This window comes from Pollicipes pollicipes, unplaced genomic scaffold (genome assembly GCF_011947565.3).
Source record: "Pollicipes pollicipes isolate AB1234 unplaced genomic scaffold, Ppol_2.1 Scaffold_7262;HRSCAF=8765_pilon_pilon_pilon, whole genome shotgun sequence".
NCBI lineage: Eukaryota > Metazoa > Arthropoda > Thecostraca > Pollicipedomorpha > Pollicipedidae > Pollicipes > Pollicipes pollicipes.
Genome location: NW_023597055.1, coordinates 25,992,035 through 26,063,282, shown reverse-complemented (window position 1 = coordinate 26,063,282; position 71,248 = coordinate 25,992,035). Strand labels below are relative to the sequence as shown.

Below are 71,248 nucleotides of genomic sequence, written 5' to 3'. Positions count from 1 at the left end.
ACCTCTTGTAAATCTTGCGAGCTCACGGAGGTCAGATATGTGACCCCCTGTCGAGAAAGGAATCGCCACAGTCCGCCCGCGGGAGCTCTGCTGAACCAACACGACCCGATCAATGAGGGCACCGGATTGCCTCAGACTAGCAGCTGAATGACCTCGAAGCAACACAGGATTGAATTATATGACCTTTCGGTCATCGAAGCCAGCCTATAGGATTTCGTTACTGTCAGAGATTGAACTACATGACTGTTGAGCCTGGATTTAGATGGCCTGTGAACCACATCAACAGAACTTTATAACTTCGCGCCACCCAACCAAGCTGTACGATCCCCGAGCCGCCTTGAACCGACCTGTGTGACCTGTGAGTCGCCCGATATTGACCTATGTGACTTCTGAGCCGTCCGAAACTGACCTGTATGACTTCTGAGCCGCCGCGCGTGCGCAGGTACTGCTGCGCCGACTCCGCCTGGTCGATCAGCTCCCGGACGGCCTCCGTCACGTTGGTGCGGTTGAAACGCACGTGCTCCTGCAGCGACACGGTGGCGTTCTGCCCACCGGGAGGGAGAGGTCAGTTTGGCTCAGCAGTCAGAGCCACAAAGTGCGGCAACACGTAAAAAGATAGTGACACGATGTGGATCGGGAGCCTCCACTAACCACGCAGAGTATGGCGGCTTTAGAAACAAGCCGTGGTGGCTTAGAGTTTAAGGGCGCGTCAACTGCAGTCATGCAGCCCATACTGCATAAACAAAAACGAACATTGTTGTGCGAGGCTATCATGAAGTGACTGATGCATTATGGACATAGGATGTGTCTAGATCAACGGTTCATCATAAATGTACAAGAACGCTTGGACAAAGGGACGACCTTCTGGCTACGATAGATGTATGGAGGCAGTGCTTGAGTAGGCCCTGTTGGCGCATTATCCACAGCATCCTAAACAAAGCTCTCGATGACACCACAGCAACAGTGGTCACCGTATCACTAGCGTCAACGGTCCGTGTCGAGCCCGCGGTCATCACCAGCGAACACGACTCCAGTCCGGTTCGTTTTCTCGCGGCGGGCCGCGGCTCACCCTCAGCGAGACGACAATGTCGGCCATCTGGTCGACCACCAGTTGCTGGGCGCCCAGGATGGTGGCCTGGTTGCGCAGCCGGTTGGCCGCCGCGCGCTCGGCCGGCGGCAGCAGGTTGGCGGCCGCCTCTAGCGCGGCACCCATCTGACCCAGCTCGACGGCCGTGATGCGGTCCTCCAGCTGCGCGGTCAACGGACGGGAGGGGGTCAGCCAGGGTCAGGGTTACCACCCATGTCAGGAGTTACCATCCACCTGAAATCGCTGCCATGGCCAGGACCCACCGCTCCAGTCATGGGTCACCGGCGAGGTCAGAAGTCACCGCCCTGGTCCGGGGTCACTGCCCAGATCAGGGGATCACCGTCAAGGTCAAAGATCGGCTGAGAAACAGACGGAAGAGGTCCACCCGGGCCCGGGTCAGAACTCGTCGCCACCCAGATCAGGGTTGCCGAAATTTAATAGGCAACTCGCCGCACATCCGACACCGGCCATGCCAACAGCATCGCCAGCTCTCGGAGATTTCAAATAATAACCAAAATTCAATTCAAAGGCCATCCACCAAGCCCTCCAGGGAGGACACCAGGAATGTCCATCAGCGATACGGGCAAAACGAGTAAAGAATGTCACCAGCTCTCGCTGAGAGAACCGTTGCCGCATGGTCGCCACAGGGTTTCGACCAGCAGCCGCGGGGCGCTCACCGTGAGCGTGAAGGCGGTGTAGTTGATGCGGGCGACGTCGGAGCGCGCCAGCTCGTACAGCTGCTCCTTACCCAGCGGCGTGAGGATCTCGACGTCGGTGTCCACCTGCAGCAGGGCCGGGTCATGCCGGTGAGGGTTCCCTCGCGACAGGGGAGGGGGGGGGGCGTGACTGTCAGCGGCTTCAGCGCCAGTGGACAGGTCAGAGCAGCCCCACCGGTCTGACCAGCCCGGGCGTGAAACTCACGAGACAGGACTAGGTACGACGGATGGTCCCTGTCGTGCACAAGCGTGCGTATAGTCTGAAGCTTTGGGTGGTGGCTCGAGATTTAGGAAAATTTTTGGAAAAAGGCGCTCGCTATTTGCCCTTGACTGGAATAGCCTGCGGCCGGTGGCAGCGGTCGCGCTAAAGGTAAGACGACGTCAGAGCACAGGACAGACCGTGCCGAACGTTGCGGCATGTTATACATTCGGCAACAAACTCTGCCATTTACCTGGAGTTGCACGACCATATGGTAAGGGACAGGAGTCACCCAACGTGCACTGCTCAGACTGAGCTCTGACCTCCCAAATCCACCCATTCGAAAAGTTTGAAATACATCTTTCAACGATTGCAGGCAACATAAAAAATTGTCAACCAATGCAACACATTTCACTCCACTAACGCGTGCCAAGTGCGAGGCAACCACTTCACCGCACCAACTAATCTGCGCTCGGCAACTCTGCCTACGCATACAACCAAGGCACTGAAGCCGCCCGGCCTGTGTCTGCCTGCAGAGCCCAGCCGATTCACACCGTCACTGGTCTGTATCCGACTCTGTGGGAAACGAAGCCCCGTTGCCCGCCAACCTGTATCTGGTTGCGGAGGGCATCCAGCTGCTCGTCGATGCCCAGCTGCTGTTTGTAGCGGCCCAGCTCGGAGAGGTCGTACAGCGGCTCCAGGTGCAGCACGGTGTAGATCGACTGGTTCTGGTGACATCTCCTGCACCAACAGTAACCAGTGACGGTCATGAGTGCAGCCAGTTTCCGTCTCCAGATTTTCGCCAGCAGCTCCAAGAACCGTCACGTTGTGGACCCGCATGACTCCTAAGTCCGACGAAACATGTTAAAAAGCCTGCAGGAGCGTCATGGCACGATGACGAAGCACAGATTGACCGCGGCGTGTGTGTTTTTGAAAGACTCTTTTCCCTACAGATCATCCTTTGAGCTAGAGGTTTATACTCACTCTTGGCATCACTTAGAAGGTCGAACACACCTACACCGTGTCCCGACCAGCATATCCCCGCTCCACCTCCGCACCTCTCCACCCCGCCCTCCGCAGGCAGCCCCATGCCTCCAGCGGGTCGGTGGAGGCATGAAGGGCCCGGCCCCCCTGGTCCCCGGCTGCTGACCTGATGACGTCGGCCAGGTCGAAGCCGGTGGCGGCCAGCTGCGGCAGCAGCTCGTCGGCCGGGAAGACGGCCTCGAGCAGCGCCGGCCCGCCGGCGGGCGAGGACGGCTCGGCCAGGCCGGCGCACAGGTAGAACTGGGTCAGGCCTCCCACCAGGAACATGGCCGTCACCAGCAGCAGCACCAGCCAGCCGAACAGGAAGAAGAAGAAGGTGGCGCTGTCGGCGGGCCGTGCACGTCATGTCCGGCCCGGCAAGAACAACCGTCACACGGGTGTCACAGGCTGGAAAGCTTATTCTCGCAACCACCGTCCGTGAGGCGTCACCACTGCCGAAAGGACGCCAGAACAACAGGGCTTGAGGTAAACCAGGTGCACGCTGATGTTATGTGTTGTATGTGTGTGATGATGTTATGTGCACGCAGTACCTGAGCATACTTTAACACACAACTGGTATGCTCTGATTACAATCGCATTGCTACATTGCTTTGTTGTGAGATTAGATCGCATTACCCAGAACGCATATATGAGCACCACAAAGCATTACTACAACACATTGCTGTGATGCCGCACGGGCAAACGAACACACTTGTTAAACTGGAATACGAAGCGAGTTGGCTGCGTTAAAACCATCAACCGACGTGGCCCTCAGCCTTCCACGGCACGCCGCTGGCACTTCTTGGCGGCGCCACACGCGGGCCGTTCAGTCCACAATAGCCCGTGTCCGTTCTCACCGCACGGCCGGCGAGACCCACGTCCAGGTAGTACGGCGGGAGGGGGGGGGGGCCTCAGACCAGAGGGGGCCCAGAAAAGGGGGGCAGAGGAGCAGAGAAGTCGCCTCACCTCAGCAGGAAGTTTGCACCGGCGCCCTTGTTGCACGTGTCGTCACCGTAGACGTTACCCGGCCGCCGGCCGCAGAGGCCGCAGAAGAGCCCCATCACCAGGCAGAAGGTGACGATCAGCACCAGGCCGGAGAGGATCAGGAACAGATAGTACCTGGCGGCGCCGAGAGATGTCGCAGGTCACGATCCCGCCGGCCACTCTTCAGACAGTTCCGCGCGCCTCGCCACGGCGGTGCACGGGGTGTCAAGTGCAGGGACAGCTCCGCTGACAGAAGAGCAGCAGTGCACGGTAGGCGCGCGTCAGAACCAGTGAACGGCACAGAGCGAGAACGGAGAGAGGCGGGGGAGGCGGCTGCACCTCCCCTCTGCAGCCGTCCCTTCTCTCCTACGGCAATGCTGGGAAACAAAGACAGTGGAACTGAAAGTCTCAGAAAGTGACGGTGTCAGCAACAATTTCGAAGCCGATTCTTTCCATACGTCGCTATGAGGTTAATATTCGGCATTCTCAGAAAGTGGGGTTGCAATGACACTGACAGAACACCCGTTCTCTTCCTATACTTGAAGAAAGCGAACAACTTCGAGCTTGCCCGCCCCTCCCCACCATCTCTTCCGTGGATGGGGCGTCATTTTCGCACGCGCGTCAGCGAGACAGCTGCCACACTGGGGCCGGCCCCACGCGACAGACCTGCCCCGTGAGACCCGGCCGAAGCCTGACCTGAACGAGCCGTACTGCTGCAGGTACTGGTTGGCCTCGTCCAGCGCCTCGTGAGCCGGCCGCAGCCGCACGCTGTCCAGTGCCGACGAGAGTTTTGCCTGCCGCGTCCTGCAGCCGGATGCCTGCCGACGACGGCGGGGAGGGGGGGAGGGGAGGGGTTCAGCGGGCCGCGCAAGCCCACACGCACACGCCGCTGGACGTCAGGCGGGCGGTGCCACTAGGTCATCAGGTCATTAGAATGCGGCGTCATGTCGTTACGTATGCTGTGTTAAGTCATCATACACACTGCGGCAAGGCATCACAAACGTCAAGCCGACGCTTTTCTTTTTTTGGTTAAGAGAGCGCGCCGCATGTCACCCAGCCCCCCCTCTATGGAGCGTCAGCGGACTGCCTTGGACAATGTCTGCGCTCAGGAACCGTAGCACCGGCGCGGCGCTGCGCAAAGACGTCAGAAACGGCGTCAAGATATCAGGCACAGCGTCAGGAGGTCAGCCACGGCGTCAAGTAGTCAGATACGCGTCAAGACGTCAGTCACGGCCTCAAGTCGTTAGATACGGCGTCAAGACGTCGGACGCGGCGTCAAAACGTCAGACACGGCGTCAAGTCCGCCACACAAGCGTCGTTACGTCAGACACGACGTCATGTCGTCAGACACACCGTCAAGACGTCAAAGAGTCATCAGAAAGGGTTTCAGGTACTCAGTCGCCGTACAAAGTCGTTGGGCGCCGCCATAACGCATACGGCAAGAGTATAGTTGAAAGACTACGCAGAGTCAGCAATGTCCTTCTTAAAGGCGTTTTCACGTTATGGCCGCCACAGTACGATTCACAGGCTGGTGCTCGTTACGACGGCGCTCGCACGGGTCGCGCCTCAAGCCCAGCCCCGCGCCTTCGCTGACAAAGCCCTTTTGTCGCAGTTCCGCTGCCGAATAACAACGAAGAAGCCGCCCGGCCCGCCTGAGCCTGCCCCCGGGGTCGACGATGGTCGCGCCCGTGGCCTGGCACACCGCCGCTGCAGCACCAAAACAAGTCGGATCGATGGAGAGGCCAGACCTCCTTCTCAGAGCTGCAATCTCGCAGGCTCTCATTGACACAGTTCGAAAAAGTTGAGCTCAGGAATGATGCTCGGAAATTCGGAGGCAGAGGAACGAAGTCTGCTCGAGGAGCGAAACGGATGGTTGCTGTGTGTTTACCGGTCAGTCGTTATCCGCACTCGCAAACTTAATTTGTGCATTCGATATGTGGTAAAATGCCAACACACATGCTTTGTTATCAGATGGTTGTTGTAACAACCCTGACGGCAGGAAAGTCGCGATACCCTATAAAAGAGATGCTTGATGCGCTTAATGGTTATGTTCAGCTACCATCAACATATGTCGGAAAAGCGCAGCGAACAGTTACTCACTGTATTACCCGGTTTTCTTGTATATCATGTATGGCGTTCGTCGTTTCTATGAACTAAAAGCGCCCGCATCGTTTTGCAATCTATGCTAAGCTTATCTGAAGAGACAACATGGTCTCACCTTCCCAGCTAAGATATTAAAATTTTGCCTGCAAGTTTTTGTCGCATACTTCGGGACAGCTTTAAGTACCAAAGGGTCTTTGACGTGCCTTTCAGCGCCACAGTACAATCATGGTGGGGCAGCCCGGTGTTCTGACCAGTTGCCAGTCTTTTGACTAGCCACGTACGCGCTATTTCTAACACGGATGCAGACTCAAACTGTTGATTCGCCCTGGAAGTCACACAATAGGTCTGACGCTCTAACCACATGAGCTGTAGCGAAATTCTGCGAAAGGCCTTTATTGTATTTCCAAGAAATGCAGTGGATTGATGACCGCACTCCCAGAATAAAACGCACTGACGACAATGATACAGGATCTTTATGGCTCCACGGAAAGAGCCAATGATTTAATGAGTGGGCTCTTACTCAGATATGATAATGGGCGGGGGCAATAGCTGTCCCGTCATTTGCCTGGTAAGTGCTTCTGAACTAGACAATAATTATATCATTGCGACTCTTAACGTCAAACAGATGCAGTAGCTGCCCATAATACAAACCGTCGACCCCCACACACATAACCACTGATTGAGGCCGTAGTCGTGATGACGACCACTGAAGCCATTTGCCACAGACAGCACATGCAGCGTGGCGGCCATTTTAGCCTACACGTCAGGCAACCGCAATAGCTGTCCATAACTCAACCGGCCTGGGCAATCCTGCGACGCACTTCTGGCACGACGGCCGCCACCCTCCGCCTGAATGCGGCCCGACAGCTCGTCGAACGACCGTTTGCCTGCACGCACCTCTCGCTCGATGCCGTTCTCGATCAGCGAGGAAATCTCGCGAGCCGTTCTTGTGACCGTCCGGCAACTGCAGCGCAAAAGTCAGGCCAGGTCAGGTCAGGTAGCACTCAGGCCACGTTACGCCAGGTCACCACGTGCCACGGGAAGTTACATTGAACACAGGTCGGGTCAGCTATAGAGTCTGTCATGCCGAGATCGGCCAGCCAGCTGTAGTGCAGGGATCGGGCCAGCAGCAAGCCATTGAGGCCCCACTACGTTAAGGTCAGGATCAGGTCATGACCCAGCCAAAGCCTCCATAAGCTGAAGACCAAGCAGGCGGGGGCGAGGCACAGTAGCTGTGACAGATGAATGAGATTGTGTCCGGCTTGGGCCAGGTCAATGGGTCGCAGCGAGGTGCCAGTGGAAGATTTGTACAGGCACCGGACACAGGCCAGGTCCGCTATCTTGCAGGTCAGGTCACCGCCGGTCAGCAGTCTGGCGCCAGCGAGCCAGTCCTATGTTTGTTACAAGACAAGGTAATGACAGCTATGAGCATTGGGTTGGAATGATGGGGGCATTAGTTTGTGCACCAGGTAGCTTATACACCAGGCACGTGCAAGCAGCATTATGACCTGAAATCGAATGCAACTTTAGTTGAACCCATCTGCTTTTGGCGGACGAAATTCATGCAACGTCACACAGATATAAAGAGCCACGGTACCTATAGACACCGAGGTTCAAACAAGGCATGCACGCCTCCAATGTCCACGACCAGCAGGTCAGCTAGTCCTCGGAGCGTCTCAGGCGAAATCACCAAGACATCCAGGCCTCTCACACCGTGAAACACTGGCACATGGCGCAGGTGCTGATGGACGGAGCGCGCTCCAGACACTGATCCACCAGCACCGTGGCAGACCGCACGCAGGCCAATCACGGCACATGACCACACAACTGCCGGATCCTAGCAGACTGGTGCCAAACTTAATGATAATAACGCAAGGAAAATCAAGCCTCATGCAATTCATCACCGCTATGTAAGAAAACGCCATGCTTAATCACTTGCATCTGAAAGAACATATCCCCTGATTGAACTAAATGTGCATTTCAAAGATGGTACCTACTATAGAACTCAGGAGGAAAGCTGTTACCACAGAGGACATGACATTCGGGACTCAACGTCGACATACACTGGAAGAGAGCACATGCCAATCACCAACACAAACATGGATAAAGTGAGCTCAAGTGCCTGCATGTCTGTGAGACCGCTTGAAAATCGAGCACACGTATGACCACAGGGTCGAGCCGGTCCACCCGTGCAAATCAGTGTCTGCCTGAACCGCTGAGAACTGTACACTGTTCTCTTCAGACAGCGACGCCTGGACCGCGGAGGACTGTACACTGTAGTCTTCAGACAAGCGACGCTTGGACCGCAAAAGCGACGCTTGGACGCTGTACCCCACAGACAAGCGACGTTCGGGCCGCAGAGGACTACACGCTGTACCCCGGACAAGCGACGCTCGGGCCGCAGAGGACTACACGCTGTACCCCACGGACAAGCGACGCTCGGGCCGCAGAGGACTACACGCTGTACCCCACGGACAAGCGACGCTGGACGCTGTACCCCACGGACAAGCGACGTCGGGCCGCAGAGGACTACACGCTGTACCCCACGGACAAGCGACGTTCGGGCCGCAGAGGACTACACGCTGTACCCCACGGACAAGCGACGTTCGGGCCGCAGAGGACTACACGCTGTACCCCACGGACAAGCGACGCTTGGACGCTGTACCCCACGGACAAGCGACGTTCGGGCCGCAGAGGACTACACGCTGTACCCCACGGACAAGCGACGTTCGGGCCGCAGAGGACTACACGCTGTACCCCACGGACAAGCGACGCTTGGACGCTGTACCCCACGGACAAGCGACGCTTGGACGCTGTACCCCACGGACAAGCGACGCTCGGACCGCAGAGGACTACACGCTGTACCCCACAGACAAGCGACGTTCGGGCCGCAGAGGACTACACGCTGTACCCCACGGACAAGCGACGCTTGGACCGCAGAGGACTACACGCTGTACCCCACAGACAAGCGACGCTCGGACCGCAGAGGACTACACGCTGTACCCCACAGACAAGCGACGTTCGGGCCGCAGAGGACTACACGCTGTACCCCACGGACAAGCGACGCTTGGACCGCAGAGGACTACACGCTGTACCCCACAGACAAGCGACGCTCGGACCGCAGAGGACTACACGCTGTACCCCACGGACAAGCGACGTTCGGGCCGCAGAGGACTACACGCTGTACCCCACGGACAAGCGACGCTTGGACCGCAGAGCGAGGCAGCCGTATCTGACGAGCTCCAACAAAGTTCAGCTCCAGGCCGGGCACGCCTGACTTCCGCGTCCACAGTGACTCGCGGATACGGTGCGTGACCGGACGTGTTAACGTGCTCAACCGCGGTGCCTGGCCAGGCGTGACTCTGACGACTCGCGAGTAGGAACGAGCGGCTACAGCGGCCGGCGGCGCACTACTACGGCTAATGAGCATGCGCGTCTCGAGTCTGACTCAGCGTGCCTGTTGTGGCTCGTGGGCACGCGAAACTACACAGCTTCTGGGCGCGCGGACCGCCGTGCAGGAATACGCCGTGCTAGTTCTCAGTAACGGTGGGCGTGACTTATGGCACCATGTGACTTTCGTGCAACCGGCCCATAAAGCGATGTTAGTACGTTACCTTCGGCAGCAGGTCGTAAGCAAGCCACTGGAAACATGGCCGAGCGGTGGTTAGTTGGGGGATGAGGAAGGCCCTCGGCGACCGCAGGAAGGCGCTGTTATTTCCACGCATATGAGTTAGATCAGCAGTCGACAGTCTGAGAGCGACGGCTGCCCGACATGTGGACGGTAGGAAAAGACAGACCAAAATTGAAAGCACAGAAGGGGTACTTGAAGGTACATGAAACAAGTGCAGGATTGAAGGAGCATGTGCGAAGGTTTAAGATCAGCAGAAATCGCCCACAGAAGAGAAAAGAGACGAAGCTCACGACCGGCAAACAAAACGCCCTTGGAGATTCAAACGTCCGGGCATAATATCGCCAATACTGTCCCCATCGTACACCACAAGACACGAGCCTTCACCTGTCAGCTCCCTTTGCTTGTCACTCTCCGAGAGTCTCCCCCCGAACCCAGACATTTCTATCTTCTTCTATTGAGACGCCTCTGTGCCGTTTATCATGTTCTCTCGACCAATCGTCTCCAAGCCACCTGTGTATCCAGTTTCTCGCACCCCTGTTCCTGCCTTCCTACTTCCTTGTGCTCCGCGTGCTCATCATCTCTGCAATTATCTTAGCGCCGTTTGTAACTGCTCCCATCCTGAAACACATTCCTACATCCTCTTGCTACCCCCCGTCCGTCTGTCTTCGTCTCCCATCCCTCCGCACACACCATCTGCGTTTCCTGTGAGTCCTTGACAAACTAAGGGTGTTTGTTCTTCAGTGTCTATTTCCGTGTCCAGTGCCTACTCTGCTCCTGCATTTATCAAAGTCTCCACCCTTTCCCCCTCTTTTTGTAAAATTATCGCCTCCCACTCCCTTTGCACCCGTCTCCGAGTCCCCTTCGTTATCTGCACTTGTCCCTGCCTTCGTTTCCGTTTGCTCCTTCTTTGCAGCCGCCTCCGAGTCCCTCCATTGGCACAGTCCCTTGTCCGCTCAGTACCCCACTCTCTCTCCCCTCACCTGTCTGAACTCGTTCTGCACGGCCAGTTGGGAGAGGTTGTACTGGCGCTCCAGCTGCTGGCAGGCGGGCGAGCTGCAACAGCAGCAGCAGGCTGGACAGCTCAGCCTGCACACCCTGTAGGCCACCGTCAGCTGGTCGGCCCGCACCCTGCAGCTGCTGGGTCTGGTCGGCGATCGCCTGCGGCAGAGACCGGCCGGCCGGGGTCAGGCGGGTCAGGCGGACGCGGAGCAGCGCGGGGAAGCGCAGGCGCTGGTGGCTGGTCGCGGACAGGGTCAGGCGGGTCAGGCAGACGCGGAGCAGCGCGGGGAAGCGCAGGCGCTGGTGGCTGGTCGCGGACGGCGTGCGCTGGGCTCGCACTACGCCGCGATGTTATGTAAGAGCGTGGGCACACCGTACTACGTAGGTTTTCTGAGGGAAATACAGCTCACGGTTGGAGTGCGATCACCGAGACTGTGTCCAGCCGCACAGAACCGTGCACAGTGATCGCTACTATGCACGCATGGGAAATTCAATTCCACGATACATACGCTATGACATAATTTTTCGGCAGTCACAAGGAAAGGCAAACCAGTACAACAAAGTACGACAAACGCGGCCGGGAAGGCAAGTGGGGCTCACGCACGTTCAGATCTCGCCGTATGTCCCGCAGGCCCTCGGCGATGGCGGCTAGGTCGTCCACGGCTACGGCACGAGAGATGTTGGCCAGCTTGGCCTTGACCCGGTCACCGCACTCTGCCGGGCGAGCGCACAGTGGTCAGCGCGGCTGCCGTCGGCGACCAGAACCGCCAGCCGGTGCACACTGGGGTCACGGAGCCAGACCGCGGTGAAAGCGGCGCCTGGCGGGGCAGGCGTAATGCGCGGCACACATACAGACGGCAAACGCTCACGACGCGGGAGCCATCAGTCTGTGGAGGTCAACACCCGCGCCCTCCGCTAATGGCGAATCATCACCGCACACGACGTTCTTGGTGGGAAACATGACGCCTTCAAGTTTAACGTCAGACTGTGTGCAATCTGCTTCACACCGAAGCGCTGGAATGGTGTGACTACGACCGACAACGCTCGCAGACCCTGAACAAGTCCCCCCAGCCCCAGCACCGCACATGCTCCCAGCTCCAGCAACGCATGTCCTCCCAGCCCCATCACCACATGTCCTCACAGCCCCAGTCCCTTACGTTCTCCCATCCCCAGCCCCTCGCGTCCTTCCAGCCCCAATACCTCACGTCCTACCAGCCCAAAACCTCACACCCTCCCAGCCCCAAAAACTTCACGTCCTACCAGCCTAGCACCTCACGTCCTACCACCCAGCACCGCATGTCCTCCCAGCTCCAGCCCCAGCCCCAGCCCAGCCCAGCCCAGCCCCAGCCCCAGTCCCAGCCCCAGCCCAGCTCCAGCCCCGGCTCCAGCCCCAGCCCCAGCTCCAGCCCCAGCTCAGCTCCAGCTCCAGCCCCATCTCCAGCTCCAGCTCCAGCTCCAGCCCCAGCTCCAGCCCCAGCCCCAGCCCCAGCCCCAGCCCAGCTCCATCTCTAGCTCCAGCTCCAGCTCCAGCTCCAGCTCCAGCTCCAGCTCCAGCTCCAGATCCAGATCCAGCCCCATCCCCAGTCCCATCCCCAGCACCGCATGTCCTCCCAGCCCCAGCCTGAGCCCCAGCCCCAGCCCCAGCCCCAGCACCGCATGTCCTCCCAGCTCCAGCCCCAGCACCGCACGCCGGCCGCTTTGAGCGTCCATCGGCCGCCGTGACGGGTGCTAGTCTGCAGGCACTCACTGTCCAGCGACTCGTCCAGCACCCCCTGCAGCTCGCGGTAGTTGTCCACCAGCAGGTGGTTCACCTCCTGCCGACATAGACAGACACACAATGTGAGCGGCTGGCTCACCTCCAGTGGACACAAACAATGTGTAACACAAAGACCCGTCCCGCATTGGTGGATGGGCTGGAGTGGACCCCTTACCGTCTCGTACAGACGTCACAAACGGTTAGCTAAACGACGTGCTTTCGGCACCGTGAGTTACTGAACTGAGCCTCGGACGACGCCGGGACTGAGACTGAACTGAGCCCCGGACGACGCCGGGACTGAGACTGCACCGAAACACAAACGACACGCGTGACAGACTGAACTGAGCCATGGACCATACGGGTGACTGAGACTGAACTGAGCCCCGGACGACGCCGGTGACTGAGTCGGTTGGCGGTCAAGCGCTGTGCTAGGATGCTGGACACCTACAGCAGGGGCTCAGCTCACGGGCAAGGCATGACACGTGGAGTGATCAACGGGTGCTATGAGTCAGGAGCATGGCGCGCCGACCAAACACAGGTTTGCAAATTAACTGTCGGCGATTTCAGAGTCAAGAGGAACTATGACTGGTAACCAACGCCTGGGGTCGTATAAACGATCTATTGGCCGCAGTACCCAGCGTTACGATCTGTCATAGGAGACGCACAATGCTGGGCATATATGACATATCAGAACAGGTGAGACGCCTTAGTGATGCTCGACACGCAAACCGTATCACGTCAAAAAAACCGAACATATCGAATCGTTTACATCACAGCCGCATTATGGATGTTCAGATGTTCGTGCCTTTGCATGTCCAGCTCCGCACGCGGATTAACGTCTCCCGATTACCTCCACCGACTAAGCGTCCGGTGTCAGCTGGACTGGCGACCGGTACCCAGTGTCAGCTGGACTGGTGACCGGTACCCAGTGTCAGCTGGACTGGCGACCGGTACCCAGTGTCAGCTGGACTGGTGACCGGTACCCAGTGTCAGCTGGACTGGCGACCGGTACCCAGTGTCAGCTGGACTGGTGACCGGTACCCAGTGTCAGCTGGACTGGCGACCGGTACCCAGTGTCAGCTGGACTGGTGACCGGTACCCAGTGTCAGCTGGACTGGCGACCGGTGCCCAGTGTCAGCTGAACTGGTGGCCGGTGCCCAGTGTCAGCTGGACTGGTGACCGGTGCACAGTGTCAGCTGGACTGGTGACCGGTGCCCAGTGTCAGCTGAACTGGTGGCCGGTGCCCAGTGTCAGCAAATGGTAACCAATGACCATCATCGGTCGGCCATCGGCAGCAGAGGACCGGGGAAGCCCACACAGCCCGGGATGCCGGCTTGTCCACCATTGATCAAGCGGCGCACAGTGGCCAATTCCGACGCACGGACGGCAATACTGGCGCAGATCGATGCCGCTCGCTTCCGGCGCCCGACCGCCGACCGGTTCGCACGCACCGACTCGGACCGGCGCCAGACGCCGAAACACGCGGGAGCGAGCCGGCCGCGAGCGCCGCCGGCTAGGACCCAACCCTGGCGCCGATCCTGCACGCCACCGAGCTGCGCCCAGCCACACGACGACTGCATGAGCCGGACGGGACCACGCCAGGCGGACAATGGGCGTCAAAACTCGGGGTGTAATCACGAGACGAGCGGGCCACGTTGCGCTACCATGCATAGCGCCGTCACGAGGGCCGCGACAAGTTTCTGGTGGCGCAGAGGCGGCCGCGCGGGTCGCAGCCGCGACTGCACGGCGCAGAGGCGGCCGCGCGGGTCGCAGCCGCGACTGCACGGCGCAGAGGCGGCCGGGTCGCAGCCGCGACTGCACGGCGCCGCGGCGGGACCTGTACGCGGCGAAACACTACGGCGGCGGTCGTATGCGCCAGCAAACGCCGCCCAGTATAGCGTCCGAGCCGGCCCGAGCGGCGGCTGGCCACCCGCCAAGGCACTGCCACCACCACACGGCGCGCGCGCGGTCACGGGACGGCAGCTCGGAGTGAGGCGACCGCGGCGGCCCAGGCTCAGCTTCTGGTCACCCAGGCTAGAAGCCACTGCCGCAGCGACAATCTGTTGTCGGGCCCGCGAACTTTAACAATGAATTACGCCTTAACAATGAATTACGCCTATAATTTCCCGACATTCAATGCACTGTTCATTTGCTTTCTTGCTTTGCGCTGTTTTTCTCTATATGACACCGTACCTTGTAAGTAGGGCACCGAATCTCAAATGTTTACACGAATAAATTTAGCCCAGTGTTTTCACAGAACAGATCCAACGGGTCTTCTGCAACGTGCACAACGATTTCTGTGCCAAGGTCCAATGACATGTTTCCACCATTACTGATCATGCGAGACCAATCAGTCCTTTCAACGCATATGACTAGGATGGTAGCTTGTTAGGGGTACAGACAAAGGCGCACATCCCAAGGATCAGCTGCTGATTATGACCCTTAGCAAGGTACACAAAGCATACTTTAGACAGAACACCGATGGCCTCCCCACATTGATGGGCTCGATTCTGTCCTCAGATTCTTCACTGTGCACTGCAGAAGCTTTGTCACTTAATAAAAAACATGAACGCGGCTATAAGCAGTCTTCGAACCAAAAGACAAATCCGCCTGGCGGTTACTACATGATCTGGCTAATGCTCAGCTCTACGCTCAAAAACACGAACCAGTGGCAAGAAAGCCATGCTCCGAAGTTTTTGGCGGCGGGAAGCGTTTGCGCTAGATTTCGTTCGGTACACAACCGCTTAACTCGAACCAAACAAAACATAGGGATGGGGTTTCTTTTGTTCACTTCATAATCCACCTGTGCCTCTCTCTGTTTCCATCCGCCTGCTCACCCCGTCGTCTAAGCCTGTGTGCCCACCGTTGACGAGCGTCCGCCGCGCACGCTCTCCTACCTTCCGGGTGTTCTTGACGAACAGCTGGGAGTCGTCAACGGCCACGTGCAGGCGAGCAGGCACCTGCTTCACGCCCTTCTCCACGTACTCGTTGACGACAAACGACGCCACCAGGCCAAACCTGGCGACACGGTGTGAGATTAACTCGTCAGTGATGTGCATTGCCCTCATCAGGAGCTGGTGCACGCGTATGTTAAGCGTATGTACGTACAAACACTGATTTCGAAACCAACCAGCTGTCACAAAAGTATCTGTGATCGCACCAACCACTCTGGCCACACATGACTTCACAACACGCGAAAAACGATCAGGGTGGATGGGAAGGTGTTTCTGAAACTGAGTTTCAACATGTTGGGCTTACGGCGCTCACCATGCGTGCTGTTCACACTTGGGGGACGTACACACAAGGTAGTTACCTCGGGGACTAATGCCACTCTCTTACCGACTGTACGGTATTTATTGATACATAGGTGACAATGAATATGCAAGGTGTGATGTAATATGTAAAATTTTAAATGAACAAGTGAATATAGGGTGATCCGAGAACAAGAGATGCTGTTTTACGCCACGCGACGTATTGAGCGATCCTGCAGCGGGCTTAATTCGGTGTTCAAGGATCCTCTTTGATTTATGCCCCTTGCCTATGGTAAAATTATGCGTGAGCCACGTTCTCACTGAAAACGAAAATATCGCACAAAATAAGAGGAATAAGCGAGACGAAATCTGCAGCCATATGTTTACATTCCTATGACTGGCTTGGTCGAAATAATGAACAAATTCGTGGCCGTAGCTCAGCTGCTAGTGAATTTTAGACTCCGGCCGAAGCGTGACAGACGTGAAGGTTCCAGCCGAGAAATCCCGCCCCGTCCGTGACCTTCCAGTGGCGACCGGTCACTGGTCAGGTGGCGTGAAGTCGCACTAGCCACATTGTGACATTAAATTGCACATTCAGGTCTGCCTGCAAAATTGTCGGTTGAACTGGCACTGCACTCCTGCAACGGTGCTGTCAGGAGGATCTCCAGTTTGTTATGCTCGGCAAGGAGCCTGATTCCCATGCTAGCGTACAAAACATCTCAATTTTCTGTGTATAATTATCAATACAAACGCAAAAAGTAATACATCAGCGAGCTGAATGCATCACGACAATGGCCACAAAGATCAACAAGCTAGTAATCAGGAAAACGATCTCTAAAACCTGCCAATACGGACAGAAGCTGGTAACAATTTTGGACCACAAATCTTGCTTCAAACGATTCAGATGTTGGTGCAAAAACTGTAAGCCTTCTCGCACTTCGCCCGAGTAAATTTGTTTTCAATCTTGTTATCCGCTGGACCACGAGCGTCCAATCAAAGCCGAGAGTCCAACGCAGCGAACCGAATGATATTAACAGGGGGATTGATCAAGACAGTCGGTGCACGCGACGGTCCGAATTCCACCCAGCAGCGAAACTATCGGAGAGTAAGCGCCACGGCCGCTCGCATACTTACAGCACCAGCACAACTAGAAAACTGAGGAAGACTCCGTAACATATGCGGCGACATTTGTCCCGCTTCTTCTCGTATACATCCGAGCCGCCGCCGCATTTACCGGCACATCGGCAGCAGCAGACCACCAGCCCTGGGGGAGAAATGGGCCAAGGTCAGCCAAACATCAGTCAATACCGTGCCGACAGCAGCAGAGCACCAGCGCTGGTGATGGCGGAAGTCAGTCGAGCGGTCGACTCGGGTCACGGCGTCTTAAGTCAGCTACCAGCCAGCCCTGCCCTGCAGGCCAGCCCTGCGCCGGCAGTGTGGCGTCACACAGCCCGACCTTGGGTCAGCCACAGGTCGGCCAGCCCTGCACCGGCAGTGTGGCACCGCACAGTCTGAGTTGGAGATATATACCTGGGTCAGGCAGTTCAGCACACATTTTGTCGCCACACGTGTCTCATCGGTCATGGAAGCTGCCATTTAGGCAGTGTGACAGGCAGAAATGCATCATCCGTCCCTCTAAATCACGCTTAAATCTCACAGTCGAGCGCTTAAAGCACCCCATCTAGCAGGCCGCGACCATGCTTGAGGTGCCTGTCATCCAAACCACGTCCCCAGATTCATCAACGTCACGAGGCCAGAACCAGATTTTCGCGTTAAAGCACAAATGTCAACTAGAGGTCACCATTGCAAAACGAGCCGCGAATAAATGCATTCCAGACTGGAACACCAATGAGGAAGGCTGGCCAAAAAATAGGTTTTTAGCGCTACGCAGTGCATCCAGACAACTGCACAACCGAGCAGGTGCGATTACCACAAATTGTCGCCTGAAAGTGTATGAGATATGTCGACAGTCATTTCATGACCTCAGGGAGGAACAAGACCTTGCCAACGTGAAACGCATTACAACTCTTCTCCTACTGCCTTTACCACGGTGTAGTAATGAAACATTTTGGACGTTTTCATCTGACGATGGGAAATCTGCATCATCGAGCTCCCTTCTAGAATCCATTTCAGACGAGCTCCCTTCTTGAATCCCTTTCAGGAACATCACCTGGCTATCAACGCCACTCGGACCAAGCCATCTGGGTCGGACAAATAACCCAAGCATCCACACGGAGCTGCTGTTGATGCCGGCCTATCCAAACAAAAACCTGTGGCACGAGCTCCGAATGCCGCCATGGTTCGGTTCATGACGAAAGTGAAATTTTCGACCGGCGAACACGCAACGGTAACGTGACTGGTAGCACTCACTCTGATGCGACTTTTAGCCAAGAAGCATTATCGATACGGTACTGCCTTCTGGAGACTTAACAATAAAGCGAAACACGCGATTTGATTGATACTTGGTCGAAATGAAATATAACAATTCTTTTCCAGGGTCGCCGGTATCTACATGTGATGATCATGTTGTGGGTGGCGTGGTATATATATATATATATATATATATATATATATATATATATATATATATATATATATATATATGACGCCCTTCCCCATTGATCGCCTCTGTGATCTGTCTTCCGTCATTTAGACCAAAAGCATCCGCAACAGTCGACGTCATCTTCAACAAACATGCATAAGAAAACTGTTGATATCTGCCAACCGAACGGCGGAGGCCTTCCGTTTACGTGGAGTTCAGAATGTAGCGTTCGATCGGCGCCGATGCGACCACCGATCTTATCCCCGGGGCATGTGGACAGCACAATCAACCACCCGCAACAGCACGAACTGCCACTTCAGCACAACAGGTTGACAACGGTGCGCGGCCCAACCGGAGCGCTGCACCAGACGCTCTCGGCTGCCGCCAGTCCCGCGCTACCTCGCTTTCGCTCTGGGCCTCGCTCTCGCCCCGGGTCTCGCTCTGGCCCCGGGCCTTGCTCTCGCTCCGGGCCTCACTCTCACTCCGGGCCTCACTTTCGCCCCGGGTCTCACTCTGGCCCCGGGTCTCGCTCTTGCTCCAGGCCTCGCTCTCGCCCCGAGCCTCGCTCTCGCTCCGGGTCTCGCTCTCTCTCCGGGCCTCGCTCTCACCCGAGCCTCGCTCTCGCTGTGGTCCCGGTCGCGTCCGGGCTCGTCCTTCAGCCTCGCTCTGAAGTGGAGCGTCGCGCATAGCTCGTCTTTGATCGGGGCCCGTACCGGCCGGCCTCCTAGCCGGAACCTCATCAGAGTAGCCCGGGGCGAGCTCAAGAGGTCACGGGGGGCGACGCGCCAACCGGTCCGCCCAGCCAGACAGATGGGCGGGGGGGGGGGGGGGGGGGGGAGTTCTCGGATGGCCAGGACTCTGTGACGCCCTTGGTATCAGCGTCCGTTAAGGCCGCTCTATCTGACAGGAAATGACCATTTTTCCTTGCGGATTATGCAGAACTGATGTCATGATCTGAGCTCTCGGGCTCACTCTGTCCGCCCAGACGTTTAGGATTGCTTGATCTGGTGAAGACCGATCTGACTTACATAAACCAGCCCACTGCATGGCTCATGCATAGTTCAAAACATTCATAACGGTTATGCTGTACCATAGACGGTCGCATCTCGGACGGTCCTAACTCCTTTCCTCTTGGTACACAGGGGTGGGGGTTCGTTTTTCGATTTGGCCGTGGTAGAGAAGTGCAGCAAATCATGCGCACAACAAAACGAAACCAAGATAATATGACAAACGAAATGGATGTGATGAAAGGAAAGGGAAATACAACAGCTAAGCTCAACGCTCAACAGTCCAGGCGCCCTCGGCGCACGTCCAACTGTCGTCAAAAGCGCGCCCACGGTGGACACTGCCGTCGCCAGCACCATCCGGTCCATTCGCACGTGCCTCTGTATTGTGTCCCCCACAGCGCGATCTGCCACAGGCTCGCCGTTCCTCAGCGATAAGCACTCCCCTGTGCCTCCAGCATTCATAGCTGACGTCTCCCTCTGCCCAGCTCAGCCCCTGGTTATCGGAGCTGAGCCCCTTGTTACCGGAGGGACGGACCGGGTCCGGGCGCCATGGCAACCAGATGTGATACGGCTTCATACGCGACGCCGGAGGCAGAAGACGAACAGCATCCGCCATAGGGCCACCCATACTTATAATAAATCCCCCACTGCTCGACGTACGCACCCTATCAATTTTCAAAGCAAGGTCCTTCAAATTCATCAAATCAGAGAGCGAGGTCACATTATTGTTTTCGTACAATTTGTTTGTTTCTTCATGCAGTATTCGTGACCACTGAACGATGGATGGAATCAGCTGAATGGCCCAGACCCGGTCCCAATGTCGACTGTCAGCCCACACACGCTTGGCCACCGCTTGCCGCTGAAACCAACACATGCGAACTCACCGGCATGGCTAGTCGTCCCCAAAAGACGCACATCCATTCTTTGTCGCGATGAACCGTGTCACCAGGCCTGGTGGCCCTTTCCACACCAGCACCGACGACCGTGGAGTCGGCGCGTGGGTGTAGGCCGTGTCCAGCTCCGGACAACGCATCCCACAGTACGCACACCAGCGTCCCCATCCTTCCTCCCCTCAGTCCGCCCCACCCCAGGTGTCGCACTGACCGGCCAGCGGCGTGATGAGGACCAGCAGCAGGCCGACGGCGGTCAGCACGGCGAAGCCCAGGTGGTGGCGCACCAGCGACGGCCAGTCACGCACGCCCAGCTGCACCAGCGTCTCGGTCAGGTTGTGTGCCTTCTGCGCCGCCTCCAGCTGACGCCGGTCTGCCGGGCAGAGGTCACACATGTCAGACGGACGCACTCAGAGGTCACAGAGGTGAGCGGGGCGCTTGGAGGTCACGGACGGACACCGTGCTGCGCGGGTGTTAACGGGTCGTCTGCAGGTCGCAGCTGAACAGCTTCGCTGTGACGGGGCAACACAAAATATGCTCTGAAACGTAGTACTACGCAGTGCTCCTAAACCGGTGCCGACACGTTACAGAAGTTACAGGGGTCACAGGTGTGTGGCAGTGATGCATGCGCATAGTGGCAATACCGACGCGCAGAAAAAGGCACACAAAAATTTCATTCATGTTTTGCGTGGCACCTTTCGATACTTCTTACCCGCCATCACAGCAATATCCAGGGTGTCCCCCACCTGCTGCCGGGCTTAGCTCGCATTGGTATGGCAGGCGGGCCTCCGTTACGACAATGGTTTGCGTTCCTACCCCGGTAATTGTGTGTTCCGTCACTGCAACTGCGATAAGGAGTGACAAAAATAAAAACTTAAATAAAAAGTTTCATTGGATTACCAGCCCAAATCTTGCCGTCCCCAGTTGAGGTTCCGAGCGTGCCAGGCTGTCGGACTCGCACAACCAGCGCCGGGAAGCGGGAGTGGTAACTCGGAGGTGATGGGCCGGAGCTGCGCTGCGGTGGGTGAGAGCTGCGAGAGTTGCGGCAAGTCACGGCCCGGGCCGACGGGTCCGAGTCGGCCGGCCGGTCGTGACTCCCGACTCGTGAATCACCTCTGGCATGCGGCCGAGCCGTGAGAAAGGTCAGGACTGGTGGGCGTGATCAGAAGCCACAGGCCGCAGCCCAGGACTAGTCTTCATTCAAAACATTCCGCTCTAGTACCATGCATTTACAGCGATATTCTCGACAGGTGCGCCTACTGCAGCACAATTGTAAACCTCCGGTTGATAAGAACGAACGAAAGCTAACGCAGACAAACCCACTGACTGCAAGTCACCTCTCTTCCTGGAATATAAAAGGCCGGATGCATACCGTAACTAAGCTCTCGTCAGTTCCTTGCAAACAGTGGTCCAACCGATCTATTTTTTACACCGACAGCCGGTTTGCCGCACTGGTTTGCCTTGTGGAGCAGCTGCAAACCCGGCGTGGCAACTGAGCCGGTCCGATGCCTCGCGCGGCAACATGGACGGCAACAACAACGCTCCACTTCCCGGCCGAGAGAAATCATAACGCAACCTCGGAGGGCAGAGGTGGGGAGGAAAACGTCCCGCTAGGTCGCTCGGTGATGGTCGGGGGTCGTGGCGGATCACGGGCGGAGGTTGTGTCTCTTTGGAGCCCCTCCCACCTCATCCCTCGCACACACCAATGGTTGTCTCGGGCCCATCCATATTCCACCCAAATCACCAAAAGATAAAACGCATACATGCATAACAACATCTGAAACATCTGATCGCAATATCTGTACTTGGAGGAAAATCCGAACTTTCCCGCTCCCATAACCTTTTTAAATACCCGTCCAGGGGTTAGACCATATGATCCATATGACCCAGGTGGCAGCTGCGTCGCAAAGACAAGCCGAGTAGTGGCGGCTCTGACCTGGGTCCCACAGGCTCGCCAGTACCCACCAAAAGCCGTAGCCGCCGCCAGGCGCGCGAACGGCGAACGGGAGATTGGCAGCAGACGCAGGGCGTCGGTGGCCCTCTGGTGACGTGCGCGGCAGGTAGCGCGACGACCGGCCACAGTCCGCCGGCACAAATTACGGGCCAGGCTCCAGCGTTGTCGGCTGGTTTTGCCTCACGGCTTCGTGGCATGCAGGCTCACGTGGCATCACAAAGCACCAGTGATGGCATCACTAACCACGGTGGTTTACACCATCATTGAACGCTATTGATGACATCACTGATCCCGGTGACTGTTGCTCGCTAGGCCTCCGCCGCAGGGCGTGGTGCAGGGGACACAGTTTTGGCAAATTAAACGTGACGCCCGTGGCATTACGCGCAAGAAGCTCCTACAAGAAACTCAACGATCTCGCGGCGAAGCCACTGGGCGTGAGAGCTGAGGCTTGATGAAATAATCTACTTATTGCAGGCGCCGACGTGATCATTTCCAGCACCGTCCGGAGGCTTAGGCCCCTCCCCTGCCCCAGCGCCGGCAGTCACCCCGGGTCAGGCCCCCACAGACAGCGGGCCTGGCCGACACCGAGCCCGACGGCGGGGCCACGCTCGCCAGAAGGCCGCGGTGCCCTCTCCCTCCAGCCTCTCCCGGGTCTCTCAGTCGCTGCCGTGGCGGGACGGCGGAGACACCCACGGCTCTGTTTTAGCCCCGCTGACGGCCGACCTCCCAGGCTGCCGCCCACGGGCCGCCGGCGGGGATGGGCGTGGGCAGCCTGGGCTCAGTCGCGTGGGAAATGGCCGATAACCCGGGGTGTGGCCGTGTAGCCAGACCTCGTTTGCACAAATTCAGGCGTAAAAACTGGGTGTGACATGGTTCGTATCTGTCTCCACTGCACCAGCTGCACATGTGCACATGACTGCATCAGTGTGACAGCAAGCACATATGTTAGTTAGAGGAATAACACATGAGGAGACCCCGGCTGTAACAACTAAAACATGTTCAATTGCGTGGAAACAATACAAACTTAAAGAGACAGGAAAGGGTGAATTATTTGGCACTACGTCATCACTGACACAAGCGTGTCGCCAGGCTTCGTCAAACCAGGTGTGTTCAATATTCCCAAGGTTCCTACTGCGAGCGACAAAGCAGCGGAACGTTTCCGCCACTCCAACAACTAACCGCGAACGCTTTTCTCACAGCCAACACCGAACAGACCTCGAGGGAGATTTGTGTGAGACAGAGTAAATATCCTGACCGCGCCGTACTTCATCCCAGCTGATCGCTTGTAACACTCGACGACTCGCGGCACAGCTGGACCGCCGGCCGCACCCCAGCGAGGGCGGTGCTGGAGCGGGGGGAGGGGGGGGGGGGGGCCGCCAGCGGCTGGAGGGCAGTGTTGCAGACGCGACCGCCGCTTATCGTTGCGGGCGCCGATCAGGACGATGTGGAACAGGCGCTTGGTCATTCAGCCAACCGAGCCAAGCCGCGTTATCGGCCTTCGAGGCATCGGCACCGTCGACGGCGGAAACAAACATTTCCCGTGGTCAGCATCATTATTGTCGCTGGCTTCGGCCACACGAGCAGACACTGAGCTTTACGGGGCTGGTCAGCGGTCAACACCATTGCTTTGACGATGACAAGTCTTGTAATGCTTCTCATGATCATAATGAGGTTTTTTGGACGCTCTGGACTGCACATCGACACTCGCTCTTCTCCTTTGAGCGCGCCCCGCAAATGGAACGTAAGGAGCACTGCATGTGTGTATGGACGAGGTGGGGGGGGGGGGGGAAGGAGGGAGAGGGGGAGAGGGAAACAGAGAGGCGAAAACGTCGCCGTAACATGAATCTCCCGCCAGCGTTGGTTCAGTTTGCTCCCTGCTCGCCGATCACCCGGCGGGGGTCAAAGGCAAAGGTCGTGGCGGCAACAACAGGAAGAGGGGCAGACTTCTGCTGACCGACGAGCGAACGTCGCTGTCAGGGGGTGCCCTGACTGGGAGGAGGCGCCTCCCGCCGTCCGCCAACAGACCTCGGCGGCAGGAGCGGAGCCCACCAGTCTAGTTTTAGAGGCTTTGTAGTGTCACACACTTCTTAGCAAAGCTCCGTGGCGCTTCGCGATTCATTACAATGAAACACAAATTACCAGGCAATGCACTCGTTGCTGAAAGAGGATGGAGCAACATGAACGATGACCCAGACCACGTGACCAGGATGGCTTCCATAACGCAGCGTAATAAGACGTTTCCAGGGACGGGGACGATGTCCCAGCTGGGTGCAGCATGGTGTGCCGCGCCACCATGATGTCCCAGCTGGGTGCAGCAGGGTGCGCCGCGCCACAATGATGTCCCAGCTGGGTGCAGCAGGGTGTGCCGCGCCACCATTATGCCCCAGCTGAGCGGAACAGGGTGCACTGCGCCACCATGATGCCAGACCAATATCGAGACCGGCGATGCGGAGCAAAGGCGGGGCCAACGCAGCGAACGGGATGATAAAAGCCGACACCAAAACAGAAAAGGCTGATCAGTTCTTCCGAACAGCGGGCTTGCGCATCAATATCAGGCGGTCCAAGCAGCTCGTAAAGCTACAACCGGGCTTCGATGGGAAGACAGCAGCTTTCTTCCTGGCAGCGCCGAGCCGGCCACCCGCCAAGAACGGCGGACGAGCAAAAACCAGCACAAAAAGGCGTCCAAAAACGCGCCGCCTCCAGCCAGCCTGACCGGCAGACTTCTGCGCCCCCAATCCACCGAACGAAGACCCTCGCTACCGTGTTTTGTCGACCGGCGCTCGGTGCTGTTTAACGTTTGCGGCAGAGGGAAGCCTGCTTCTACCCAGCCGTAAGGCGGACTCCCCCTTTGTCCCGCGCTTCTTACGAGGCAACGTCCCTACAGCTTTAGCAGGCCTTGCAGTGAATTCGGGCGCAGCGGTGTCCGTCGGTTCGTCTGCCTTACGCGGCCCTTGTGCCGCCTGCCCCCGCCCTGCCTCGTTCCAGCCATGCCAAGTCCTGCCGCAGCCCTGCTCCATATTTGCTCCATTCCTGCTCCAACCCTGCCCAACCCTACACCAGCCCTACTCCACTCCTGCCCCAGCCCCGCCCCGGCCCTACACCAGCCCCGCCCCAGCCCCGCCCCAGACCTGTCCCAGACCTTCCACAGCCCTGGCCCAGACCTGCTCCAGACCTGCCTCAGACCTGCCACGGCCCTACTCAAGCCCTGCCCCAGACCCTTCCCGGCCCTACACCAGCCCTGCCCCCTGCCCCAGACCTGCCCCGCGCCGCCAAGCCAGGGCCGGGACGAGCGGGCCGGCGGCATACCTTACCATATAAACCGGCACGCAGCCGGCAGGGGTACACAAACCAAGCGGGCGGGCGCGAGTTTCACGAGCCGCCTCCCCGTCGGCCCACACTCAGCCCGCTCGTCAAGTGAGCAAAGGCGGACACGGCATCAGAATCAAAGACTGTCGGCGAGGTGGTGTATGAAGAGAACCACACGGCTTTGGCCCGCCAGACGCCCGTTCCGGCTTCACCCCTGGTCTGATCTCGGAGGTCTGTGAGGGTTCACGCTGGTTTCGAAGGTCTGCGTTGCCACGGCTCCGCCGGCCCACCACGCCCGCGCGGTGTGTCACCGCGGTCAGCAAACCGTTCCCAAGAGAACGGCTTCGTCCGGCCCGGCTCGACCTGAGCCGGTCTGGTGGCTGGCGAGCGGCAGTGGTTCCACTGCGTGAGCCGCAACAAGCGACACCAAATGAATGGGTCTGCGCTGGTCACAGGGCTGACACCTGGTAAAATCTTCAGTGACGTGCTTTCCGTCCCACCACCGGAGTGATTACGAGCTTTGAAATTAGACCTATGGCGGCACACAGAAAGACAAACCTAACAAATTACAATAGGCACTAATGTTGGAACTTCAATCTTCTTTGGAAAGAGCTTTACGCGGCTTCCAAACTAGTTCGCTGGTTGGAAACAGATGACCTCAACACGCAGCTTGCATCATAGCCCAACTCTGAGGGAGGCGCCAACCTTAACGCCATCAGTTCCGGTGGATCTCCGTTCTTGGAGCAATCCAGTGGGGGAGGGGGCGGGGGCCAACTGGCCTTAACCAACACAGCGAAAAACGCCTAAATTCACGATCTTTGTTTAATTTTTGAGCAACTGGTCAAGAGTTGGTGCTTCACCCTAACACGAACTTTGCCCTCCCCCCTCAACAGCGGACGCTGAATCCGCCCATGATTCGTAGCCTTCACGCTCAACGCCATCCACCATCGCCACTTCCGACATCCGCCATCCAATGCGGCAGAGTGGCGGTGCTGCTGTCGGCTCTCTCCGCCAATGGGAGGCCGAGCCCGGGCTGGCTGCGGCTCGGGCCGGCCGGCGGAGCGGCGGCGCGGACAAAGGCCGGACCCCACTGGACGGGAGCAGTCTGCCGCGGCCGGCGGCGCAAGAGATAGTGACCGGTCGGCACAAAGCGAGCTGACGGACACACAAGCCGCTGGCCGGTAATGCCACGGCACGATACAAAGACGGCTGGTCGTTCAACATAGGCACCGCAGCTGCCGCCGGACGGTGGTGGGTGGTCCCATGGTCTTTGTAGACAGCTGGTCGACCTCCGCGAAGTCGGCTAGATCGACACAACAGGCCAGTGCGAGGCTGGCTGGTTAGATCTGGGAGAGATCGGCCTCGGTCCGGAACCACGGCGAAAGTGAGCAGCCTGGGGGTATGCTGCTGGGCAAGGGATATGGAGAGGATATATAGGTGGAGCGCGTGCGCGAGTACGCCCGAAGGTACATAGCAAAAGCGCGCGAGGTCATGATGCCAAGATTCGGTTGCATTTCAACCCTCCTGCAGTAGACGTCAGTAACGGCGGCGCCCACGGTCACCACACACACACAGCGTGTATGCGCCGTACAATACTGGGAATGACACGGCGAAGTGTATTTGGCGTGGCGAGCTGGGCCTTCGCCCTCGCACCCCACCTGCCGAGCAACGCCAGCGCCGAGCGGTGCTCTACACCGGAGCACCGCTGACCAGCTCCACCGGAACACGGCTGACCAGCTACACCAGAGCGTGGCTGACCAGTTACACCGGAACACGGCTGACCAGCTGCACCAGAGCGTGACTGACCAGCTACACCAGAGCGTGGCTGACCAGCTACACCGGAGCACGGCTGACCAGCTACACCGGAACACTGCTGGCCAGCTACACCAGAACGTGGCTGACCACCTACACCGGAGCACGGCTGACCAGCCACACCGGAACACTGCTGACCAGCTACGCCGGAGCGTGGCTGACCAGCTATACCGGAGCACCGGTGACCAGCTCCACCGGAACACGGCTGACCAGCTACACCGGAGCGTGGCTGACCAGCTACACCGGAACACGGCTGACCAGCTACACCGGAACACTGCTGACCAGCTACACCAGAACGTGGCTGACCACCTACACCAAAGCATGGCCGACCAGCTCCACCGGAGCACGGCTGACCAGCTACACCGGAACACTGCTGACCAGCTACACCGGAGCATGGCCGACCAGCTACACCGGAGCATGGCTGACCAGCTGTTCCGTCCAGCTGCCGCCGGCGCGTCCCCGGAGAGCGGGTACCCTGGACAATATGAACGCCTCCCCGGGCAAGGGACGCGGCGGCAGGCAACCAGCGGCCTTGGGGGACGGATACGACGAACTTGAGACGTCCGCCGCACGTCACGGTCTCTCGACCGCGGCCACGGGAGACGGCGGCGGGGAGGGGGAGGGGTGTTGGGGGAGGGGAGGGGAGTGGGTCGAGATCTGAGCCGTCCGCGCCGGGGCCAGTGTTGTCGGCACTATCATGCCTGCCACCTACCATTCAGCCACTCGCCAGCCAGTGGGGAGGGCTGCGAGGGATGGCGAGATTATCCTAGCACGTGGTGGGCCACGCTTGTACGGTGCAGGTGCCGTGAACGTGAATTGCCGGAGTCGATGGAGAGGCCACGGCGGAGTCCATCCCGTCCAGTGAGCCCTGGTTCCGAACCAGTCGCCCAAGTTGGGATCGACGACTGAAGTTTCGTCCGTGAATTACCCCAAATGAGGCTCCGGCAAATGGCGGATCTGAACAGAAGCGGAAACCGCGTGACAAGGCCGTCTTTGTCGGAGAGTTACATCCATGGTCCGCATCGCCTCGACTGCAGCGAACGTTTGGAGCTCTGCAGCTTCAGCCGGCGAGTTCGTGACGGAAGTTCTGCTCATCCTCTTCCGAAAGTTAACATAAGAAGTTCGCTAGGAAAGCCACAGACGACGCGGATGATCATCAGCCAGGTGCATGACATCGAGCCACAAGAGACCGCAGTAACACATCAAACATCTTGCCACGTAAACACATGGACTTAAACACTTGTTTCAGTGGTGTTATTTATTCCTATCAGCTATCAGGCAGCATAGAGAGCTTGCTACATTATGGTGACATAACTAAGCAACATTTTAAAATACACAATGACGTTACAAACTCATACCGTTAATAAAGCTGATCTATCTCCATCAACAAGCCAAGGCAGTGACATCTGAAAACGACGCAACTTTATCTTTTCGTTACGAAATTCGACTACGTTTAACGTAGGGATTTATCTGTTCCTTGCCACGGTCTAAGTCACGTGACGCCGCTTCAGTGCAAGAGTCGGACTCGCAGCACGCTTGGAGTCATCATCCTACAGCTGGACACAGCGAGTGCAGATACTGCAAGAACACTCAACACTGTTGGCATCATACACAATGGGGCAGCTGGGCTCTCCGGCAGACACAGCACCAAGCTCGCAGCGAAGCGCCGGCAGCATTTGTCACGGGTCAGCTGGAGGCGACCTTGAAGGGCCCATACCCCAGATGGCGCACATTTCCTCTCGGCTGGCGAGGCATTCCGACGGCGCAGCGTGCCGCCTCTGACGTCACCACCGCAGCTGACTGCGTGCCAGTACGGTCTTTCTCCGTTCCGAGACGCTCGCGAGAGCCCGGGCGGAAAGAAAATGCCACATCCGGTTCCGACCGCGCTCATGGCGACTGAGCTGGCGCGGCGTTCGTCACCGGGCTCTCCTGCCCGTCGGCTAGCGTTGACAGGCTTTCCCAGCAGCCGCAACCTGTCCGGGTACCGCTTCCATATCATCCTAGCTGATCGCGATAGATAACGGTTACCACTCCCATTCAGGGTGAAGTTCAGCGTTACGAACTCAGCAAGCCTACGCCTTCCTGTTGGTTGCACCGCTCCTCACGCTGAGGTCGAGCCGAACCCCCCCCCCCCCCCTCAATGACAGCCTGCGTCCTGTGCAATGTGTGGCTCCGGTCCGCACCGTACCACACGCAGTACGATCACATCGTGTAGCAGCCATCCCACGAAACACAGCACCCTGGACCTGACTCGTCCGGTAATGGGGCGCGCAGGCTCACTTAGACCGTGTGTGGATGGGTGGCCGTTTATAACCGCCGGAATAACGCGACCAGACGGCGGAGGTGCGCTGGTTTCGACCTTCCTCAGGTCAGGCGCTGACCTGACGTCTGCAGCAGCCCGGCTGGATCATCAGGTGGGGATATATCTAGTGCACGTGTCCACAAGCACGACTAAAAATAGCGTTTCTCCCTCCGCTAATAGATGTTATGCCACATGGGCTCTTGAACTTGCTGGCGCCTGCCTTGTATTCATAAGTGCTTTTACACCCAAATGTTCAACTTCCCAGGCAGCATCGTGCGACGGAGGCGTGTTCCCACAACATTTCTATGTACACCTCACAATGCATTAGGGCTGCTAACGTCACACCCTCTTTATAATGCTCTGAACTGTTCTTTGATCGCACATCACCGTGCGTTCTGCATCATGAAGCATGAAAACGACTGCTTCCCCGACACCGAAGCAGATCTGCGCCCAATATTACAAGTGTGACGTGCAAAAAGAGGCCGCTGGCTCCAATACGGCTCACTTAATCGTCGCACATATCCCATGCCATCCAATTTACTTGAAAATGGGCCGCGGCTGGTGGGGAAGAATGCGCGCTTGGCCAGCGTTGCCTTGCTGATCGCCCTTTGAAGCCGAACGTGCCCGTAATAACCATGCAAAATAGCACGCAATATGTGACTGTCATATCTCCGCGGTCCGGAGCTCAAAAGGCCTCTGTTGGCGATGTGTGGGCACCCCGGCCGATTATTTCCCGGAACTATCTGACGTCCAAACATGAACGCTTTTGCCTCACCCAATCAGAGCGCTTCGTAGCTGCTAAAGCTAGTGAACGCTGCTAATCCGCGACCGCGCGGGCAGACGCCGAACAGCGGCCACGCATGCGCCCTGCTGCTGATCGCGAGACGGTACAGACATAGCAGAAGCTGCCGCCAGAGCGAGGCGGGACAGTGGGGCGGCCAGGGGCTGGGCGCAGCGCGCCCGCTCGCCTGGTTGCCGCGAGACACATGCCGACGAGCAGATGCGGCACACGTGCTGACAGCAGGGCGCCGCCACGTGTCCGCGCGGACGCCGGCCCGGTCGGCTGGGACCAGCTGACTCGGGGCAGCTGACCTGAGCACAGTGTGGATACCCGCTCAGATCGCCTTGCCGCTCGCTGTACGTGATCCATGGAGATGACACCGCGACGGGGCACTCCGGATGGGAACTGCTTACAGTGATGGCTGCAGCCGACAGTGGCCATCACGCGCTTGCAATACAACCAATGTAACCTGGCACGCTTGATGTGGCGGTTGCAAACGACGCACGGATGAATAAGCTGTACCAGGGGCGCAGGCAGAGGGGAGGGAGCGGGGGTCAGGCTCCTTCCCTCGGCCCGTATTTTGTTACGAAGTACCATAACCGGCACGCTCGTTTTTCGTATGATGCGTGCTCACTGAGACTCCCCCCTCCCCCTCCCCTCTGAGGAAAGACCTGGCTGTGGCCCACAGCTGTACCTTATCTAACTGCAGTATGCAGTGAGCTGCAAAACGTGTATATTTGTCCTCTGCCAGACATCCTTTGGAGACCCGGCCCAGTGGTGTCCTCCGGCGCGCGGAAATGTTCAGAGACAGGGATGCGGTAGACTCGTCATTTCCCGTCAGCCCGAGCCGACAGGACAATAACATCAGCCAGCCACGCAAACCCAAGGAAGAGAAGAGGGGCGCACGGGAGCCTCCGGAAAACCATGAGTAATTGCCCCGGCTAGGTCACGTCAGAGACGAGCATTAGCTGCGGAGTCCGCTTACTGAGGCGTATTGGGGGCAGCCACGCACCCGGAGCGCTCGCAAGTGGCGCGCGGGGATGCCTTCCTCACGGCATGTGCGGACGGCGTTCAATACACCATGGTACTCGCGTATGTCTGAAGGAGACACGCGTTCCGCCTGCAAACTCTCCGCCTACGCATAGGTCCGGCTGGACGATGCCGGCGGCGTTCCTACCACCCCAGTGGCAGCCTTGGCTGGCTCCGTGCGAGGGCCGGACGGACTCCAGCGCGCGTCAGGGATACTCCTGATCCTGTCAGCTGGGCACGCGACAAGGTACGACGCAACTGAGCGGTCTCCCAGCTGCCTCCCGTCCGGGCGGCACGAGCCTGCTCTTCGCCCCCCCCCCCCCCCCCACCACCCCCTCCTCGGCGCCGCGCGTCACGAGGTGACGGTCGTGACGGCGTCTCCACTCACGCGCGGGACGTCGTGACGCCGCCTCTCCACAGACGAGCCCGCTCGTGACCTGACTGGCGATGGCCTAGTCGTGATGCTCAGAAGCTTTGCAGAACTGAGCTAAATAATTGGGCATGCAGACCAAGCAATACCATTTCTGCATACTTAGCTTATCTATCTGCACGGTTCCTCAGTAAGCCAAATAGGGTTAGTTGGCTCAAGGCACGAGGCTATGCTCGTAGCTCACGCCATACTGATGTGCTTTGATCTTTGATCGCGGGGCGGGTGGAGGGCCCCGCGCCGGCATCTGCCAGTCTCAGGCACGTTATCAGGTGGCCTTATCCCACGTGACCGAATCAGTCCGAGTTCCAGATGTTTCAGAGCAGTTGCGTGACGCGTCAGTACCAGAGGCCGCACTTGGTGCGAAGTTGTCGAGCGACTCCGTCGGTCTCGCGTTTCAGCTGACGCGTCGCCGATGTTTCTGCCTCAGTCCTGCCATGAATCGCACCCCGGCCGGCGTCTTTGTGACCAGAGGCGCGGAGATCTTGATGTCCGGTAAAATCACCACGCCCAGCTATGGTGGCGACGTCACTTGATGCCTGGCAGGGGCCTACACGGAAACGAGGGGCAGTTTCCTCTACGCGACAGATCGATGACAAAAGTGAACAGATTCCACTCTGCAGCAGACCGTCGACACAGGCGAACAGCGTCCTCTCCACGAGAGCCCGCTGACAAAGGTGAACACTTTCCTCACTGCGGCAGACCACCGACAAATGCTGACGGTTTGGCGGACCGCTGACAAATGCGGACGGTTTGGCAGACAAATGCGGACGGTTTGGCAGACCCCTGACAAATGCGGACGGTTTGGCGGACCCCTGACAAATGCTGACGGTTTGGCGGACCCCTGACAAATGCGGACGGTTTGGCGGACCCCTGACAAATGCGGACGGTTTGGCGGACCCCTGACAAATGCGGACGGTTTGGCGGACCCCTGACAAATGCGGACGGTTTGGCAGACCCCTGACCAATGCGGACGGTTTGGCGGACCGCTGACAAATGCGGACGGTTTGGCGGGCCGCTGACAAATGCTGACGGTTTTAAGTGCGCAGCAGACCGCTGAGAGACGTTGACAGTTGCCTTGCTGCGACAGAGTGCTGACATGGCGTGTGGTGTCGACTGGCGGGCCATCGAGACCCAACCGGTCCATAGCTGGCTGACGCGACGCAGCCGCGAGAGACGTAACACTCGATATCCGGCTAACGTGGCGGAACAGCGGCTGGGTCAGCGGCGGCGGGCGGACCCTGCGGCGGCTGGCCCGACGTGTTGAGTTGAACAGCTGAGCCGACTGCCCAACAGCCCAACCGACTGAGGACCGACCGAACAACTGAGGACCAGTCGACCAACTGAGGACCGGCCAAACAAAGCCGACCAACTGAGGACCAGCCGACCGACTGACGACCGGCCAAAAAGCTGAGCATCGGCCAAACAACTGAGGACAAGCCGACCAACTGAGGACCGGCCGAACAACTGGAGGCTAGCAGAACAGCTGACGACCGAGTTAACAAATGACGACCGACCGAACAACTGAGCACCGGTCGAACAGCTGAAGACCGGCCCAACACTGGGCACCAATTGACAAGCCCGTCGCCAGCCAACCAACTAAATATCCGCCGACACCAGCAGCGCCTCCACGTCCCCAGGCCCTCCGCATCCATCTCAATTACACACCGGGAGTGTTTCCACGCTGCAGGCTCGTGCCGCTGGGGACCAGCTGACTGGAGCGGACACATCCGGTCGTTCATTAACCGACGTCAGCTGGCCGAAACAACCGGAAGCACACTTCCATCTTCATTCGAACGCGCTCGTGCGCGTGCACTGGCAGCCGCAAGAAAGATTCAATAAGAAAACTTGAACAGAAACTGCCCGGTAAGAGGGTGGGGGGGGGGGGGGGGAGGGGGAGGGGGCAGAGCTGAAAGACAAGTGGAAAACGTAAAGAACTTGGACGGACGTGAGATCAGAAAGGAGTTGGTCCATACGAATGAGTGAATCATTTACAGCTTAAATGACGTCACTCTCGAGGTTCAGTGTGAATATTCTCGACGAGAGGTCATGATGAGTTGCTAAAACCGGACCGGGGGTGACCTCCGAGGGTGGGCTGATGTCACCGACCGCGCGCCAGGTGGCGCCTGGTACGGAGGCCGGGGAAATACTGCCCGGTGCCGACGGCACTCGAGCATGAGTCAAGTGACTACCCCCCGTCCCGGCGCCAGTCCTGAACGGTTCACCGCACACAGGCCATCATCATGCCATGACTCAGCGCCGCGGCCGGGGCGACTCCGTCCGCCCGATCTCACCATCCATGGAGCGGCGAGCGCGCGCGCGGCCGCCAGTTTCCCTTTCGTCGCCATATGGCGGGCGGGCGGGCGGTGAGCTGATCGACACCACGTGACCCGGGAGTGGGGTCAGTGACCTCGTCGGCGACAAGGCCAGACGGGCCACGGCGCTGATCTGCGTTTGCAGATCCCCGCCGGGCCAGGCAGCGGCTGGGTAGGATGTTTGCAGATCCCCGCCGGGCCAGGCAGCGGCTGGGTAGGACGAAACCAGTCCTGACCTGGCAGCTGGGCCCCGGAGTGTTCGGGGCAGCCAGCGCCTCAGGTCACTATAAATTAGGTCCAACACTGGAGATGCCCCTCATCGAAATGTCTCCAGCACTGCCCACCAGAGTCTTCAGATATTGCTTACTCGTCTGGCATGCATTTGCCAAAGTATCATACGCTGCGCGATAATACATCACCACGTAGGTGTTTGTGCTCCGCTCCAACGTGCACCAAGAGACGGGATCTCCACCTTAAAAAGTTGAGAGCTAAATTTGCGTTTTATGTAAGCTTGCAAAAGGTTGAACGTGAAACCAGTAGCAAAAGTCCATGAGCTCTTTACTAGGTTTCCAGAAGCGTTTAGGCAGCCGGATCGGCTATGGGACAGCTGCTGCTCGTCTGAAATGGAGCTCCCGGTAAAAACTTGGGCTGCCCCGAACCAGGTTGGCCCTCTTCCGCTAGCTGCCAGCTGACCTCGCCACGCCAGTCGGACCGACAGTGCACCCGCTGCGGGCTCGCGCCCCGTCGCCGGGCTGCGCTTCAGGCGCCCTTCCTCGGTATCACGCGCCGGCCGAAAACAAACAAACTTCCTCCGTCATGAATCGGATGTTAGGGTGTTTGTTGGATTGAGGGTATCTGTTGTACATTTTAGTCAAATGTGAGCGTTTCTAAAAACCTTCTTTGTTTTGTTTTTCAAAGATACATGCCTTGTCAGATGTCATTGCTTCCCTGAACAACACATACGTTATCTCCTGCGATCATGGTCCTAAAGACCCCGTGGAAGCTTTGAGCTTTCACGCCATATGTGACGAATCTTTCAGCTGATCGCGTGTGGATCTATACAAAAACATGGGTCACAAAAACGACCCCAGCTGTTGTCCTGTCAGACGGCAAATAGCTTCTTTTGGTAGCTAACGGAATTATGAATGACAGCGTAGGCCAGGTTCGCGGCACAGGTCCACCGGCCCCAGAACCCAGGGATACTATACATACGAATGTGGGGAAACCCAGCTGGGCAATTCACAGGATCCCCTTAACAGGTTACTATTGCCTGCTGAAGCGACTCTAAGCCCCCCATATAATCATATTTTCGCCACAAAGGATATCCAACTGCCATGCGTGACTGAGCCCAGCTCGGAGAGAGACGGGGTTGGGGAAGGGGGAGGGGGGGGGGGGGGGGGGGTAGGGCAGAACGCGCGGTGCCGCACCCGGCCGGAGGTTCGGCGCCTGGTCAGTCGGCAAGCCGTCAGATCCGACGTCCCGCTATCGACCGATAGACCAGTGGGGAATTGGGGCCTCGCCTCTAGGGGTGTGTCTGTCACTGTCTCCAACCGTCTCCCCGGTGGGGAGAGGAAGGCACCGCTCTCGGCCAGGCCTCGCCTCAGAGGGTGCGTCTCCCACTGTCTCCGACCGCTTCCGAGTGTTCCAGTCTGTCTCCGACCATCTCTGACGCCTCCAACCTTTCCCAATCTTTCCGACTGTCGTCGACTGTTCCTGACCGTCCTCGACTGTGTGCCACTGTCTCCGACGTCGCGACTGTTTCCAGCTGCTTTCGGCTGTCAGCCACTTCCTCGTACGTCTCCGAAATTGCCAACGTCTTCGACTGCCACACATCTCCGGCTGCCACACATCGGCGGGGTGGCTGAAATCTCCCGTCTCCGCCCGTGTACGACCGCCGGCCGTCTGCTGCTCTTCCCCAGCCGACAGCCACCGCCTGTCTGTCGCTGTCACAGCCCTGCAAAGCCACACCATTGTTTGGCGTCCGCGGCCGCCTCAATGGCGACGTTTCTCTCCGCGCACCGCCGCGCCATCGGCTGGCACATCTTTGATCGGTGGTGACGCGGCGCATGACAGCGGCAGCGCGGCCGTCACTCGAGGCGCCACACCGCCGGCGTGACGCGCTCGCGGCGCGGTCAGCCCGCCGCCGCCCGTTTCCCGTCGTCCGACGCCGTGATGGCGCGGCACTCTGCAGAGCCAAGCCACAGCGCAGAAGCGCCAGCTGGGAGCACGTCAGGCCGGTCGGTTTCAATCTAACGTGCGCCGGCCCTCTATCAGGCCATTCCGCCCGGCTCCGCCTCCGAACAAGAGCAGGCCCAGGGCAGAGCATCTGCAGTCCCGGCCCCGCCGCCGCCGGTTCGGCGGCGACTGCAAATGGCGACAACTGTAGCCGCGCTGACGTCCTGACTGCGGGCAGCTCGCTCTGCTAGTATGCTCGATCGATTAAGTTTAGCCGGTGTCCAACATGGAAATGGCACCTCCTTACCGATGCACCGATGCCCCTCATCAAAAACATGCATTCAGGAGAGGTGGAGGCGCCCCTGAAAGCAAAGCAAAACACAGAGAAGGTCCGTTCTAATCCAGCTGACGCTGCGATCAGTAAGGCGCGCCGTCATCTTTGTCCATGGCCGCACGCCAGCTGTGAACCACCGCCAGCGTCGCCGATGACGGGGAGGGGGAGGGGCGGCTCTATTGACCGGACGACCACAGGTGGTTCCCGAGGGAAGGCCCTGACCTCCGTCCGTCCCTGTCGTCACCGCGGCTAACGGGCTGACAGACGAGCATGCCTGGCGAGCGCCGCCGCCGCCGGACCAATCACAGCGAGCGCGACCTGCTGACAGAGCAGCGGCCACCGCCAGCGAACGCGGCCGCCTCGGCCGGCGCGGCCGTGCCGTTGTCGTGCGGGAGGCGTCGCTTGGACAGGCCGCCCGTGAACCGGCGCCCGGGGGAGGGCAGGCGCCGGCCGGGCGGGACTGCCACGCGCCTGCGCCACCGTCTCCATGGGAGAGTGAGCAGAACTGAACGGGCCACTGGGCTGCGGCCGGGCCAGCCCGCTGTTTGGAGCTTAACGGACGTTAGCAGCGAAGAGACGGCCGGGAAATAACCACTGACGTCGTCGAGGCCATGCATTTCTGCTGCTCGACGGCAGTCGATGGGGAAACGGGCTGGAGGCCCCTGCTCCTTGAAACGTTTTGCAGGCCCCACTGAAACCATGATGTTACACGACATGGTCAGAAACGGATCACAAGCCCATGGCTGGCGCTTCTCTGTTCCCATGCGAACGGCAACCTCCAACAAAGCAGCCATGATGATTGCAGCCAAAACCAGCTTCGTGAACACGCCATTTATTATTCGTTTCGCTGAACTGTACGCTCGCTCCCAAACTGATCATGCCCTCCGCGTGCTTACCGCCACCCCCACCCAACCTCCTGTACCAGCGACCCTTGTCGCAGAATCGCCGTGGGCTATGCCGCCCGGCCGGCCAATGGCAGGCCGACCCTGAGTCGGCCAGCGGCACGTGACGGCCACTGGGCACGCTTCGGGCGCTTCCGTCCGGGAGAAACAGCACCGGGCCTCCAGTCGTCAGCCGACGCCATCAGGTGTCCGACGCCACATCTGGTGACGTCACCGGGCCTCCGGCATCGCATCTGATGACGTCATAATGTCTCCCGGCACCACATCCGCCGACGTCATCAGGCCATCTCCAGGCATTACTTGCCCCACCGTGGGTGAGCGCCTTTGTTGATGTCATTACTGGAAACTCATGGGAGGATGCCTCGTTAAAACACCGGATTTGGAAAAAACAGTAATACGCTATTGGTGCGAATTTCTCACGTTTTGCCAAGGACAGCTGTGACCACCTCCTCCCTGAGCACCATGGCAGCCGGGTTAGTTGGGTTGGCACAAGAGCCCGGGGGCTTACGCCCCCTTTGGGCCACGCCAGGCGGCCGTTCACGCCCCTGCTTACCGTCATGACTGTGGTCAAGAGGCTTGCTAGTTTGAAATAGCCCCTAATCTACGTTTTGATTCACTGATGGCTGGGTAATTAAGCAGTCAAACTACCCATCCGACGAGTGACTGGGCTCCGTGCTAAGGCGGCGCAGCGATTACATTCACCCTCCAGAGCCAACAATGTAGGGACGAACGACACGTCCTTTCATCTCCCCATACGTCAAAGATGCCGAACATTGGCAGCCAGGCTCCGGTGAGCCAGCCACCTGCGCCAGCGGAGCAGGTAACCTGACCCGCGTCCGGCCGACCGTGTGCAGCGGGCCGTGACGCTGCACACAGCACCCTCCCGGGCACACGTGACCCGCGTCCATCATAACTCGGCCGGTCGTCACCATACATTATGAGGGCTCGTGAGGTGCATCGGCCCAGTCCGTGCGCCCGCAACACCCCACGCCATCTGCACTCTGGCGTGCCTGCCTCACTTGTGCTGATGCAGCTCCGTGCTGTAGAGACCCCCTCTGGCGACAAAACTGGACATTGCGCGGACGATATTTTAGTTGCTGACGTGCGTTGGCCGCGCAAACAGCCCCACGCCGGCCGCTGGCGGCCTGGTCAGGACCGGCCCGGCAGGCCGAGGGGGGCGCGAGCGCGCGGGCGGGCTCGCCCGGCGCCGGGCGACCGTTACAATCGCTTCCGAGTGGGATGACCCCGTCAGCGGTCAGCCGGCCTCACGCTCCAGCGAGGCGGCCGCCCGGCTCACCGGCCCAGAGCCGGACACGGATTCACCAGCTCACCGGCCCAGAGCCGGACACGGGATCACCAGCTCACCAGCCCAGAGCCGGACACGGGATCACCAGCTCACCGGCCCAGAGCCGGACACGGGATCACCAGCTCACCGGCCCAGAGCCGGACACGGGATCACCAGCTCACCGGCCCAGAGCCGGACTCGGGATCACCAGCTCACCGGCCCAGAGCCGGATTCGGGATCACCAGCTCACCGGCCCAGAGCCGGACTCGGGATCACCAGTTCACCAACCCAGAGCCGGACTCGGGATCACCAGCTCACCGGCCCAGAGCCGGACTCGGGATCACCAGCTCACCGGCCCAGAGCCGGACACGGGATCACCAGCTCACCGGCCCAGAGCCGGACACGGGATCAACAGTTCACCGGCACGTAGTCCATGGCGTGAACCGGAGCTGTTTTGTGTACTGCCGTATGACACAGGGAATTGCAGCTTTGTAAAGACGACACCCTGAGCGCCGGTGAAAGAACACAAGAAAGCGAGACGGCATCCCTTATCATCTCTTTGAGTCGCGTCAGTCACACAAACCTTTTGTGGAAGCTTGCTTGCTTAAGCCATCCTCACCCGTGACCGCACCATATCCAATGATTGAACAATAATAAGTCATGCCGAATAGCTTTTGATGTCAGCGATGCCAGTAAACCCCCCCCCCCCCCAATTTGACGTGATCAGGTTCCGGTCCATCGTGATATTGCCTAATCCCATTAAATGTACCCAATAACGCGATCCAATTATCGAGGCTCACGCAATGTGGCAATAGTCTCGATTTTATTTGACGAGATGAGCCTACCCAACGGCTAGGTCCAATCAAGACGGTCCGTTTATCACAAGCAGAACCCAGCTTTATTTCGCCGGCGGCGGACCAGTCAGCAGCCGCGGCCCCGACCGGCTGCAAGGAACGCACACAAACTCGCATCCCGCCACACCATGATCCTCGAGAGCATCAACGACCACATCATGAAGCTCCCTGCGGCAGCACCAGGACACTGCGAGGCCCTCTGCGACGAACGACACATCGTTTATTTCATCGCAGAGGCCATCCACAGCCGTACCGTTCAGCCCACAGGGAGCTTCGGCCTGAACGAGGTCACTATAGAGACGGTCGGGGTCAGCGCGTCCAGCAGCCGCGACCAGGTGCGCGTGCTGGGGCCAGCAGCGCTCGCCGCAATAACAGATTCTGGGCTTGCAAGCTTCAGCCAGGAACCTACAGGCCTGGCCAAATTGACCGAGTTTATGTCACGTGTTGGCTCAGTGGATGATGCTTTGGTCGCTTAACAGCCAGACAGAGAAACAACGAGGTTAACAGGTTGTCTGAGGGACGGAATGTCTCGCGGAACATCTCGTACCATTTACCAGACGTTGTAACTAAGCCATCGGACTGAGCTGACGTTTCTGCATTGCTCTCACCCCGTTGAGGAGGAGGCTCAGTCAGCTGATGCTGCGCAGTGGCTGGGTCAGAACATGCTCCTTCTCTCCGGGCCAGGCGCTCCGCAGCGGCTGGGTCAGAACACGCTCCTTCTCTCCGGACCAGGCGCTCCGCAGCGGCTGGGTCAGAGCACGACCCTTTTCTCCGGGCGAGGCGCTCCACAGTGGCTGGGTCAGGACGCGCCCCTTCTCTTCGGGCGACGCGCTCCGCAGTGGCTGGGTCAGGACACGCCTCTTCTCCTCGGGTGAGGCGTTCCGCAGCGGCTGGGTCAGAACACGCCCCTTCTCTCCGGGCCAGGCGCTCCGCAGCGGCTGGGTCAGGACACGCCCCTTCTCTCCGGGCCAGGCGCTCCGCAGCGGCTGGGTCAGAACACGACCCTTTTCTCCGGGCGAGGCGCTCCACAGTGGCTGGGTCAGGACACGCCCCTTCTCCTCGGGTGAGGCGTTCCGCAGCGGCTGGGTCAGAACACGCCCCTTCTCTCCGGGCGAGAGACGTCAACACTGAGCTAGTTACCACCACAACGGCAAGCCACTCACGTCAACAGACAAGTTTGAAACGGCACATGCCGGGGAAAGGTTCCCTGTTCCTCCGCCCGCTGGATCGGCAGCGAGCGGGCGTGCGCACGCGTCAACAGCATGCGAGCGGCTCGCTATTCCAAACTCAGCCGTGGGCGCTGCCTGTTCCCTTTTCTCTCCCAGACGGTGGACGGGGAGACGCGAAGAAACAGACCACGCGTCCCTGAGCTGAGATTTCTCCCGTCACCGCTAACAGCCCCCCCCCCCCCCCCTCCCCGGCCTGACCCACAGGAAGGCGGCAGCAGCTGGGGAGCAGCGGGTGGGCTCCCCTCCCCACCAATCAGAGCCGGGCGGCGGCAGGTACGGAGGTTCAAGGTCGCTGAGGCCAGCCCCGCCCGTCAGTGGTCCTGCCGCCGTGACCCAGACGGGAGTCGCACCGGCCCCGCGGCCGGGGATCCCGGGACTGGCGATGAACACTGATTGATGGTGTGACCCATTATTTCCAACATTTTGATATGCCCACATCGTCCAATTTGACAGGGCCCTCCGCCCAATTTAGGCTCACATAAATGTTTGGTGGGGACTCCTTACTCAAGAAGATATCGGAACACATAAGATAACTTATATCGACTACGAAATCCATTTAATGCAACTGTTCCGGCTCAAAGCATAAACACATTTGAAACAAGGCAGGAGCAAGGCGACCTGAAAAACGGAATTAATCCACCCGCATACGCTCATGGCGGCGATTTTTCCACACCCATCACTTCCATAATTGCCTCCGCGCGGCACACTCGTTTACAAACGCCCGTCTTAATATGAAGACCAGCTACATAAACAGACACGCACGTCGCACAGCGAACAGTTCCTTTTGAACGCCCGTCTAGCTCCGGGCGAACGGCGACACGCGTACACACGCACATCACACATCTGCCACTGTCGCCAGCCGGTACGTGACGGCAAGCCACGAGACACTGCCTGAGTTCTTCACACATCGGCCGGCGACAGAGAGCAGGCCTCAGTCAGCGCCCCGCGCTGCGGCTGAGTCACGCGTGGGAGGCGCCCCCGCCCGGCCGCTCGCGGCGGCGGCCGTGACGGGCATCGGCCGCAGGAGGGCAGCGGCACGGGCAGCGTCACACCCGCCGTGGGGATCGCCACCATCGTGACGCGTTCGTGATGCCGCACCGCGCCTGGGACAGGCCCCGACGAAGACGGGACGTAACGGACGCGCGACAGGGCGAGTGCGCCACGGCAGGGGCGAACAACGCTTCCCTGGCTACGAACTCGTCTATCACAACCAGCTGGCGAAATAAACGATTCGTCTATCTGAGATGGTGGTTGGCTGGTTGGCAAGTACGCTCCAGCCAATCCCGTCCGGCTCTTCCTGCGACGGCGCTCGTCAGATGATGGCTGGCTACCACAAACCAGACCGGTGTCCTGCTGCGCCAGCGTCGTCAGAGCGCCGGCGCCGCCCAGAGCCACCCCACCAGAGCAGGCCACCGGACACCACGACAGGATGCCGCCCAGCGCCGGAGCGTCCGCCCAGAGCCGCCCCACCAGAGCAGGCCACCGGACACCACGACAGGACGCCGCCCAGCGCCGGAGCGTCCGCCCAGAGCCGCCTCACCAGAGCAGGCCAACGGACACCACGACAGGACGCCGCCCAGCGCCGGAGCGTCCGCCCAGAGCCGCCTCACCAGAGCAGGCCACCGGACACCACGACAGGACGCCGCCCAGCGCCGGAGCGTCCGCCCAGCGGCTGCCGCCCGCTGACTCCCGCCAGGGCACACTGATCCGAGTCATGCCCGACTCCGGCTGGCCGCCGCCGGCAGTGGCCGAGCGTTGGTTCAGCCCCGTCGCTCCGGCGCCGCCGCCGTCTGCTGAGATGTCGTCTGAAGAGCGTCTGCGCCGGATGGTGCGTCATCCGCCGGGGGGCCCCGCCGGCGGGCCGTCCGCGCCTCCACGGACGGCACTGGCCCCGTGCGGATGATGATGAGGCTCCCACGGTGAGGCCGCCCCCCCCCCCTCCCCCTGCTCCTACAGCCGGTGTGGCGCGGCGTGGCGCGCGGCGGGCCGGCGCTTTCCTTCGATTCCCGGATGAGTCATGGTCAGAGTACGATGCCTTTGTCTTTGTTCGCAAGAGTCGTGCCGTTTGCTCCACCACCACCTAGCACCCTCGCTCCGCTGCCATGGCATAGAGCGCATTCATAGCACGTGAAATGGCCTGATACCTGCACGGCTGTCAGGGGGTCGCGCTGCAAAGCATGCACTGCTATTGTTTTCGATCGAAGTGTATGATTAGGCAGATTTCATGCCTAAACATCATTACACCTACGCTATCATCAGCAAAGTGAGGCAGTTTACGCATGTCAGTTCAACTTGGACTAAACACCAACCAGCAGCATGAGCTCAGCCAACATCGACGGTCCACTGGATTCCCGACAGGCCCCGGAAAGCACTCCAATCCTGCCAAATCGAGCCGCCGCTCGCGCGACGGCACGGACGAATAACAACGCTAGAATAACAGATCGCGAATCTGGGCTAGAGCGCTCGGGTCTCCCGGGCTGGCGACCGGCCAGGTCCGCCGTCCGTGACGAGCTGAGGCGTGCACTTACCGGGCCGCCTCCAGCAGCCGCTCAGCCGGCTGGGGCGATCTGGACTGATTGTCAGCTGCAAAAACGTTTGGCCTTCAATGCGAAATGCCGCCACTCTTGGCACCAGTCATCGGCAAATCAAACAATCGGAGTGCAGGGGCCCGCAGGCCTCATGAGCGAAAACATCCCAGGGCCGACCCAGTAAAAACGCTGCAGGGGCAGACGGCGCCGGAGCAGCCCGAACCCGGCGAGCTGACGGCAGTCGGCGCCGACCCGAACCCGGCGAACTGATGGCAGTCGGCGCCGACCCGAACCCGGTGAGCTGACGGTAGTCGGCGCTGGAGTAGCCCGAACCCGGCGAGCTGACGGCAGTCGGCGCCGATCCGAACCCGGCGAGCTGACGGCCGGGAAGCGAGCCCGGCGCGCGGCGGCGGTCACGTGACCCGGCGGCGCCGACTGATCCAAACAGACCCGGGCCGGACCAGCTGTAACCGGGTCAGAGCGGGACGGCCCTGCAGTCAGCTGATGCTGCGGCTTGGGGGCGGTGCGACCCGGCGCCCGGCCCGGCCGACCGCTCGCATTTGGTGGCCTCGATCTGCGACGCGGGCGGCGGGCTTCCGGTGAGTGGACCGCCGCCCTGCTGCTGTAGTGTCCGGTACGGCCGAGCCTGTGGACCGCCGTCCTGCTGCTGTACTGTCCGGTGCAGCAGAGCCCATGGACCGCTGCCCTGCTGCTGCACTGTACGGTACAGCAGAGCCCGTGGACCGCCGCCGTGCTGCTGTACTGTTCGGTGCAGCAGAGCCCGTGGACCGCCGCCCTGCTGCTGCACTGTCCGGTACAGTAGAGCCCGTGGACCGCTGTCATGTAGCTATACTGTCCGGTACAGCACAGCCCGTGGACCGCTGCCCTGCTGCTGCACTGTACTGTACAGCAGAGCCCGTGGACCGCTGTCATGTAGCTATACTGTCCGGTACAGCGGAGCCCGTGGACCGCTGCCCTGCTGCTGCACTGTACGGTACAGCAGAGCCCGTGGACCGCTGCCCTGCTGCTGCGCTGTACGGTACAGCAGAGCTCGTGGACCGCCGCCCTGCTGCTGTACTGTCCGGTACAGCAGAGCCCGTGGACCGCCGCCCTGCTGCTGCACTGTACGGTACAGCAGAGCCCGTGGACCGCTGTCATGTAGCTATACTGTCCGGTACAGCAGAGCCCGTGGACCGCTGCCCTGCTGCTGTACTGTCCGGTACAGCAGAGCCCGTGGACCGCCGCCCTGCTGCTGCACTGTACGGTACAGCAGAGCTCGTGGACCGCTGCCCTGCTGCTGTACTGTCCGGTACAGCAGAGCCCGTGGACCGCTGCCCTGCTGCTGCACTGTACGGTACAGCAGAGCCCGTGGACCGCTGCCCTGCTGCTGCACTGTACGGTACAGCAGAGCTCGTGGACCGCCGCCCTGCTGCTGTACTGTCCGGTACAACACACCCCGCGTGGGCGCCATCTATTATACAAGAGCCGCTGGTGAGGGAACATCGATTGATGCCGTTTGGCCCCCACCTGTGTGGTGCGTTTGGCATGTTCGGCGCGTCGGGGTGTTCCCCCGTCCCCAGAGGGCGAGGCGTGAACGACCGTTCCTTTCCTCGCTCTGGCCAGAGCGGAGCGCCAACCAGCGCCCCTGATGTCGCGGGAGGGGCGAGTCGGCGATGGGAGGGGAGTCGGCGGCGCTCGTCCGCGGCCGGGCGGCTGAAACTGGCTGGGTACGGCTGGGGCGCTGGTTGGCGAGACGGCTGGTTGGCGGCGGCAAAGCAGCTCCACTTGGTGAAGCCCCAAGGTCCATGGTCGAAACCCGAACAGCTGGTGACATCGGCACCATCCGGTGACACGTTTCACACGGATGCTAGGCGATACCGGATGACCCATGCAGCTCAAACCCCTCAACATTTTTCCGGCGGCGTTATCGCTGGCAATCGGAGCCAAGGATCACCGTGATTGAGAGACGTCCTTCAAACTGCAGAGCATTTCGATCAACGTGGTGGCGAACGGTAACAGGCCACCACGCCCCCTTGATTGCAGGGCATGTGTGGCCGCGGTCAACACGGTGACTACTATCCCAATTTGCCGACAGGTCAGAGGCGCCCACAGGGCACCCGACCGGTCAGAGGCGCCCGCAGAACTTGTGACAGATCAGAGGCGTCTGCAGGACTCCCGACAGGTCAGAGGCGCCTGCAGGGCTCCCAGCACGTCAGAGGCACATGCAGGGCTCCCGACAAGTCAGAGGCGCCTGCATAGCTCCCGACACGTCAGAGGCGCCTGCATAGCTTGCGACACGTCAGAGGCACCTGCATAGCTCCCGACACGTCAGAGGCGCCTGCAGGGCTCCCAGCACGTCAGAGGCACCTGCATAGCTCCCGACAGGTCAGAAGCACCTGCATAGCTCCTGACACGTCAGAGGCACCTGCATAGCTTGCGACAGGTCAGAAGCACCTGCATAGCTCCCGACACGTCAGAGGCACCTGCATAGCTCCCGACACGTCAGAGGCACCTGCAGGGCTCCCGACACGTCAGAGGCACCTGCAGGGCTCCCGACACGTCAGAGGCACCTGCATAGCTTGCGACAGGTCAGAAGCACCTGCATAGCTCCCGACACGTCAGAGGCACCTGCAGGGCTCCCAGCATCCGTCGTTCAGCATTGCGCTCTCCACACCGACTCGTTGCCCAGCTAATTGCGGCCAGCGTCACGAGGCCGGCATTACGGTCCAAAAGCCGGGCAGATCAATAGGAATATCGCTCTTGCGGCGCCAGGATTACATCGATCAGCTAAACCCGGGCGATGCGGGGGGCCGCACCAGCAGGCGGTGATGCCAGCAGAAGGCTAGCGGCCGACAAGTCACAAGAGGGAATCAAGTGGTCTGGAGAACCGCACGCTGGTAATGCCTCTTCCGCTTGGTCGCTGCAGTCAGCCCCGGCTATAGTCAGGCCCGAGGGTTCGGATTCAGCGCCGCTCCCGCTGCACCAGATCTTCGCCGGTCAGCCCAGGCTCTTCAGGCCCGGGGGTTCGGATTCAGCGCCGCTCCAGCTGCACCAGATCTCCGCCGGTCAGCCCAGGCTCTTTAGGCCCGGGGGTTCGGATTCAGCGCCGCTCCAGCTACACCAGATCTCCGCCGGTCAGCCCGGGCTTCAGTCAGGCCCGAGGGTTCGGATTCAGCGCCGCTCCAGCTACACCAGATCTCCCGCCGACATGCCGTCACGAACACCAGACGCAGAGCATGTACAGCTGGCCCACCAGCCGCCTGGTCGGACCGCGCCACAGCGCCTGCACGGCACCCCCGACGCTCTGCCGGCCGCAGGCCCGGTCCGCCGGCCCGGCGACGCTCCAGTGCTGACCGCGGCCCGCGGCCCCAGCGTAAGACATTACATAACGCCCCAGAGACTCCGACGCCGTGAGTCATGGACGCGGCGGCCCGAGCGGGGCGCCCGAGAGCGGCATCTGACCGGGTCACGGGCTGACCGATGAGTCAGCTGGCTCGGGGCAGCGCGCTGGGTGGTACCGGCGCGGGCGGCGCACTCGCCGGCGGAGCCGGGCCGCTGCAGACGTCTGAGACGTGATCTGAATCGTCAGTGGGGGGGGGGGGGGGGGGGGGGGAGGGGGAGCTGCTCCCGCCTGACAGAGGCGACCAATGCAAACACGCGGAAAGAACTGGTCGCACTGGCTCTGGTTGGGGACGGTGGAAACAAGTCCAAATGATGCACCCGATGAACACGCGTGGATTGCAAGACAATTAACGCTTTCTTGTCAGTCGAGTTTCAGTTCCCAGGAATTCTAAAGCGGTTTCAAGCCAACACAATTATGAGACCACAGAAATGACCGTGTGAGGGCTTCATATCCACCAGATGCACTCAAGAGGTTTTGTGACTCTGGTTAGTGTTGTCTGCTTCCTTGCGGTTTACGCAGTATCCACCGGATGAGCCACCACGTCAACCCACGCTTTGTTCAGGACAGCACTCCCTTTTCTGCAGTGTAAGCGCCCGTTTTACACGAGACCGTGGCAAAACAGCACTCGTACATCCATTCCTCTAAAAAATTTAATGTTTCGGAGACATGGATGTCTGATGGTGGATTATCTAACGTATATGTGCGGACATCCACGTGCAGCATTATCTCGACGCTTATGTGTCTCCGGTTTCTGTCCCCCCATGGTATCCGATCAGCCAAACTAGAAGCCCTTTTAACAATGACGTTGGTTTGAACATCGCCTTAAAACGTCAAGATGAGTCCCTTAAAACGTCAAGTTGAGCCCTTAAAACGTCAAGTTGAGTCCCTTAAAACGTCAAGCTGAGTCCCTTAAAACGTCAAGTTGAGTCCCTTAAAACGTCGAGTTGAGTCCGCACGCTGAGTAACAAACGGCGACAGAGACACTTCCACCGAGCAGACGCCGCTGTTCCCGACGGCAGCGGGCCTTCACCCACCTGCCGGGTCGTACCCCAGTGACGTCACGCACCACTCCAACCAAACACAATGTCACGACGGTCTGGCGCCATCGCCTCCATCTGCATGTGAAAAGCCGTCAAGCTGGCGACGCTCGTGCATTGTTTTCGGAGGTCACCGGCAGGGCCCGTCGCCCCAACGGAAGCGGCGGTGACACGGTTTTTCTCGCGGCTCGGATGCCTTCGAACGTGGCCAAGCGCCCGGAAATCAGGCCATCAGAGCGATAAGTTCCCACATTCCGACAGCAGCGGGCGCAACGGGCGAACGTTAACGCCGCGAGCCTCGGCGACGGCCGCCGCGGCCTGCGGTAACTATGCCAACGGCTTCTTGAGCTTTGAACGGAGGCCTCTCCACTCCCATCTACAGCGTTGCCTGTTCTTATGGTAGTTCTGTTAAGGCGATGCACCGGCGGCGTGCAGCCGAAAACGTGTGCAGGTCAGCACTGGTCTGTCCGGCATGGCGGCAAGTACTGCATTATCTTCCGTAGCCACGCCGGCTTCGTCACAACGCTGCCCCCCCCCCCAAAAAAAAATTGCCACCAGGAAAGGCGCGGGTGAGCGGGGCAACACACGGGCCGGGGTCAAGAGGCCCGGCCTCGGTTGAACCTTGCGGTGGCACTCGCCTCGCGGTCCGCACCACGACTGGCATCTGACGCTCGGGTCCGGATCCCGACTGGCATCTGACATTCCGGACCGGATCCATGACAGCCATTGACACACGGGATGGCTGGCATCCACGGCTGGCATTTGACGCTCGGGTCCGGATCCCGACTGTCATCTGGCATTCCGCACCGGATCCACGACAGTCATCTGACACACGAGATGGGATCCACGGCTGGCATTTGACGCTCCAGTCCGGATCCCGACTGTCATCTGACATCCCGGACCGGATCCACGACAGTCATCTGACACACGGGATGAGATCCACGACTGTCATCTGACGCTCGGGTCTGGATCCCGATTGTCATCTGACATTCCGGACCGGATCCACGAATGTCATCTGACACACGGGATGGGATCCACGACTGTCATCTGACGCTCGGGACCGGATGCAGAACTGTCACATGACGCTTGAGACCAGATCCAGGACTGTCCTCCGACGCTCGGGACCGGATCCAGAACTGCCATCTGACTTCACTCGAGACCGGATGCGGAACTGTCACCTGACTCTCTGGACCGGATCCAGAACTATCATCTGACGCTCGGGGCGAGTTACGCGTAAACAACTTTACTGTCCTCACCTTGGAGACCGCGATCACCCCCAAAATTTCGTTTTCCCTTCCCAAACGCACACAAACATTTAACATGAATTCCTCCTATCTTAACCAAAACAAGACAAATTCACGGACCTGTCCGTCGCTGGGTTGGGTTTTTGGGGACAGCTTGCCACAGCAGCTCGCCCAGTCGTTGAACAGATCAAGCGAAGCTTCAACTGAGGTCTGCATTTCAGCTGCCTGTACGGTTAGCCCTGTACTCGAGCACTCTTTGTTACCCGACCAACCTACCCACAACCTACACCCCAGCTCGTTAAATGTGCTCGCGCCAGCCTCGATGTAGATCCTACACCCGAGCTACCTGCGCGATCAAGCCCGGGTATGGCCTCCGTCTCCGAGCTGTGCTTCTGAGCCATCAGGCTGACTTAAGGTCCGGCCGGGCTAGTCAGCTCTGAGTCCTGAGGACACGGACTCTCATCTCAGGCCGGGTCGGTCGCGCTCGCGCGGACCCGTTCCTGTCCGGTCCGACCACTCACCTAGCGCGGCCGAGTCGTCCCGCTGGATCAGGTCCAGGAACAGGTTGGTCACGAAGTAGAGGTGCTCCATGCCCATGGGGTCGAACTCGACCGACGAGCGGTAGCTGTTATTGAGCCGCGGCGTCGAGTACTGCACCGGCCGGTAAGGTAGCACGCTGCGCGGCTCCAGCGCCTGGCCGAGCGCCGGCCTCGCCACCGTCACCCACATCACCACCGCCGCCGCCGCCGCCGCCGCCAGCACGCTCACGCGCGTCCCGGCCATGGCTCCTCCGCTGCCGCCGCCGCTGCCGCCGCCGCCTGCTCGTCCCCTCACGCAGCGTCCGCCCGCCGACTGCGGCAGCAGCGGCGACCAGCCGCCCGGCGAGCGTTGAACCACGCCGCCGCCGGCCAGTCGGTGACGTCACGGCCGCCCCAGCGCAGCCGGCCCGGTGTGACGTCACCGATCCCGTCCGCCGCGCTGCCGGCAGGGAGAGGTGTTAGCAGCGCCCCTGGCGGCCGCGTCGTAAACTGAAGGGCCAGCGGCCGTGCGGAGGGATGGGCGAGGCGGCGCGGGGCCGCGGAGGTCGGGTTCGCGTACCGTTAACCCACTTCACAGCTGATTCCGGGCTCGCATAGCTGGTTAGCGCCGGTTGTGAAGGAGTGCTTCGAACGACTTTGACGTAACTGGGTATTGTGTTGCATCTGTTAGGTCCCGCACATCACTTAAGATTTCACAGACCATCATCCGGTATCACGGCCCACAAGCAGCTCATCCCAAACGTTACGCTAATGGGGGCTGAGCGGTAAATAAGCCGGATGCCAGCGGGCGCCGATTAAAGACGTGACAGCGTCAAGCTTTCGGGTTGAGCAGAATGAAAATATCGCCAAGTCGTTACCAGGCATTGAGCTCACCGACAAGGAAGTGCCATATTTTGTGGGACAATTCCCGCTCAACCTCAGTACATGGACTCCCATTCGAGCCACGGCAACACCCTGCGCTGTGGTCAGCTGTCGCAATACGATTTAATTTGACAGCACACGTGGCCGTGAAGGAATGGCTAACCCTCAGTGAGTGGTAATAATAATGCTTTCAAGGAACGATCTACATTTGAGGATATTCAGGCAAACATCAGATATGATGCAAAAAGCTGAGTTGTAAATATTGGCATACTTGTTATTCCCAAAGACTGACTGAGGCAAAGAATTGTCGCCACTGTTTTGTAAATACGCTCCTAGAAGCGTCATGGTTTAATTAGGTCATGCAACTTCTTTTAGCGTCAGTCACTACGGGACTGGCCGTAGCAGAATTGCTATTACAGCGGACGGGCTGACTAACTTATAACACTTAAACTCACCACAAGGGGCAATTTCATTTATAAGTGTGAACTGAGCCTACGACCAGTAAGTGTGCGTGCTGCCCAAATGCCGGTAGCATGCACCACTAACGTGGTTAGTGTTCCAAACTTGCATTTAACGCGTGAAGCAGGCTGAAAGCTAGCTGTTGTTCGCTGAGCAGTCGTTTGGGCTGGCGTACCCTAGACGCGAGTAAACCGATGGTTATATCTTGATTTCCATTTGACACAATATGGCCATTGCTGGGGCGGAATTCGTGCGACGTTTCGACGGCGTCCTCATAAATATAGTCTGGCGTCCTCATAAATATAGTCTGGCGTCCTCATAAATATAGTCTGCACAGGTTCGTGTACGTCCCGCTCAAAAACGAGACGATTTTAAGTATTAAGAACGCCATAGCTGTGAAATGCAGGACATTTCAGAGCTAGCCGGTCCTATCCGGTCCTATACGGTCATATCCGGTCCTATACGGTCCTATCCACTCCTATCCGGTCCTATTCGGTCCGGTTCAAATTCATGTTTTGGTTGAAATTTCTGATCCGGTCCAGTCCGATCCACGGATTGATCCACAACCGGCTCGCATCCAATCCGGCTCGTGGGTGGATTGACCCAATCCGTGAAGTGCTCCGGTTGAAGACTGGAGCTCGCTCCCTGTCCGCGGCTTGTTATCTTTGTCTCTGGGTGACACTGAAGGAAATACATGTACATGCATGGATTGACTTAATTCTTGCAAGGTCGCCAACAATTAAAGGCTCCGGGCGTATGTGGACTCTATTTTTTCCCTTCCATGCGTAAATAATTGCTGTCGATCTCTTCAGTCATTGTTCCATTTTCCTTTTTCTCATGGTCCCATTTTCAACCTGCAGTAATTGTCCAACGTTTTGTCCTCGGCATCAGCCCAATGGGAGTCGTGCATGCGACAGTGATATTTCCTTGATGGGTATACGTTAGTGCTCAGTCTACAGCGTTACTGCCAAAGGCAGTGCATCGTCACTAAAGCTGTCCAGAATTTGCTGGAGTTAAGAGATGTGCTCGTTGAAACATGAATTATATCATCGTTCTACGCAAGAAAAGACGTTGTTAGACTCTTTGAGTATGCGGGTATGGAGATCTGATAGTGAAAATGACCATTTTAATCGACATAAACTGTTCCCTAGTTAGAAGAGTGGCATAGCACCACCTGCAAAGGACGAACATTGTAAAAACAGCACACCCGTTTTCTCGTCCGCGGAGATGGCCACAATAACTGGCACGCGTGGCGTGGGCGCAACACTTACAGAATTGCTCAGGTGTTTTGGCTATCTTGGTATGGAACGCCTACACGCTTAATAAACGTGCGTTGTGTGATTGTTCGTGTAACTTTCGACGACTGTGCAGCACGTGATAGTCGCGTATGGCGTGTATGCATCAAATAAAGTAACAGGTCACAGAAGCACGCGGTGAAGGCGCCTGCAGCGAACCTCGGCAACATCATTTCAGTACAACAGGACTGCATGGCGGCTGCTGTAACTGTGCAATATGACTGCCGCCACCTCTGGTGACCAGCCAGCCGACCGATGGCTGCCCGCTGCGTGACCTCTCTCCGAAGCGAGAACTCAGCTGTTGTGTTAAAACACACTGCACGGCTAACCGAGACACGGCTGCTCGCTTGTGAGACGTGTCACAACGTTGTAGGATGGGCCGAGAACAGCCGGCACACGGTAGACGAACACACCCGATGGCTGGCGACACGGCAGACGAACACACCCGATGGCTGGCGACACGGCAGACGAACACACCCAATGGCTGGCGACACGGCAGACGAACACACCCGTCGGATCGGCGGCACGGCAGACGAACATACCCGTCGGATTGGCGGCACGGCAGACGAACATACCCGTCGGATTGGCGGCACGGCAGATGAACATACCCGTCGGATTGGCGGCACGGCAGACGAACATACCCGTCGGATTGGCGGCACGGCAGATGAACACACCCGTCGGATTGGCGGCACGGAGGCGTCAGCCGACCTCAGCTGCACTCAGACAGCGTCCTAAGGTCACAGCCTGGGAGAGCTGACGACCTCTGGACAGCCCCCGGGTTCGTCGAGCTGGGCACCCGGAGCCCGTCCGACGAACCCGGAGCCCGTCCGACGAACCCGGAGCCCGTCCGACGAGCCCGGAGAGCGTTGAAGAGAGCATTTTCAACACGGAGCCCCCTCTCTTCCATGCACATTTTCCAGCATTCAACTGCACGCAAATTAATCAATCATCACCAGCAACTGCCAACTTGTCCCTACCCAAACAAAAACACCACCCACTCCTCAGAAAAGTTCAGGCACTTGGAACGGCCCCTGTAACGGGCCGCTCCGAGTCCCGATGGCTCGTCGCGTGTGCGCTGGCACTGAGGAGGTCGGGGTGAGCTGCGGCGTGACGGGCACCTGCACCGGGCGTCGCCCAGTTCACGAACGGGTCCACTGGACGGTGTCCGGTCCACCGTTCGCGGCACACTGCTCAAAGACGGATCGTTCGCAGCACGCCCCGCAGCGGTTTCGCCGCTGCCCAGAACTGTCCAGGCGTGGGGACAGCGCCATGCCGCTGCCCAGAACTGTCCAGGCGTGGTGACAGCGCCATGCCGCCTCATATCGCCACCTAACCGGTTCGCATTCATTGCAGACTGCTTTATATTGATTCTGGATGAATTGACATTTCCATGAATTGACACGGAGGGCCGATGCCTGATTGACATTGACGCCGGGCGCTCCGCTGTCCGGAGAAAAGCCGACGGCAAAGCCGCCAGGCAAAGCCAGGCAAGCCAGGCAAAGCCGACACAGGCAGGTGCAACACCTGAGCACTGTCTGGGAGGGCACGACCTGCCAGCACATTGGGAGGGTACGACCTGCCAGCACATTGTAATGTTACACTGTCGTAGTGCCTGTGGGTGTTGGATCGAAGGAACTGAACTTTGAATACTGTTATGCCGTACCCGAAAGTTTCAGAAAGTTCAACGTGAACGAAAATCCTGAAACATCCCAGCAGTCAGAAGATAAGGAGCGGGGGGGGGGGGGGGGCACACCACGCCACGTTCGGAAGTTGGAGCAGATATCTTCTCCGAACAATCTCCACACAAAGGTCACGGAGGGCCGATGCCTGATTTCAAGCGAAAAGTCGCGTCTCTACATAACTGTATATTAAGCTGAGCGCAGTCCGCCGACGTCCCGTGCTGCGGTGCTCCCGTGCTCCCGTGCTCTCTGCGGCACGGGAGGCGTTATAGCGTTGTTCAAAACCACGCGTTCACAACAGAAGGATCCAGTTGGCCTGGCCTGAAAGAAGGATCCAGTTGGCCTGAAAGCTGACAGGAAAGCCGCCGCCCGATCCAGGTTCTCTCGCCTGCCCCCCCCCCCCCCCCCACGCCCTGATCAGGACAGCTTCCAATCCGCGCGCTCTCGGGTTCATCGGCAGAGCCGCCGGCAAGTGAGATTCGGAGGTGCGGGCCCGTCCCAGAGCCGCCGGTGGGTGAGATTCGGAGGTGCGGGCCCGCCCCAGAGCAGCCGGTGAGTGAGATTCGGAGGTGCGGGCCCGTCCCAGAGCAGCCGGCGAGTGAGATTCGGAGGTGCGGGTTCGTCTCAGAGCAGCCGGTGAGTGAGATTCAGAGGTGCGGGTTCGCCCCAGAGCACCCGGTGAATGAGATTCGGAGGTGCGGGCCCGCCCCAGAGCAGCCGGTGAGTGAGATTCGGAGGTGCGGGTCCGCCCCAGAGCAGCCGGTGAGTGAGATTCGGAGGTGCGGGTCCGCCCCAGAGCCGCCGGCAAGTGAGATTCGGAGGTGCGGGCCCGCCCCAGAACAGCAGGTGAATGAGATTCGGAGGTGCGGGTCCGCCCCAGAGCAGCCGGTGAGTGAGATTCGGAGGTGCGGGTCCGCCCCAGAGCAGCCGGCGAGTGAGATTCGGAGGTGCGGGTCCGCCCCAGAGCCGCCGGTGAGTGAGATTCGGAGGTGCGGGCCCGCCCCAGAGCAGCCGGTGAGTGAGATTCGGAGGTGCGGGTCCGCCCCAGAGCAGCCGGTGAGTGAGATTCGGGGGTGCGGGTCCGCCCCAGAGCCGCCGGTGAGTGAGATTCGGAGGTGCGGGTCCGCCCCAGAGCAGCCGGTGAGTGAGATTCGGAGGTGCGGGTCCGCCCCAGAGCAGCCGGTGAGTGAGATTCGGAGGTGCGGGTCCGCCCCAGAGCAGCCGGTGAGTGAGATTCGGAGGTGCGGGTCCGCCCCAGAGCAGCCGGTGAGTGAGATTCGGGGGTGCGGGTCCGCCCCAGAGCCGCCGGTGAGTGAGATTCGGGGGCGCGGGCCCGCCCCAGAGCTGGTGGGGTGCATCAGCTGACGTCTGCTCTCGACAGAGGCCGTCCGCTGGCCAGCCGTGTGCCGCAGTGCGCCACTCCTTGCTCTTCAGTCAACTACGAAACTTTCCTCGCGTCGCGTCTCCGCGTCCCGGATCGTAACGGCACAGATCGTCACGACACAGGTCGGAGATGCGGCGCCCGCAGTTCGTGACAGCGCAGCCGCCTGACCTGGTGAGCCCGGCTGGGTGACCTGGTGAACTCGCACTTCACATCGTGAGCGCTCCGGCACTCAGGCGCCCACAAGTTACCAGCGCGCCGGCTGACTGTGGCGCGCACGCGCCGAAGCTGAGCCGCCAGAGCGCGCCAGGAGTGGGGCCGAGCCAGCCCCGCACGCGCTGAGGCTGTGCCGCCAGAGCACGCCAGGAGTCCGGCCGAGCCAGCCCCGCACGCGCTGAAGCTGTGCCGCCAGAGCACGCCAGGAGTCCGGCCGAGCCAGCCCCGCACGCGCTGAAGCTGTGCTGCCAGAGCACGCCAGGAATCAGGCCGAGCCAGCCCCTGTTTGACCAGGCGACCGGGTCATTATCTTCGCCACCAGGCAGACCTGAGTTGTGGCTGCTGTTCCCGTGTTTAGTGCCCATATTCAACAAAGGTGAATATGAGTATGCTGGTGAATAAAGTTAAGCTCTAATTTGCAGCTACAAACTTAACACTACCTTAGCACTACTCGACGCGTTGTGATGCCTGCCTTGCAGCACCAAGCTGTTTCATGCCGTACTTTAATAGAAAGCGATTGTTTGCACATAAATCGCTGCCCCGTGGTATACGCATTTACTTATAGACCGCTGCAAGACTTTGGAACAAAGTACCTCAAACTGGACCCAGAACTATAGCCATAAATGATTCACTGGCACAGATATCAACTATGATGTTGGTGTGCTACGGCGATGGGGTGTTATGTCCACGTCAGAACCTTGGGATGCTATGAACCGTTTTCAGTAGCATGTACCAAAAGTGGTTTTAAAAATACACCGACTGAGGCCGAATCGTAATGCCGCAACAGGGAGGAGCTTTTTTGGGTGGGGCGGGGCGGGGCTGGCTTGCTGGGTTCGGGCAGTCAAGGATTTTAAGAACATGGATGATCATGGGTGAACCTTTGTGACTCTTTGGGGTGCCTTGCCTTTCCCTCCCAAATCTCAGTTTCTCACTCCCAGTACATGGAGTCCAAATCGCTAGTATTGATCTTAAAATCCTAAAAGCAACAATACCATGGCAACTATGAGACCAACCATAAAATATATTTCTTAAGACAATATTCTGCTCCTCCTTCTCTGTTGCACCGCAGTCGACATCAGAAGTTCTCCTCTACGTTAATTTTTCACTGCACGATGAGATAGGAGTCTACTTTTACCGCGAACTTTACATTAATCTGAAAGCCGCCAAGTTCTGCTAATGGGCCACCAAGCTAAAATCCCGCTGCATGTCTGGAAATCTCTACAGAGACGCCACACTAATTAATTCAAAAAGTTTAACATGACTGCACTGTAACCTCAAATACTTAGCCAGCCGTTGGCAAGCTCATCAAAAACACGAGCCCCTTTGAGTAGTCACATGCGTATCGGCCTGACACACAACGAAGCTTCTCGAGCAAATGGATGTAATTGTCCGGCTTTTTTACCTACTTTGCTGCTTTGCAGATTACATATAATATCAGTCCACAGCGTAGCAGCAATGGCTGGTTTTCGCTGCCACAAATTTCCCTTCATATCTACGGGATGACGAATATTTTGCAAGCAGCTAAGCTGCCATTTCGACGGACAAACGGGACGCAGTATCACCGCTTCGAACGAGTGTGTGTCACCAAGAGTTCAGCGCCCCTTTCCACCAACACTGCAGCTAAGGGCGCGTTCGGCCGAGGAAAATCATGCAACGAATAATTATCCCCCCCCCCCCCCTCACCATCTATGGGGATTCTTCATCTACGTTAGGCAGGTTCGGAAATCATCCCTTTATTTCGTTTCCCTTGTGCCATGCACAACCATCGGTCAGAGCTTTGCATAGCGAAAACAGCTTCTCCGTCTTGACCACGTTCGGAAAATGTTCCGGTATTCTTCCTTGGTACGGAAGCTTGGTACGGCATTCTTCCTCGGTACTCTGCGATAAATCGCCGTGTTGGCAAGGCTGGTCGCCATTCCGGGAATTTTTCCAGTATTCTGGATAATTCAGCGCTATTATCTGCCGGTCGAACGCGCCCCACGTCCAGCCTCGTCGCCAGCTGTCAGCTGCGTTCCCCGGTGGTGCAGACGTGCCGCGGCGCATTCTGGTCACCGCGAGACCCGGTCCGAGCGAGCTATCTCCGGTCGGGCAAATGGTCGGCCTGAGAGAGGCCGACCATCTGCCGCCGAGATGGTGGTTTCCGTGGCCGACCATCTCTCCGTTTGGAGAGATGGTCGGCCTGAGAGAGCTATCTTCGGTCGGGCAAATGGTCGGCCTGAGAGAGCTACCTCCGTTTGGAGAGATGGTCGGCCTGAGAAAGCTATCTCCGGTCGGGCAAATGGTCGGCCTGAGAGAGCTATCTCCGTTTGGGGAGATGGTCCGCCCTAGCGAATTATCTTCGGTCGGAGACCGAACGAGCTATCTCTGGCTGGCGAGATGGTCGACCCGAGCGAGCTATCTCCGGTCGGAGAGATGGTCGACCCTAGCGAGCTATCTCCGGTCGGAGAGATGGTCGACCCGAGCGAGCTATCCGCGGTCGGACAGATGGTCGACCCTAGCGAGCTCTCTCCGGTCGGAGAGATGGTTGACCCGAGCGAGCTATCTCCGGTCGGAGAGATGGTCGACCCGAGCGAGCTGTCTCCGGTCGGGGAGATGGTCGGCCCGAGCGAGCTATACGCGGTCGGAGACGCTGCCATCGTTTACGCGAATTTCTGTTCACAGGAACTTTCTTTTTACGCACATCGGCATGAACCAAAAGAGATGGAATAGTGAGAAAAGTGCGAGGTGTAATACATAGCCAGGGGTGGTGTATGGCGTGTTCAGGATGAACGACGGCTCGCTCGTGCCAATGTTAGTCATACCTGAGGTTTATGTGTTCGCTTCACGGATCTCGCTGTCAGATCAAGTTCAGGTTTACACGAAAGCTGCAATCGTTAAACCACCGCTGACTGTAAAAAGATGGCAACATAAGTTACCCACTCTATATTAAAAAAACGACAACAAAATTCATTCGGCACCTCTCCTCCAAGAGAATATCCGCCTAGACTCGACAGGATATGGCGGAGGAAAGCCTTTTCTGTCAGCAGAGGCGATGCGTGTCAAAAAGTATGACACATTCAGCACAACTACGACAAAAGAAGATCCGCAGTTTATGGCCTGCGGCTATTGTACGGCGTCCAACTCGCACAAAAACCGTGTGGAGAGACAATTTATGGTTTATCTGCAAGCGAAATGTGAACTGGCAAACCGAAAACATCCAGCGGTTAACGTAAGCCAGCCACACCTGTCGGGTCCACCACGAATCACGTGAAAACACGTAACATCACAGCGCAGTCAAACCCAATGAACTACTTCTACATTATAAAGGCTTCCGAGCCGCGCCGTTGGCTGCGTGCGACCGAGGAGCGCTTGGCCTGAGCTGGACCCCAGGAAAGGGGGGGGGGGGGGGAGGCGGAGTATTAACCTCCCACAATCACCAGTTGGCGACACGGCGCGGCCGCCTAGCCCCTGCAGCTGGCGCAGCCATTTGTGCAGTGCAACTTTGGACAACGTCCTGACCCCTTTGAAATACACGGGAAGCATGCATGTGAGCTGGCCAGTGCTGGTCGGACCAGTACAGGGTTGGTCGGATTCTGCATACACGAACATATCCCAGAGAGGACTACAAAACAACAAAAAAACAAAACAAAGAAAATCTGAGTATCACAGTCATGGAATGAGGAAGTAGTTATTCAAGGGGTTGGGGTTGGAGGCATGTGACTTCCTTAATACTTTTGTACATGAGTGTAAATCAATGTGGACAATAAAATCGAGGTATGCCCGCCAAAATACGCACGTTGAGAAAGCACGTGTCGTAATCCACCACACATCAGCTTACGCACATTCGCAGCGCGCCAAAAAGAGTTTATCGGTCAAAACTTTTGAATTGAGCCGCCGCATTACGAAATCCTGCATGGGCCCACGAAAATTACACGGTTGCGAGTGGTGTATTGTGTTGCTTTCAGTCGTGCATTTTTAAAACCAAATTTATCATCATATTGCTGCTTGTATCTTTGTCTTATGCATGCTGTTGATGCATCTTTATCAGCTTAGTGAATTAAAAAAGAAACATAACCGTACAAAATAAACTAACCAACAACAAAACAGAACAACCGCTGCATCAGCTGCCATGCTAATTCAATATCCAACGAGGTTCGATTAGTCTCAGCATTGGCTTGAAGTTTACGAGCCTTGGTTATCTTTTTCGAGCGGATTTGCAAAGTCCCTCGTGGTCGCAAATGGAAGCTGGATTAGGCTACAACTTGCCACCCAGTCTGACACTACGCGACAGCCTTCGATCACTCGTGTCCCAACATGGGAAGGGGCAGGGGAGACGGACGGATGGAAAAGACACCAGTTTTTCGGACATTTGACGTTACGGCAATGATGACACATAGGAAGCGTCCCACAAAAGCAACGATACTATCCCTACCTTTGATCTGTGTTGGAAAAGGAACACCAACTTCTGGGCGTTTAAATTCTTTAGTGCTGCCACCTGGTTGATAAATCACGCCAGGCCGGTCCGGCAGCGCCTAATGGCTGTTTGTGATGTGAACCGGGGTAACGACCGCTCACGAAGTCGTGACTTCCAGCCTCTTTTGTGAGAACATACATAGATGTTTTGACTGATTTATCGCGTATGTAGCATTGCAAGTCCTGGCGTTGTCATTATTTGTTTCATGTCGTAGCCCGTGAAGGCCGGAGATCGAGATCCTATCACGTGCTACCAGAATCCGCAGTGATCCCCGGTGGTGGACATTTCTAAAATAGCAGCTTGTGCGCGTGCGTAGCAGCGGGGTTCCGCGTGTGTCAAGGCGCACCACTTTCCGAGAATGCTCGACATGGATCATGTGTCGGCGCGGCAGAGCATCAACTTCAACATCGGTGGTTTTGGCACCCCTGCTCTCTGAGATTTCCCTTTATCTCTGAGCTCGTGGCGGTTATTGCTAGATGCTACATGCAATATTATGAATGCCAAAAGATGCAACTACAACCGTGCTTTATCCACATGATTCCTTAAACACGAACTTGAGAGATCCAGGTAGAGATCTCCGCCGTCAGTACCGACTCACCCGCTTGCCTGGGAGCCGCCGAGAACCCTGGGAAGCAAAGCGACATTCTGCTCTCACAGCCGCAGGACTTTAATAAATACGACCTCGCGGCGCCGAGCGACTTTGGCACAGAGCCAGCGCAGAAAAACGAGCGATTGGTGGTGGAGCACGGAGCTGCGGGAGAGCGTAAATGGGCCATCAACGGGGATAGGCCGACGCTGCGCAAGAAGGGTGGCATCTTTGGAACGACAATTGGCTGCGAACACGCTGAATCGGGTCGAGCTGAGGGGAATATCCTGCTCAACCACAGGCGAGGCGAACAAATCATCAGCGGCAGCACGGTAGAGCGTACGCGGTTGGGCTGAGCGCTACTACTCTGACTAAAAGGCCTTCTGCAACAACCATTTGGGCTGGTTCGTTCGCACTGTTCACGAACAGAATCCGTTATTGGCGCGGGTGTGAGCACCCAGACCAGCCGCCAGAAGCTCGACTGGAATGATATCGCCGCACGGCCACTGGTGCGACCGCTACACCACTGCCGGCTGCGATTCCGGCCGGTTCCGACACGCAGCCGACGCGTCGCACTTCCCGCACGAAAGTCGCCGGCGCGCGAGGCGAGTCGAAGTCCTACATCGCCCGTGCAGCCAGAGGGTCGCATCGTTCGCATTCTGGTACCCTGTCAAAGTGTACATACAGTGGCAAAGGTAGCGGTTATGTTGGTGCCAGGCTTGAGTTTTAGCTTTTAAATACCTTTTTTATTCTTTCATATATTACCAGGACCTGCCCTCCGCTATTGCTCTCAATCCCGTCAGTTACCAAACAGGCTGTTTGTCATCGCACATGACAACAGCTGGCATGGTGTCGGTGGCATAGTTTCATATATCCTTTAGGTGTGCAAAGCGAATTCGCCAAAATTGGTCTGAAACGCTTAAAACCATCGAGATGACTGCAGAATCATGCTCGCGGGAGAAATGCTGTGCTACAGAACACACAGCACTCGCGGGAAATGTCCTATGTGCTCTGTAGGAAATATGCAAAGACATAAAGATATAAAGACATCTGACCAACCAAGAGCCACAAGGGACCATCAAAGCTGGCCTATCTCAGGTTCCGTATACGTCCTCGAAGCTAATCTCACCACCTGACCTGCATGAGTTTAGCTATAAATGAGACATTTAGACCTATAGAACTTCTCAAAACAGTTTTTGAGTTTTGCCGGAGACGAACTTCCAAGTCTACGATATTTTAGTGCATACAAATCCATGGCCTCGAGGCTATCCTTATATTTTAGGTCGCCAATCTCATTAATCACCTCAGTTGCTTTTCGCTGCACTCTTCCCAGTCAATCTTTATCTTTTTGGAAGCATTTGGACCAAGGCTGTACACAAAACTTCAGGTGTGGTCTGACATAAGCTAAGTACAACTTTTGACAACATTCATTCTCTTGTTATGTACATTTTCGTTAATAAGTCCCAGTATCCGAAGTGCCTTGTTCCTAGCAGCCCACATTAATTTGAATCCTTTAAATCCCTAGAAGTTATAGCCCCAGGAACTTTTGTTCCCGATCTGGTGTTACTCTTGGTCTCCAACTTTGCAGCTAATGCCCTTCCTGTTAAAATTACCCCAAATGCATCACCTTATACTTATCATGTCTGGATGACATCTGTTACCGAGAAGCCTAGTTCTATAGCTTATTTAAATCAAGCTGAAGCTGCTCCACCTCATCGGTATTTTTCGACAGGCCTACCAATGTTTTATCGCCAGCAAATTTTAGCACATTACTCCCTAATACTATCTCAATGTTGCTCACAAAAATAATAAAGAGCAACAGGCCCGGCACCGACCTCCGTGGAAACCCACTCTTTTCTAGCTCCCACTGAGATTTTGTGCCATTGAGCACCACTCTTCGTTTCCTCTCTAGCAGCCAAGCCCTTACCTGACCAATAATTTTACCTCAATGCCACGCAATTTTAACTGATGTAGGGGACGTTGGTGTAGCACGCTATCAAACGCCTTACTTGAATCTAGATAGACAACATCTTAACTATTGCTGTTGTCTATTTGACTAGTTACATTGTCCATGAACTCAGAAAGATTTGTCAAACAGGACCTACCAGAAAGAAAACCATGCTGGTTACGTTTTATGAACTGATGCCTTTCTAAGTGTGACTGAATGCTAGCCTGAATGAATTTCTCTTAGATGTTACATGCTAGCGAGGTTAAGCTCACAGGCCTGTAGTTTTTGTAGTTGTTTTTTGTCCTACTTTTTTAAAAATCGGCACTTTATTGGAATTGTGCCAGTCCTCGAGTACTTCTGAGAAAACTCAATAATCTATTGCATATCAAAGTAAGAGAATAAGCTAAAATACTAGCTCATTCATTCAATGCTCTGCCACATATCTGGTCGGGTCCAGCCGACTTATCAACCTTGATATCCCTCAAGCTATTCCTTACCATACCTCGGTTACTGTCAAACCTTCAAGACTGCCCTCAGTCAAATTTTGCCTATTTTCAGGAGATCGCAGTCTCCTTTTTAAAAACTGAAGAGAGCATTTACAATGTCCTTGTCTTCCACTAAAGACGTTCTGTCTTCCCCGAGAGGGCCGACAGAGGATCCCTTAGATGTGAATTAAAAGTAACTAAAAAAATTATTATCGTCGCCAGACAACGTGTCAGCTTGCCGCATTTTTGATAATCTTTTGGCTGCCCTGATTTCCTGCTTAAGCTTTTTTTGTTGCAACCCTATGCACTGTCTTGTTTTCTGTCTTGCGCTTTTTGCCTATCATATGTCTCCTTCTTTACCACCATCAAATTGTGCGCACTCTGTGGCTGCCACGGGGCTTCCTAGAACTTTTTTCTCGTATTTTCCTTATATGAAATGCAATACATTACAGAAGTGGTTAAAAAATAGAAGAGACCACGTAAGCAGCCTCTACTACTTAATCGCACGTCATAACAAATAAACCAACGACATAACCGCCGTTTCAGCTTAACATTTATTATGTCTACGCCATGCCCCATGAAAATCTGCTGCGATAACCCGCATAGCTACGCCCACGGACTTAGCTTCATCCCTGATTGTGAGGATGGTGTCGTTCGGGAGCACCCACGGACTTCACTTCATCCCCGGTCGTGAGGGTAGTGCTGTTCGGGAGCACCCACAGGATTTAGATTCTTCCCTAATCGTGAGGGTAGTGTCGTTCGGGAGCACCCACGGATTTAGATCCATCCCTGATCGTGAGGGTAGTGCCGCTCGGGAGCACCCACAGATTTAGCTTCATTCCCGATGGTGAGGGTAGTGTCGTTCGGTAACACCCACGAACTTAGCTTCATCACCGATCGTGAGGGTAGTGTCGTTCGGGAGCACCCACAGACTTGGTGTCATCCCTGATCGTGAGGGTAGTGTCGTTCGGGAGCACCCACGGACTTAGCTTCATCCCCGATCGTAAGGGTAGCATCTTTCGGGAGCACCCACGGACTTAACTTCATCCGTGATCGTGAGGGTATTGTCGATCGGGAGCACCCACGGACTTAACTTCATCCGTGATCGTGAGGGTATTGTCGATCGGGAGCACCCACGGACTTAACTTCATCCGTGATCGTGAGGGTATTGTCGATCGGGAGCACCCACGGACTTAACTTCATCCGTGATCGTGAGGGTATTGTCGATCGGGAGCACCCACGGACTTAACTTCATCCGTGATCGTGAGGGTAGTGTCGTTCGGGAGCACCCACGGACTTAACTTTATCCACGATCGTGTGATGTCGTTCGAGAGGGAAATGGCGCGTCCGTGGGCAATTTCCGTCGGCGGGAATGGGCTCCCTGCTCGCTGTCTGAGTCTCAAGCGACGGTGCTCGACGCGGTCCCTAACAGCATCGTTTGCCGCGGACACCAACGCCCAGCAAACGCCTGCTATTAATGGTAAGGGAACGTTGGTAAGGGATTCGTGATGGGATGTGAACGCTGGGCCCCGCCTGGGTCAAGCAAACTAACATGTAGGTGATTCCCACAACATCGTCTGGATCCGTATCAAGAACCTGGACAGCCTTGACTTCTTGATCGGTGCTTTCAGTTCTGATGTGGGAGTGGGAGCAGTCGCGCAGCTGAGAGCAGTGCCATGTGTCCGGCGTTCACGACTCCCGCACGCTGGGAGAGATGCCGGGCTCGTAATCCAGTCGCAATGGGTGCGATCACAGAACTGGGCCCTGTTTTGACGGTCTGGCAAATGCCAAAGAGGGTCAAGCCGTGCTAGGACATTGTACGACGTGTAATGATCCTGTCTGGCATGGAGCCCGTAGGTGCATTCGATTAACTGCATCGCCCAATTGTGGGTGGTGAAATTAGGACGCACGGAACAAACAAGGCTTAGCACGTACTTTGAACCAAAAGCGTTTGTCAAGATCATTCAAGATAGTGTGAGAAAATATGGAAACGTCGCGACATCTAGACCATGAGCCCTCGAGGCGAGGCACGGCTCGGACTCGGCTGTCGGCTCCCCGACGGTCGGAGACAGACAGCCGAGAGCGGTCTCGGCTGTCTGCTCTCTGGTCTCGTCTGTCTGCTCCCCAGTCTCGGCTGACTGCTCCCCGGTCTCGGCTGACTGCTCCCCGGTCTCGGCTGTCTGCTCCCCGAACTCGCCTGTCTGCTCCCTTGTCTCGGCTGTCTGCTCCCCGGACTCGGCTGTCTGCTCCCCGGACTCGGCTGTCTGCTCCTCGGACTCGACTGTCTGCTCCCCGGTCTCGGCTGACTGCTCCCTGGACTCGCCTGTCTGCTCCCCGGACTCGGCTGTCGACTCCGCTCTGCTCGCCAGGTCAGCCTGACGCCGCCTCGACCGACGAGCTCCGATTTCGGACCAGAGGCCCGAGAGGCCACGCACGGCGGAGCAGAGGCTGCACCGGCGCGCCGAACGACGCCGTCGGGAGAGTCCTGACGGCCGGCCGTTGGCAGGACGCCTGAACGGTCCGGCGCCTGTCAAACCATGCCACTCACACACGTATGTGGAGCTTTGCGTCTCGTTCCACCAGTTTTATCCCCTGATGCTGGAGTCTGCTTACTCACAATTTGCGCAAAATCACAAAAATGTCCGGGGTATCGGTTTAACTGAAGAATATTTGTTATACAAAACATCTCGTCTCCAGCCCACAGCTTATTTTTGGTAAAGCTCAGTCATGGACGCTATGCATTCAACAGCCATGTGAGCCCATAAAACCAAAGGTCAGATGGCTAGTTATTGATTGAAAACCGTCCAGCGCAAACAATCGGATGCCCAAGTGTTGACAGGATAAATATCGAGACATAAACATAGAAAAAGGAATTAAATGCAAAATGACCGTTGAGCCACGGTCAAACGCCAAAACATCAACATCAACAGGGCAAACATGGGCAGGATAAGCGAGAATATGTTAAAGTCGACGCAGTGAATATTTCGAGGAAGGCAAACCACAACCGAAAACGTTAAATCACGAAACATCGATGGCGCCCCGCTTGTCAGAGAGAGAGAGAGAGAGAGAGAGAGAGAGAGAGAGAGAGAGAGAGAGAGAGAGAGAGAGAGAGAGAGAGAGAGAGAGAGAGAGAGAGAGAGAGAGAGAGAGAGAGAGAGAGAGAGAGAGAGAGAGAGAGAGAGAGAGAGAGAGAGAGAGAGAGAGAGAGAGAGAGAGAGAGAGAGAGAGAGAGAGAGAGAGAGAGAGAGAGAGAGAGAGAGAGAGAGAGAGAGAGAGAGAGAGAGAGAGAGAGAGAGAGAGAGAGAGAGAGAGAGAGAGAGAGAGAGAGAGAGAGAGAGAGAGAGAGAGAGAGAGAGAGAGAGAGAGAGAGAGAGAGAGAGAGAGAGAGAGAGAGAGAGAGAGAGAGAGAGAGAGAGAGAGAGAGAGAGAGAGAGAGAGAGAGAGAGAGAGGAGAGAGAGAGAGAGAGAGAGAGAGAAGAGAGAAGAGAGAGAGAGAGAGAAGGAGAGAGAGAGAGAGGAGAGAGAGAGGAGAGAGAGAGAGAGAGAGAGAGAGAGAGAGAGAGAGAGAGAGAGAGAGAGAGAGAGAGATAGAGGAGAGAGAGAGAGAGAGAGAGAGAGAGAGAGAGAGAGAGAGAGAGAGAGAGAGAGAGAGAAGGAGAGAGAGAGAGAGAGAGAGAGAGAGAGAGGAGGAGAGAGAGAGAGAGAGAGAGAGAGAGAGAGAGAGAGAGAGAGAGAGAGAAGAGAGAGAGAGAAGAGAGAAGAGAGAGGAGAGAGAGAGAGAGGAGAAGAGAGAGAGAGAGAGAGAGAGAGAGAGAGAGAGAGAGGATGGAAGAGAGAGAGAGAGAGAGAGAGAGAGAGAGAGAGAGGAGAGAGAGAGAAGATGGTGAGAGGATGAGAGAGGAGAGAGAGAGAGAGAGAGAGAGAGAGAGAGAGAGAGAGAGAGAGAGAGAGAGAGAGAAATGGACTGAGCACGCAGCCGGGTTACATTTAGTTCTGATCAAGCCGACTGTAACCCAAACCGTTTGTAGACTCAAGCAAAAGTAGTGATCGAAAAGAAACTAGTTTCCGGGGCTAAGAGCGTCTCTTTTCTGGAAGTAAAACGGGCTACTACTTGCAGTTCAAGGTGGCTGCTCAGAAAGCCCAGCCCGTAACTCTGAGCCGTTAAATTGAGGCCCGGGACAATCACGGCGCGTTGCAGGGCTCAGAGGCAAATAGAGCAGCTGGAAGCGCTGCTGGCGCGGCCCTTCAGCTGTAAGCCGCAGTCCGTCCCAGATAGAGACGATCGCGGACAGTGCTGGTGAATCCGGAAGTACGCGGAGCATTTAACCGTCAGCAAGCAAACAAGTGCAAACGAAGTGCATGCGGGCGATACATCAAAGGCGGCATATCAAAGACGTACGAACAAAGGCTGCCTACACTCAGCGTTCTAGAATAGCGTGTTTCGGTGACCACACTGTCGCTTCCTGCCAACGATGCACGCATGTTACTCCCAGGGGCGGGTTCAGCAATAGGTCCTCGGGGTGGTTTAAGTCCGTACACGGGCGGAGGGAGGGGGTTTAGTTCCAAATTGACTGCCAGTTGCAATTGAATCAAGATAAATTACAGGTTGAAGCGTTTTCTACATCGCTTAGAGGCGAAATATTCTGGAATACATACCTATCCCCCTGTGTGGATCCGCCCTTGCTACTCCTTGCAGAGGGTGCCTTGAACGGTCTAGTACTAGCGACCTTATTTGAAGCACAGCAGAGAGACGGAAAACAAGACCGTGCGCGATTACGCGCGCAAGAACAAACCAACATCCGCAAATAGGACAAAGCGCATCCTGCCGTCACACCGTTAAACCGAGCGGTTGCAATTCGCGTTGCAATTGACCCGATCCCATGAACACGTTGTGGCGGTATGAGCCTTGTGACCTGATTTTCCGGCCAAATTCTCGGCCATCGATTGTGAGGAGCAGAGGGCGCCGGTCGTCTCCGCGGCCCAGAACTCTTCTGCGTTGGCTACCCGCCCGCCACGGGGATACGCCTCAGGCGCTGCGTGACCTTGGGGGGGGGGGGGGGGGGACGGAGGCGAGCCAGCGCGTTGAAGGAGGATTTCCTGCCAGCTCGTCCGCATTCGTGGAGGAAGCGGAAGAGCTTCGTGAGCAGGCTTTAATCGTTCGCTGCTTACGCTCCAGTGACGTCATCACTGAACTGCGGTTGGCAGATCGACTGATGGGATTTCTCTCGAGCAGGAACGTTGCCTTCGAGACCCTTAGCACGGACTGCACGAGTCTCAGGCCTAGCGTACTGTCCACGAATTCATCAGTCACAGCATACTATCGACAAATGCAACAGCCGCAGCATACTGTCCACAAGTTCAACAGTCTCAGCAAACTGTCCGCGAATGAAACCGTCCCAGCAACCTGTGCGAGAATTAAGCAGTCCCAGAATACTGTCCGTGAGTTTGACAGTCCCAGCGTACTGCCCACAAAATCCACAACCCCAGCACGCCGTTCATAAATACCATATGGGGTCACTCGTCGGCGTGCACTGGATGTTGGAATTTGTTCGGTTTTAGTATTCGTGCCAGAAAACAGGACGCGGTGGAAACGTAGCTAGCACTCAGGCGTGTTCCGTGCGGGCTTGTGTGTTTGGTCTTAGTCACATCGGTATGATTTGTTTCGGCACGAATGCTTCCCGGTTGAACCAAGCGCCCGAGTACTGTTCATCGAACGGAAACCGTCGGGAGTAATCGATCGAAAACTAAAATGTTGGCAGAATGAAGATCGAGATGGAGAATGATCGAACGTTGTAGCCCAAACAGCGCCGATTCACTTAGCGCGGACGGCGCATCGCCAGCAGAACTATCGGCAATGAGAAATACCGAAATGAGGAACGACGGAAAGACAAAATATTTAAACAATAAACGTAAGAAATCAAAGCGCAGAAAATAGGATGGGAAACATCGACGAGTTAAATGCCAACGGCGACGCGGCTTGTTACATGAAGTGATGAGCTTGCGATTTATCTACGGAGCAAGCTCGCCACGCGCACGTACATAAATTGAGAACAAACGGGACTGGATGAGGTTCGTTAGCTAGCGTTGCGCTGATGACCTCAAAGGCTTAATGAGGGAACACAAAACGGCCGAATGCCAAACATCTCTGGATGGTAGAATCAAATGCAAATTACGAGTCGCGACCTCTGACATAGGCAGGGCATAGGCAGGCACATTGTTACAACAGAAGGTGCCTCATCCCGACAGCTACCGGCGGATCCCACAGGAGGTACCTCATCCCGACACTTGCCGGCGGACCCCACAGAAGGTACCTCATCCCAACAGCTGCCGGCGGACCGCACAGAAGGTACCTCATCCCGACACCTGCCAGCGGACCCCACAGAAGGCACCTCACCCCAACAGCTGCCAGCGGATCCCACGATCAGGCCATCAGGCCTTTTCTGACCTGACTTGACCTGATCTATCTTAGCCTCGCAGCTATCACGTATACCCATGTTCCCGATCACCGGTAGGTACCTGTGCATCATGCAGTGACTTACTGTACATGCGTTGATACTTGCGAGTATTTTCATTTTGGCTTTTGCTACCATGGAACCAATGGGCTGTCAGCATGTCCAATTTGTTCGAGGGAGTTGTTTATCAAGATATCGGTTTCATTGTCCATATTCAGACTATATTTCCTTGTCGATATCAAAATTGTTTCTTTGTCAGTGTGCATACCTTTTGTTGCAATTATATCGCTTTTAGTTTCGATACCTTATTCATCTCGATCTGTATTCAGTCCTTCGATACTAAGTCATTCCATCGCACCCCATTTCGCTGACCAACCCCGTCAGCATTTTCTTTTCGCTCTGCTGCATTCCATATTCTTCCAATTCATCATTTGCTATTTGAGATGTTGCCAAGAAACAACTAAACTTCAACAAGATAGCCATAAAGGCAGGCCGTCAGTTGCAAGACGGTACTTTTCAGTTGACTGTTGAAGAGGCTGCCCACGTAGCAGCAGAACGGCCTTCTGCACACACTGGACACCATCGCGCCTCCAAGATATTTTGTGCGCGGGCGTAATGATTTCTTCCAAAACGTACAGAGCAATTACAAGCTGGGCGGATCAAAATGACGTCAGGCTCTAAGTCAGCACCGGCCCGGTCACGAAACCACCACCGGACCAGAGGCCAGTCAGCCAGAGGCACCGTCCAATCTCCCGCCCCTGACTGCGCCCAGCCCCCGCGGAGCACCCAGCCGACGCCACCGCTCCCAGCAGTGTAAGCCACCAGGCAGGGGGGCCTGTCCGCGAGCCTGACCGGCTTGGCCTCCCAGCGGTGCTCAGTCCGCCGCCGACCCCGGCCGCCCGCGGACCCTACCTTTGTGCGATCCCCGGCGGATGGCCTCCCCCGCCGACGGACGCGACCACAACTGGCGGCTGGGCCCGCGCCGCCGCCGACGACGATGAACGCTGCCATCGATTGCACGCAGCGACGCCAGAGGTTCCCAAACCGACGAGATAGCGGCGCACGCGGCGCTGGGGCGTGCGTGACGGTAAGGTGCGCGGCGTTACAGGCGCCGGATCCCGTGGGACGCGAGCCCGTGACGGGCTTTGTAACGCAAGGCAGAGACAATGGCCGCCCGTACATGCCACAGTGACGACAGCTTCCAAGACGCCAAATGCAGGGGCCTTCAAACTGACGCAGAACGTGGCGCGGTGCCAACGACGGAGAGTCGTACGCCGACGAATGACGTCCATTTCACGCGCCGCCGAAACCGTGGCCTCTCAAACCAATCACCGGCGAAGGCCGACGGAGCCGACGACCAGTGGCTTTCATCCCGGCGGTGGCGGGCCCAGCTAACCCAATGGTGATGCGACTGAAACCCCTGCCGGCAAGCTCCCAAGCCGTATCCACCAGGGGTCCTCAGTCGGCCAGCGTCGCGCCTACAGTGTGTCCGTGCCGACGGTGCTGCGACTCGGAGGCGTCCTGTGCGGTCGTGGGTCGTGACGGTCGGTGGTCACCTCCCTGCCGGGGACTTGCGATCCACAGAACGCCGTGGCGCTGCCCAGTCGGCCAGATGCCGCGTGATGTACTGTCATGACAACCAGTCCAGTATTCGGAGACTGTAGATGTTATTGTAGATCAATAGATCCAGAATATGTATTTCAAAATACATGCCCAAACGTTTAACAGGAAACAGTCAAAAGGCACACAAGAAGTGGCTAGAAAGTACATGAAGATAGTCAAAAAGTTC

General features: G+C 57.6%; 2 protein-coding genes and 1 long non-coding RNA gene across 3 annotated transcripts in view; all 3 read right to left on the bottom strand.

Annotated features, from left to right (window-relative positions):
* LOC119114267 (uncharacterized) overlaps positions 1 to 1,154 on the bottom strand; it is a 1,386-nt gene extending 232 nt beyond the window's left edge. The window contains exons 1-2 of the long non-coding RNA XR_005096006.1: positions 1,070 to 1,154; positions 410 to 544 (exon numbers count right to left, since the gene is read on the bottom strand). This is a non-coding gene — a long non-coding RNA (uncharacterized LOC119114267). The remainder of the gene's footprint in view (positions 1 to 409; positions 545 to 1,069) is intronic.
* Positions 1,155 to 10,824: 9,670 nt separating this feature from the next.
* On the bottom strand, positions 10,825 to 49,852 carry LOC119113645 (prominin-like protein). Its single transcript, XM_037237928.1, has 8 exons — positions 49,627 to 49,852; positions 20,403 to 20,561; positions 16,884 to 17,013; positions 15,396 to 15,516; positions 12,490 to 12,556; positions 11,347 to 11,456; positions 10,871 to 10,901; positions 10,825 to 10,829 (listed from the first exon to the last, which is right to left on the bottom strand). Exons 1-8 carry the CDS (start codon positions 49,832 to 49,834, stop codon positions 10,825 to 10,827), a joined length of 831 nt encoding a protein of 276 aa, XP_037093823.1. The 5' UTR covers positions 49,835 to 49,852.
* Positions 49,853 to 71,124: 21,272 nt separating this feature from the next.
* Positions 71,125 to 71,248, bottom strand: part of LOC119114268 (uncharacterized) — a 3,301-nt gene continuing 3,177 nt past the window's right edge. Inside the window, exon 2 of the mRNA XM_037238469.1 lies at positions 71,125 to 71,248. This exon is cut by the window's right edge and continues 1,182 nt beyond it. The gene's annotated coding sequence lies outside the window, so the exon portion shown is untranslated.

Coding starts and splice junctions, on each gene's coding strand:
- LOC119113645 (XM_037237928.1), bottom strand. CDS start 49,834: ATGTGGGTGACGGTGGCGAGGCCGGCGCTCGGCCAGGCGCTGGAGCCG. Junction 17,014..20,402: donor CCTCATCACGCCGCTGGCCG/GTCAGTGCGACA, acceptor TTTCTCCCCCAG/GGCTGGTGGTCTGCTGCTGC. Junction 11,457..12,489: donor GCTGGACGAGTCGCTGGACA/GTGAGTGCCTGC, acceptor CTCGCCCGGCAG/AGTGCGGTGACCGGGTCAAG.